Here is a 59,715-nt window from a genome sequence, read left to right as displayed (position 1 = left end):
AAGAGGCCCTGAGGTACATACCTGTGTCTGCTGCTGAAGGGACTCATCGCTGGGGCTCAGGAGCATGGGGAACATTGTCCAGGGGAGAGCAACGATGCCACTCGACCCACACTCCGTTGGCCCACACTCCGTTTTCCTCCCACGGTGGGTACAGATTTGCTGAGTGAAGGAACCACCATGTGCACTCACCATGCAGTGAGCCAGGGCAAGCTCTGGGGCACAGAAGGTTGCCCTGAGCAGAAGACAGCGGGGTCAGAGGGCAGGCAAGTGTTGGTAAGGACCCACTGGGAGCTCATTCACACGTCGGGTCGTGCCGGTATCGTGTCACACACAGGGGAGTAAGGATCTAAAGAGGGAGGCTCTCTCTCTCTCCGCATCCATGGCCTCTACCGATTCAAACGGGCCACCACAGTTGGAGAAGCCAGATCCCTAAGGCAAGTGACCTTGTCTGAAGAGATGTTGGTGAGGGGAAGGGCCCTCCAGAGAGGGCCGTGTCTCCAGGCCACAGTGCACAACCCAAACCCAGGGCTGGCAGGGGGCACAGAGGAAAGGTGCCCCACACCCCAACCCCTCCCCGAAACAAGATGTTAACAAAGTTCCTCGTCTGTTGGCGGAAAGCGGAGGGACATCCAGCGCACCCCCTTGCGAGACGTCCGACCCAGACGTCGCCCCAAACACGACCGAGCAGCTGCAGGGCCGAGGGTGACAGGCCTTCCCTGGGGCATGGACTAGATGGCTGAGAACACTGGTTCCACCATTAAGCGCCTGAGTCAAAGAGGGGACCTGGGGAGGCAGCTTGGAACCACGTTTGCAAAGGAGCTGCTGGCGGGTGGCGGTGTGGTGGCTGTGCTTCGTGGGTGTTCCAGGCCACCACAGCCTCTCCCTCCTGGGAGGCCGCTTGCTGGGCAGGGAAGCTGGCAGCCACGGCTGGCCCCCTAATCCATCCCACGTGACAGCTGGAGAGAGTTGCTGCCTGTGGAAAAGCCTCTGACTGCTCTCAGAATAAAACTCTTGCTGTCCCTGTGAGGTCCTGTAGCATCTGCACCCCGACACTCCTCGAATCTGACACTCCAGCAACTGGAGACACTTCGGGCTTCTTTCTGCTCAGCGGTCACACCAGGCTCACTCTGGCCTCAGGGCCTTTGCACTTGCTGTGCTGGCTGCCTGGGCTCTCTTCCAGGACCAGCTCTTTCCCATCCTGCACTGCTCAGCCGAAATTCCTCCTCAGAGAAGCCCTCCTCAACCACAGGTTAAATCAAGGACCCCATGCGACTCCATCCTGTCACCACCAGCCGACGCTCTTCCCGACAGTAACCAAAACCGCGCAGGGCCTCACGGCCTAGAACACTAACTCCCAGGAGCCTGAACCTCGCGTGTCTCGGCCCTCTCCAGCCCGGGACACAGGGAGGTGCCGAGTATCCGGGACGGATCAGCGATACCGACGGCACCTGCAGCAGCGACCTGCACACCTGGACGTGCTGGCTCCTCCTCCACGGCTCGTAACGGGCCCCGCTCCAACCCAGAATCGGCACGACGACCGGAGCTGCCATCAACAGGATCCCACGTGCCTCACACACCATCTCCTGCACCCTCACCCCTCTTAAAGTCCTGTGTCACAGACACCTCACACACGAGGAAACGGAGGCTGCGGCCACACAGCCCCGGCTCGCGCTGCCGGGGCGTGTGAGCGGCCATGAGCCCCTCAGCTGTCCTGCCTCCAGACCGGGAGACAGCGGAGGTCCCTCGGTGCTATGCGCAGAGGAAGGAATGGACGAGATATTGCTGCATGATTTTATTACTATAAATATACAGTAAAAACGAACAAAAACCAGCCAGAGTACGTCAAATGAGAGCACGTGTTAAGTCCGAGACAGGCCAGTCTGCATCCCGGCCTTCAGACAGAGTACTGGCACCAATACCAATGGCGAGGCCGGGGTGTGGGTCGGGGGGCAGGCAGCCTGCGAGCATGTGTGCGGCACTCACGCGTGCGCACCCTGGCGTATGTGCAGGCGTGCGCGCGGGGGGGCGGGGGCCGGGGAGTCGGGCGACTGGGACAGGTTGGCCTGAGCCTGGCGGAGGGCTGTGTGTAAGGCAGCGCTCTGCTCACGGGCTCGACTGCACAGAAAGCGAATCCCACACTGCTGGTTTCTCTCCCGAGCGCCCTGCAGGGCGAGCCTCGGGAGGGGTGCCAGTGAGGCCCGGGGCTCTGCGGACTGCTGCTGGCTGCCCCAGAACCATCCTTCCCAGGGCAGAACCCCAGGAAGTGGGCCCCTCTGCGTGCCACACCCCAGGCCAGGAACGTGTCTGTGCCCCAGGGAGCCGCACAGACCCAACCACCTGGCTCAAGGTCCCCCCAGGCGGTTCTCACCTTGGCGCACCAGGGCTCGATGCCCCCTCTGCCTCTGTTGCCCAGAGAGTTTTGCTCAAAAAAACAAAAAAAAAAAAACAACAAAAAAAAAACCCAACAACAAAAAAAAGAACAAGGTCACCTCGGATGGGATGTTCCTCCCCCAGGCAGGTCCACCTCAGGGACCCCAGACAGGTCAAATCCAAGAGAAACTAGTGACATTATGATGGTGCAGAGGAAGCAGGGAAGCTGCTCAGAGCCCTCCCCGGGGTGAGTGGACGGCAGCCCCACTAGCCCAGCGGAAGCCCCTTCACCTGGAGGGCCCTGCCGTGTGATCAGAGCCACTTCGGAGAAGGTGCAGGGCCGGCAGAGGGGCCGCCGGTCACCAAGTGCTGCAGATGGCCTGTGCCCCTGTGCCTCTGCCCCTGGATCAGACCCACACGGCAGCCTTGCGTGGCCACCACCCCCCTGCCCAGGGCTGAGCCGGGCCGCGGGGAAGGTCGGCTGTGGGAGGCAACCGCCTCCAGGGCCGGAGCAGGAAGGGGAAGCAGCAGCAACAGCCAGGCTGCCGAGGACACGGGAGCACGAGGGACAGGGGACAGGCACGGTTTCCTTCACTGACCGGGACTCAGACCCCCCTTCCCTTCCTCCTCTGGCGACAAGGCCCCCCTACAACACCTCTTGTGAAGACAGCACCTCACCCACCAGTACACCGTTCTTCTGCGAGTCTGTGCTGAGTGTTCAGGCTGTTGAGTCCCCAGTGGCTGGGGTGCCGGGAGAAGCCAATCCAGGCCGCAGGTGGGTGGTCAAGCCCCGGTCCTGGCCACTCAGCCAATGGGGCATTTGGGGGAAACCCCAGAGCTCACAGCCCAGGACAGAAAGCTGCTGTCCTTCATCTGTACCATTTACAAATACATCAACTATAGAAAAAGGAATTTGTCAGAGGAGACTGTCCGCTGTGCTCTTCAATCAAGGGTCGTCCGGCCCCTCGGAGCCAGTGGCCACGCAGAGCGTGCAAGACAGGAGAGGCCAGGGGTCACGCTGGAATCCGGCGGCCCCTCGGCAAAGTCTGGGGAGCTGAGGGCTCCATGCTGCCAGCCTGGCCAGGCTCTCAGAGTGGGGTCAGCTCGGTGGCCCCAGAGTCAGGACTGGGGCCACCAAGCACAGGCCGGGGTGGGCCAGTGGTACGGAGGCTGCGGGGCATCTCCACGGAGGTGGACCATCCTGCAGGCAGGAGCAGAGGGAGAAGGGGTGATGCCCGGGCAAGGCCCCACCTCACCCATCAGGGTGTATCTACCAACCAGGAGCCCCCACCGAGGACAGGGCCACCCAGCACCCCCTACCGTGTGCTGTGGCAGGACCACACAAAGACCTGGAGTTCCAGGTCCTAACAGAGAAAGAGGGGTCCGTCCCTCTGGGAGCAGATGCCAGGCAGTGGCACCAGCCGATGCCCCAGAACAGAACGCAACGGGTGCCGTGGGCTCGTGGCCCCCTGGGCCTCCTCCCTTGCCCGGTCCGCGCTTCTTGGGATCTGACCAGCCGCCGTCCTTCAGGGCTTTACTACTGATTAGGCCGGAACTCAGTCACACCCAGCCGGAGGGGAGTGGACGTGGACCGGGGTGCACATCCCGTGCTCAGAGCAGCCCCAGGACCCCACCCAGCCTTCTTTAGAGGCCTTTTTGGCCATTTCCACACTGTCGCCTCCCGATGCCACGAGGCGCTCTGTCCCTGGACCGAGTCTGCCCCCCGGGGTGCTGGTGCTGGAGCTGTGACCCAGGCCTACAGCAACGAGTGACCGGCACCACGCTCAGGGCCGCACGACACCAGCTGCCAGCCGCCCGCCTGCTGAGGACGGGCTCCCCAGGACACTCCTCCAACAGCAAACCAAGGAGTGCTTCTGCCACATGAAGACTGACACAGCCTGAGGTGCGGGAACTATTAGGGGCTGTGGCTTCACGCAGGGACTCAGCTCTGCTATGCAGCCTGCAGGCAACATCCAGTTCTCCGTAGCTCGGCCTGACCTGTGTGTATTTTCTACTTCTGGAAGTTTCACCTCCATCACAGCACTCAGCAATGACACGGAGGACAGGGCCAACTTTATGCAAGGGTTGGGCCCTATTTCAACAGTGGGTAAGATTTGTCAGAAGAAACATTCAAGGAGAGCAAGAAAGGCTCGCGTGGGAACATAAGAGCAGCCGTCAAAACAAGTGGACAAACACCGAAGCTCAGGACAGCTGCCTGGGGGACGGCCGCACGCCAGCCGGAGCTGCCGGGCCGGGCCGGGCCGGGCCGGGCCGGGCCGGGCCGGGCCTCCTGCTGGCGCGCTCCACCCAACACAGGTCTGGGAAAACTTGGGCCACCGGAGGCACCAGGTTTCCAGAGCCGCTAACATCAGGCAAAGGAAGGGAAGACAGTCCTCAAAGCACTTGCCTATGTGCTGGTGGTGCTCTTGGAACAGCCTTCCATGAAACAATCATTTGGCAAAGTCACCCAGGTAGAGGGCAACTCCCTGGCAGGGTGGGGGGGTGGGCGATGACGTGGGGTCAACCTCATATGGCCTCCTGACAGACCGATTTCAGCATGTGCTGGTGTTCCAGAAGGTTCCACAGGTAGGCTGGGGGACAGGTTAGTGAGCAGCAACAGTGGGGTCTCAGCAAGGGCTGTCACCATTCCTGAGGCCCTGGAAGAGCTTGCCTGGGCTATCTAGTCCAGACAGAAAAAGTTCTGGCTCCGGAAGTCAGCCAAGGCCAGACCTCCCAGGACCACCTCTCAAGAGCAAAGGTGTAGCACATTTGGGGAGCTCTGGATTCAGAATCCAGGACCCCAGGGAAGACACGGATGCGGAGGAAGCCCAGAGAAGGGGAAGGAACCCCCCAGGGAGGGAGCAGGAGAGCCAGCTGGCGAGGTCCTCTCTCCAACATTGTCAAGGATGCCCCTCAGAGCCACCCCACAACGCGTAGGAAGGCGATCACGTACCAGCTTACTCCTCTATACCAACAGAGCAGGAGTCAGGCCCCAGGGCTGTGCAGAGGAGGAGAGACATGGAAGCTCAGTTAGCAAAGCGCTAGACAGACCAGCACGTTCCGCAGCAAACGCACTGCTTTAGGACAAGAGTCCCCGGGGGCACGTGGGATGGGGGGGGGGGGGCACACTGATGTGCTGAAACAGGAGAACAGAGCACCGGGCCACAGTCCAACGCAGAGACTTTCAGCCAGGACAGGCCTGGGCAGGGGTGGCGGGGCGGGGCCAGGAAGGGCCCCGCCCGGCAGCTAGGTGCTCACCAGTTAAGTTTATGGGTTTTCCCCACCTCCTAACTCTGCAATCAACAGGGGACACTAAGGTTCAAAAAACTATGCCCGTGCCTCCACGGGAGAGCTGTGCCGGTGTGTGCACGTCCGGTTCTCTCTCGTGCGCGCGCGCTCTCTCTCTCTCTCTCTCTCTCTCTCTCTCACACACACACACACACACACACACACACCAGATGGGAACAGAAGGTGCGGCTTAGAAGTAAAGGAAGACAGGTAGGTACACGTGCTTATGAAGGCGGGCACTTCGGTGAGGACCTGCCCAACTCCTGACAGTGCTGCCTCCCCCACACCCGTGGGGCACGGGACCAAGAGCCTCGGTGTTGCCCCACCCTGCTGGCTATCCTGCCCCTGGGCTGGGTTTGGCCTTCCGCTGACTTCAGCCTCTCCACCGCCTCCACAGCAGAGTGCCTCCTGCCACCGGCCTGGGGCAGAGGTGAGAACGCCACACCACGGGGCCTGGTGTCCCCTGTGGGTGGAGCCCAGCCTGTCCTGACCTGCAGACTCTGGCGTGGGGCACGGGGTGGCACCGCCAGGTGGGGTCAAGGTGCCCCTTCACCCAAAGGATCACAACTACACTTGTGCTTGTAAGTCCCTCTCTGGACCCTCCCCGCACCCCAAGCTTTTAATTACAACGAAATCATTGAAGTTCCTTGAAAGAACTTACTGGAATTCTATGTTACTCTAAGGAACACTGGTCCCCGACAAGGCTTTCACCCTCGGGCTTCTCTTCGGGTAGGCCCCGGGGTGCTGATGAAACACACTCCCCTGCTTTCTTGCACCGGCTGACTGTGGCCCCTCTGGGCTAACGGGACCGCCTGTCTGCACAGGCTACTGCCTGTCCCTATGCTGGGGCGGGACAAGAGACCCTTTCAAACCAAGCACATCACAGGTAGGCCAGATGCACAGGTCAGGTCACTGGGAACTGAGCAGCGGTGGGTCCTGGGATAGGCGGGTGGCAAAGGTGCTTCCCAGACATGTGGCAGGAGCCAGACTCTCCGAGGACATCATGGCTGTTGACGTTGATCTCAGATCCTCAGATGGCATCTTAGCACGCAGCAGGCAGAAGTCTCTGAGAACCCCTGACTCCTGCCCCCCATCTTTGGAGCCCAGAACTTAAAGCTGAGGATCTTGACCCAGAGGAGCTGGGGACAGGAGGCTCCAGGCAGAGGCTTTTAGAAAAGGGGGGCAGAAGCAAGACCCCTCCCCAACTGTGCTCGGGCCTTACAGGCGCCTGGCACCCCAGCCTATCCTTCCATCCCTGGCCTGGGCCCTGTGGGTGCTCGTGGTAGGGGGCTGATGCCAGCATCAGGCCCGGGGCACGCAGGTAATTTTCTGCTGGTAGCTCCCTGGGGCAGAGGCCCTGCTGCTGGGCACCCGAACAGGGGCTGCCAGGCCCATGGATGAAAAGTCAGGGATTCCAGCGGGACTAGCTGTGCTTGCCTGGCCCCAAGCAGGAGATAGAGAGAAGGGCCACAACCTTCCTTAAACAAGGGGCCTTTCCTGCCTTCCTGATGCTGAGCTGTTTCTGGAGTGTGAAGGGGCCTCACGCACAGGCTCTGCCCCAAAGAGCAAGGGGCTGCAGGAGGGGTGACTGTGGAGCCGGGGCCTGGCTGTGCTTTGGGGTTGACAGAAGGAGTGTGGGCAGAGCCAGGGAGGGAGACCTAGGCTCCTGACAGGCCAGCCGCTCCCTGAGCAGGCAGATCAGCCCCCAGCTCCGTGTGGCAGTGACAGCACTGCCCGCGCCCCCCACTCCCGCCCACCCCGGCTGAGCTCAAATGCCGTTACCTGGCAGGTAGATATCGGCCGGCAGGCGGGGCTGGCCGCGGCTGCAGGGCTCAGGGCTGCCGTCCTGCAGGACGTTCTCGATGGATGGCACTCGGCTCCCTGCAGAGGAGGGGGCAGGTCAGAGGTCTACAGGCGAAGGTGGCCACCGTCCCTCTTCTGGTCAGGATCCCCGGGAGCCTCTTTCCTCCCTGAGGGCTCTACAGCCACTGTGAGTCCAGTCCCAGCCCAAGACTCTGCTCTGACTCCCTCCTCTGCCCTCTAGGCCTGAGAGGCAAAGGTTTGCTTTTCTTTACTTCCCTTCTCTCTCAACTCTACCTCAGGGCTTTTGTTTTGACTTTTATTATAAAATCATTATGTACCCCTTTAAAAAAAAAAAACAAGAAGGAATAGCGATAGATTTAACATCTCCGGCTTACCCGTACCTTTCCCGCTGGCCCCGTGCCCCACAGCGGGGAGTGAGCGGGCCTGCATGTGGCCACCCTCCCTCTCAACAGCAGCTCCCGGTGCTGCCCAGGGAGCTCTCGAGGGGGAGGGCCCCTCCGCAGACGAGGGGCCTGGGCCCTGTGATGGGCACAGAAGAGAGCCACCTGGTCGGGCACATGCTCTGCACAGGCAGGAAGGAACGGAGGTCGAGAGAGGGTGAGGCCCACCCAGGAGCCCAGCCTGGGAGGCAGAAGTGACGACACCCCTGATGGGCCCCCTGCCCCAGGCGCCAACACTCACACCCAAACCCAAGGCCCCAGGCCCAGCAACCCACAGGCGGGCCCCACACACGGTGGGTGGGGAGTCACGCTGGGGAGAGACGTGGGTCACCCAGTGCAGTGCCGGCTGGGAACCTCCTGGCAAGGAGGGGGGGTCACAGCAACTGAGCAGCTGCAGCTTATTTTGGGGTCTTCACCATGCTGTAGGCCTGGGAGCCAGCCAGCTTGCCAGGGCCACTTCCGGGCTCTGTCACCTCCACATTAAATGGCCTGGGGCCTCCAACCACCCCAACCTGGAGCCTCTGTTTCCTCACCTGTCCAACAGTAGGGAGGAATGACCGAGACAAAGGAGTGGCAGCATCTCCCAGCTGGTAGAGGGAGGCTTGGGAAGCACCTGGTCACATCCTGCAGCCACTGGGAGGTCAGCTGGGGATCATCCCCCCACGAGGAGCCCAGGGCCCATCGGTGGCGGCTGGGACTCAAGTCCCAGCAGGCCGCTGTACGCTACACTCTCCACGGGACACAGGGGCACACAGAGGAGCGGCCCGGCTGAGCTGTGCACCCGCACTGGGGACCCTGGGCCTCTCCAGGTGGCACCTGAGGACCCCGTACAGGACAAGCAGGAAGAGCTGACCATGTGCAGAGACCCAGGCAGGAAAGAAGATGACTGCCACTGGGAAATGCCGGCTGGGCACGGAGGGAAAAAGAGAAGTGGCCGGAGGCTGTCCCCTGGGACAGCCAGCAGAGAGGAGCCCGTGACTCCCAGCGGGGGAGCCGGCACACGCTCTCCACACACCTCGACCTCCCGGCAGCGAGGCCCCGAACACGCTCCTCAAAATGGAGGGCTTACCTTGCTTTAGTGCCGACGCCTCGTCCACGTCCTCCGTCACAAAGCTCTAGGAAACGAGGACAAAGTGTGTCCGCAGCTCTGCTGCCGCCACCGGGGGGACGGGGCTGCAGGCCGTCGGGGGACAGCAGGGCGAGCTGACGCCGGCCCCCCCAAACAGGACCCACCCCACAGATGGGGAAACCAGCTGAGCTCACCGCGTGAGCAGCGGTGGAGGCGGCCCAGGGCACGCTTTGCCACAGGTCTGGGAGGCCAACAGACGGGCAGTGGGGACAGGGTGACAGATGGGTCTCGGCGAGGCGGGGAGGGGGCCTCACCTCGGGGGAGCTGCTTAGCGCCAGCCCCGCCCCACTCAGCGGGGGAGGGGCGTCCGAGTCCTGGGAGAGCTTCTCCTCATCCTCCTCGTGGATGGGAGACGACGGAGACCGCAGGGTGCTGGCAAAAGAGAAGACGGGGGTAAAGGACAGGTGGCTGATAAACACCAACCCACTAAAGCCAACGTCACCCGTGGGTGTGGCCGGGGGCTGCCACACAGACGCCCCCGGGGGAGGCGGGTGCAGACGCAGAACGCCCGCAGGCCCAGCGGCCGGAGAGGGGCTGGCGCGGTGCGAGCTGGCGCAGGCCTGCACGGGCTCCGTATCTCCGGGAGGAGAGGGCGTCGTAAGGGTCCACCCCTGGAGCAGGGGTGCGGGGTGTGGGTGAGCAGCAGGAGAGAGCCCCACGCTGCTCTGTGGAGTGGTCCTGTCACACGTGCAAGTCGTGGGGGCTGTGGCCGGTTTTGCAGAACTTCTGCCTAAACTTTTCTTAAAAAAGAAGAGCACCCATGCGTGGAGACACTTAACACAGAAGGCTGGTCGCCCGCATCTCACACGCGTCCAGGTAAACCGTGACGGGACCCTCTGCTTGGCGGGCGTAACAAGGGCAACGTCGTGAGCAAGGTTTGGCGGGGCCCGGGTCTGGCTGCCACTGGTGCTCACACAGCAGGACGTGCTCATGTGACAAGACCCCAGAAAGTCCCGGAACCCTGCCACTCACGGGGCTCCCTCCTACATCCTGTGGTTTGTTGCTCCCGCGTGGCCTGGGACGGGGAAGGATGCACCCCCACCAGTGCATCTTTTCTGCTGCTTTGCCGTCTCGTCTGTCGTAACCAGCCTTAGCCATAAACCTAACCTGCTACTGGTTCTTGGTTCCCGGGGTCATTCTGGTGAATTCCCCAACAGAGCACTGTAAAACTCAAGTGTCTGCACTTCTTCCCGGACACCGCAGACCCCCCGCCACCTGCCACAGAGCACCTGGCTGGGTTGCCACATGCCAACCCCCAAGGGGATCCTAGCGCCAGCCTCACCTGTCGGGGGATTTGCTCCTCGGCTTGCCCTTCTGGTGGCTGCTTTCCAGGATTCGATCGATCCCAGCAAGGGGACAACCGGCCTGGGACAGGCCATCTGAGACGCCTGAGTAGGTGATCTCTTCGTAAAGGGGGGCTGAAGGGACGGCCGGGGAGATGGCCCGAAGGCCGTTGAGCGCCTCAAGCAGGGAGATGGGCTCATAGCCGGGTGGGATGCTGTCAGAGCTCTGTGGGGACAAGAGCAGGTGAGGGACGGGCTGGCCAGGCTCCCTGCCCACTGCCCTGGGCCACAAAGCCCCAGACACTGGCCTTGTGCCCCAGGGATGCTCTACTCCCCAGAACCTGCCTTCTGACCATCTCCTGTCCACTCTACCTTCCAGAGACCTATATCTACCTCCCTCAGAGGGACGCCAAGAACACCAGAGCAGCCTAAGACACCCTCTGAGGGCCCCCTTAGTCATCGGCTGCAGCCCTGGACACCCACATGGCCCGCTCGGTGCCCGTGACGAAGGAAGAGAGGGCGCCCAGCAGAGCCTCCCCACCCCTGGTCTCGGCCAGCCCCTACCTGGCTTTCTGTTCCTGCCTGGCACATGTGGAGAGTGAGGGGTCAGAGAGAGAGAGGAGGGCTCAGGAGCGGGTGTAGAGCAAAGCCATGCCAAAGGCGGGAGAGCCCAGTGGAGCCGCGTGTGTTCTAGACCAGGGAGGGCCTGGCCCCGCAAGGAGCTCTGCCCAACACAGGCATCTGGCCCAACTCGAGATCCTCAGTGGGCCTGAAGCAAGCGTCCACAGGGGCTGATGCGTGTTCCAGGTGGTTCTAACGGGCACCCCTGGTTCAGAACCAGTCTCCTCCAGTGCTGGGAGAGGAGCACATCAACAGACTGAGACTTGCTTTAGGGTTAAAGGTGGGGAGATGCCCAGGTGCTGGGAAATGTCAGGCCCCCAGGCCACACTAAACAAGGTGAAGGGCAATCGCCCAGCTGCGCGCCCCAGGTAAAGCCCCGCCCACCTGACCGCTCCCCAGAAGGAAGGGAGGGAGAGCCGCCTTTCAGGGCGGCGACGGATCAACCCTGGAGACCAAGGGAAGGCAGAAAGGCTGGGGTGGGGGCTCCCTGCCCTCAGCACACAGCCTCCTGAGTCCCCTGGTCACCTGGGCCTGTGGTGCCCTGCATTTGCTCCCAACCTGAACCTCCTCACCCTCCAAATGGGAAAAACCTCTACCTCCATCCCTGGGATGGCCCTCCAGGGATTTCCACCTCTCTAAGTTCTGCCAAGGGGCCACAGGCGTCAGTGAAGGCTCCAGGCAGAGGCCGCCCGCCTGCTCCCTGAGATGCAGGGAAAATGCAAGAAAACCAAGTCCTCGGCCCAAAGAGCTCACATCCAGGGGGAGAGGCAGAGGATGCAGGACAACAGGCAAGCGCGAGGAAGACTGTTTGCAAAAACTAGCAGCAACGTGAGTTCCACCTCCGACATCATTCCACTGCCAGCAAGAAAAAAAAGGGAAACGAGGCCACTGGGGACCACGGGCAGAAGCAGAGCTGGCGAGAAGGGGCAGCCTGAGGCGGGCGCCGTTGCCGCCTGGCAGCGGGGATCCGAGACACTGGCTTTTTGCCGACAGACCTTGAGCTTTGCTTGTTCCACAAAACTCCCTTCCTGGGCAGGGACGCCGGGACTGGGGAGAGTGGATTTGACAGATTAAATTAACCAAACACATTAGCCTGGGGTGAAAATGACTTCCCATACTTGTCATTGGTTTAATCATTAGGGTGCGGGGCAAAGATGTAGCCATAGGGCCAAACACACTTACTGTTTCCCTTTTAGGTTTCTTGCTGGCCAGTGAGGCGGGGTGCGCCTTTGATTTTTTAAAGGGACACTGTCAAGATAAAAATCATACGTTTTACGACTGCCACCCCCCGAACGGCGCTGGAGCTGGCTGGCTGGGGTCTCTCAGCTTTGCCGGCCTCCAGGTGAGCCGTGAGCCTGTGCCTGGCAAACCGTACCTGCACATGAAGTTCGGGGACCTGACCAAGTGCAGATTCTGCCCCAGGGGCCTGGGCCTGGACATTTATGCAACTCCCAGGAGGCCATGCCATTGGTGGAGCCCATCCCTGTCCCACTGCCCACCCGTGGTCTGGGTCACCCCAAGAAGCCGGTCCTGGCCAGCACAGGCAGGAGAGTGGCCACGCGCTCCCCACAAGTGGGCCCAGCGAGGCACAGGGAAGGGACAGGCTCCTGCACGTTTTTGAGGCTCTGTATAAACTTATTACCAATGTCCAACTCCTCGAGGAAGCTGGGGAGAAAAATTGGTCCCAAATCACCCCTACTCATTGATAACATTAACAGACCCACTGAAGAAAATTTGGCTTCTCTGTGGCGCTTCGTGGAAACTGCTTAGACGGGACACGTGGCAGAGAACAAGAACCCACGTACCCTACCTTAACCCTCTGGAGGGGAAGGCACTGGCCCTCCGGGGCAGGTGAAGCTTACAACCCAAGCCTCAGTGTGCCCTGTACTTATCCTTGGGATAAGAGGGGCAAACATGGAAGGTCAGGCCTGATGCTCAGACGCCAGGGCAGAGCCTGGAGTGGCACAGACAAGCAACAAAAAACCCGCCATCCACCCCTGGGTGTCCGTCCCTCCAAAACAGTGACTCCTCCATCAGGAACCAATCACACCTCAGCGCTGCTCCTCTCTCTACCGGAAGTATACTGCTGGAGGAAGTATGTGATGTTCCTCGAGCCCAACATGAAATTTGCTGGAGGGCTGTTCTGGGAGTAGTAAGCCCTGGTGCCAACAGGGGCCCAGCAGGCAAAACACATAGTGTCGCTGGTCCGGGATGAGTGGGAGTGATGGGACCCCACCTTAGGGCGGCCTTGTGTCTGCTCCAGCTGTGAGACCACAGGTTCATATTTTGAAAGAGAAGCCAGAAATCTGAGTCTTAAGGAAAATTTCCAGACTTTCTTTTTTCTTACGTTTATTTATTTTTGAGAGGGAGAGAGAGAGAGAGAGAGTCCCCACACACGCACAAGGTGGGGAGGGGCAGAGAGGAGAGACAGAATCCCAAGCAGGCTCCGTACATCAGCGCAGAGCCTGACACAGGGCTCAAACTCACAAACCACAAGACCATGATCTGCGTCAAGTTCAAGAGTCAGACACTTAACCGACTGCGTCACCCAGGAGCCCCTACAGACTTTTAAACATTGGAGCAAGGGGCTCCTGGGTGGCTCAGTTGGCTGAACACCTGACTCTTGGTTTTGGCTCAGGTCACGATCCCAGGGTCGTGGGATCAAATCCTGTGGTGGGCTGCATGCTGAGCGTGGAGCCTGCTTAAGATTCTGTCTCCCCGCTGTCCCTCCTCCCACTCACGCTCTCTCTCCCTCTAAAACAAAAAAAAATTTAAATAAACAAGCAAACTTTGGCCCAATATTCAGAAACACCATATGGGCCAAACATTACGCCCACCGGCCCAATGCAGGAACCCATCTTGTGGGTGTGCAAACCACAGGGTTTGGGTCCTTTGTCCCATGTAGACAGTTGGCAGGGCCTCTAAGAATCAATGAATCCCAACAACCTCAGCCGAGAGCCAAGAACATAGACCCACTGGCTGACAACTGCTGTGGCCGTCTGGGACCCAGGAGCTCAAGACCTCTGCCTGCTCCCTGGCCTGCTCCTGGCCCCTTTCTGCCCTGCCTGCCCTGCCAGCCTCCCCTTCCCACCCTATCCCTGTCTCCGATGTGCCTCTCTGCCCATGTCTCAATACCTACCTTCCTGCCCTCATTCCTGTCTCTCTTCATCTCTCCTGGTGTCTCTCTCCGTGCCTCTGTGATTCTGTGTCTCTGCTCATCTCTCTGCCTATCTTTCTGTGTCTCTACATCTCTCCCTGCCTTCTGCCTATCTCTTGAGCCAGAGAGCCATCTCTCTCCCCAAAGCCTGACTCCGACTCCCCTCATCTGCCAGCACAAGCTCTACCTTATGGTTTCCCGGAAGCAAGGTGGACACCTGCCGACGTACCCTCCTGTGTGTCCAGACCGGACACCCCTTTTCAGGGGCAGAGAACACGTGGCGGACATGTTGCAGCCGTCCTCTGGACGACACCTCACTTCCCAGGACCCACAGAGTGGCCCACGGCTGGTAGAATGATGGTGACAGACGCTCCAAGGTTACCTGCCATCGGGTGTCCCTTGCTCTCGGCAAACAACAACACGCCCCGGAGCCGGGGCTCACTGGGCCCGGCCTGGATCACCCTGGTCAACCTCACCACCACTTGTGGCAGGCAGATGAGGGCAGAGGCTCAGAGAGGCGGAAGACACAGAGGGAGGCAGGCAGTCTGGCCCCGCCCTTCCTTCCAGCCACACTTTCAGAGTCCCTGACCAGCAAGGCCCCACTGGGAACCTGAAGCCACTAACACAAAGGTAAGCCCTGAGGGCATCTGGACGCCTGAGGGTCTCTGCAAGTGGTCAGGGGCTTCCTGCAGACCCCCTCCTGACTCTGCTGCACACCCCTCAACAAAGAAGAAAGAGGCACTTACGGAATGCTCATCGTGGTCCATGCTCTGGGCCAGAACAGGGCTGAAGGAGACCGGAGACAGGGCTCCTGGCTTCTTCCTCACCGCCCGGATCTGCAGGAGGGCCCGGAAAGCTATGGCAGAGGGAAGGGCGCCCATCAGGTAAGGGACAGCCAGTTCCAGCACCACTGCGGCTCCCCAGGCTCCGGGGATGCTGGCCACCCACCCTACAGTGGTCCTGGGTCAAGCCACGTTTCCGAATCCGAAGCAAAACAGAGTCATAATGAAACAGCCCAGAAGAGAGCTTTCTCCCCCGGGTCCTGCACTGTCCCCAGCTCAGGCAGAGCTGCTAGAGCAGCAGGCAGGGCATGGCAGCCTCTCACATGCCAAAGCCCCCACTATGCACTCAACGGTGAGCGTGGCTGGGTCACACCTGGTGACCAGCTAAAAGCCGAGTGGGCCTGGACACCGGCCAGTGTCTTCCTGGAAGTTATACCAAGGGCAGGCAGACGTATGTACGTGAACGTCGCCGACGGCACCTTCTCTATCCCGGGAAACGAGAAGCAGCAGAGTTGGGAATAAGTTAGGAGGCAGACTATCGATGGTATAACGTCAGGCCCACTAACAAGAGTGTAACGTTTACGAGAAGTGCACACACACAACACACAGTCACAAACTGCATCAGCACTCGCTGCAACAAGACCAGAGACAACCACATCCTCAGTGTGAGCAGCAGTCACCCCAGGTTGCGGGCCCCAGAGACAAGGGTCCTGGTCCAGCTCGTCCGGCCCAAGTGCTACATACATCTGCCAGGGACCCTCGCTCTAGGCTGTCTAGACCCTGAGCCTCCAGATCATATGCACCCCACACCCCTGAAAATGCCCAGGAGGCGAGGCACGTGGGGGAGGTCGGGGCTCAGACAGCAGAGGCTACCGGCCCTCCATGCTACAACCGCCCCAGCACAGGCTGGGGGCCCCGCTCCGCTGCCTGTCCCTCCAGGGCCAGCACACGGCCCCCCTGCAGCCTCCCCTCCCAACCCCCAACACCTCATCAGGGCTGGGCTCCGGACCCCACACACCCCACGGCCTCATCCTCTACCTCCACGTGCTCAGCCTGCCCTGTGGTCCGTGCACACACCTGTCTGTCTCAGGGGACAACCAGTGGAGACCCACCCCCGCCCCTTACTAGCTGTGACCTTGCACAGGTTTCCTCTGAGCCCCGGAGAGTGATGATAAGACAAGCATGGCAGTTCTGGTCACACGGCTGCATTCTGGCTCGGGAGCGCGGGGTGAAGCAGGAGTACCCCCTCCCCCGCCCCCAGCCCCAAGGACGCTGTGACCAGCACACCCAGGTGTGAAACGGCAGGAAGGCTTTCTCCAAAAAGCCATCATCTACCTACTAAATGATGACACCTGCAGCTCCGGTGAGCGGTGAGCGGGCTCTCTCCTCACCCACACCCTGGTCCCTCCCTGCCGGGACCCACCCACCAGCCTGATGCTCATTTTGATCCGTGGGATTTTCTGCCCTGAGAATGTTTAAATTCCTCCACTGGAAGACAAACACCATTCAGAATCACACTCCATGCGGTAACTTTGAGAAAATGTCTGAAGGGCTCCAGGAAACCAATCCCTCAATCACCTTCCACCTAGCTCACTTTCCACCTCACCGGGATGGTTTTTTAAATCAAAATATTTTCCATGTGACATTTAAAGATTTGAGGGGCACCGGGGTGGCTCAGTCGGTGAAGTGTCCGACTCTTGATTTGGACTCAGGTCACGATCTCACAGTTCGCTGGGCTCTGTGCTGACATCGCAGAGCCTGCTTGGGATTCTCTCTCTCTTGCTCTGACGGCCCCGCCCCCTGCACACGCACACTCTCTCAAAACAAATGAAATCAAAGTATTTTTAAAAATAAACAAAGATTTGATTCACTGGTCGATTTCTGTCCAGCTGCAATTTCATTGCAAGAACCTCCTTGGCGCACCCTCCTCGGCCGTTAACTCCCCGAGTCTAATTTTCTGAGGAGGGGAGCCACGCAGGCGCGAGCGGGGTCGCCGTGGCTGCTGACCACCCGCGCCACCTCCACGTCCCATTCGCCGTGCCCTGGGCGGGAGGCCCCACTCACGCAGCCGGCAGATGGGGCAGTTGCTGGCCTGGTAGCGCAGCGTGTCGGCGCACGAGTTGCACAGGCACAGGTGCCGGCAGGGCAGGATCAGCGTGTCCCGCAGGTCCGACAGGCACACCACACACTCGTTGCTGTTGTCGCTGTTCTCCTCGTCCGACGGCTGCAGGGACACGAAGGGCCCCGGGGTCGGTGGGCTCCCACGGGCCAGAGGAAGGGGCCGGGGCGGGGAGGGAGGCGGGCAGGCGTTTCCGTCCCTGGCCGTCCCCCCGGCCGTCCCCCGCTTCCCCTGGGGGCTGCTGTGGCAGAGGGGAGCCCGAGAGAGCAGAAGAAGGTCACCCCGGAGCAGGACTCCCTCGGGACACGTGGCCCAGAGCCGCACTCACAGGGCACCAAGCTCAGTCCCGGCCTGTGCGCGGCCCAGCACAGAGGAGAGCCTGGGACTCCCACCCACACACATACCAAACCCCGAAAGTTCTGGTCTCCTTCTATTCCTCAGAACCAAAAAGAAACCGTGGAAAGGACCCAACGCTACGGAGCAAGTCTTGCACAGGGTACCCACTTCCTGGGTTAAAGCAGAAAAGGACTGACATGCCCAACCCGCCTAATCGAAATGAGTGTCTGGATCAGAAGACGGCAACGCTGCACAACAGCAAACTGTGGCCCCACCACCCGCTTCCATAAATAAAGTTTTACTGGAAGTTTACAGCCTTGCCCCCTGGTTTCCAGACGGCTACGGCTACTTGCGCGCTACACGTAAAATCAGGGCACTGAACGGACACGACAGACACGGTACAGCCAGTACAGTTAAAATATATACTTCTGGGCCCTTAACAGAAAGTCGGCCAGCCTCCAGTGTTAGCATGTGAGACACACACAGGGCACTCACTTGAGGCTAAGGGCCTGATCAAGCACCAAGCTGCCCTGACTTCCAGCCTCTAGTGGGTTCCAGAGATCACAGAAGCTGGGGTGCAAGACTTCCAGACGTTTTTAAGAGATGGCACTTTCACTTGTGCCTTTAAAACGATGACAAAGGCACAGGTTGATTCTCTGCTACCCTTCCCTGGCTGCGCCGGACCACGGCCCTGTCAGACACACGTTTCAGTTACAAGTGTGCAGGCGCTCGTGGCTGGGAGGTGAGCCGGCTGGCGGAGGGTAGCACGGGGTCCCACAGCCCCAGGCTATCTCTGCTAACCTGACGGGTGGCCACCCAATGATGTTAACAAGCCAGTGAATTTGCTGGAAAAAGGACAAAATATCCCATAGATCCTATTCACTTACTGATTTATTATTATTTTTAAGTAATCTCTATGCCCAACATGGGGCTCCAACCTACAACCTCCAGATCAAGAGTCACACGCTGTACTGGCTGAGCCAGCCAGGCACCCGTCTCTGTTAAAAAGGTAAGGAAAAATGGAGCCTGGGGTCCCAGGGCCTCCAGGAGAAGGCACACAAGGGGACTAGCTCATCCACCACCAGCCCACGGGCCCTGGCCAGGACTGGGAGATCCAGGCAAGTCCCTCCAGGAACCTGCTCCTATATGGGTGGAAGGAAAGCTAGGGAGGGAGGTCCATCTGACGTCTGGCGGGTGTCACTACAAGCACATACCTTTGTCTCCTGGTTGTTCTTGTTCTCGATGCCATAGATCTCCTGCAGCAGGTAGCTGACCCGGTCCACCTGGAGAGCAGAGAGGTAGCCGGGCACTTGCCTGCCCCCACTCAAGGGCTCCTCTGCACCCACCTAGCCCAACACCACTTCCCAGGGGCCGGACCTGGTTCCCTGGGCAGTCGTGGTTTGAAATTCTGTCCACCCGCACCTCAGGGAATGGGCCCCACGCCAGGAGAAGGGCAGAGAATCTGCTACCTGCCCAGCCCAACCAGTAGCACAGGCAATAGGACGGGAGGCCCAGTGGTTCTGCCCCCTGGGGGGCATGGTGCCAGCCTCTATATGGGCCAGGCAACCATACCCTCTGCCCACCTTACCATCCCCCTCCCCAGAGAAAAACTACTTAGAACCCACCAGTCACGAGCTGCACAAGACTGACCAGTCAGCCCTTACACTGACCAAGTTCAGAAGCGGCCTGAGCTGCTGTGTTTCCCACAAGGGTCTATGGACCACAAACATGCCCTGTGCAGCTAGACGAGACTCGGGGCTAGGAGTCAATGCTGGGACACGGGCACATGCACACACCCGAGGAGGCAGATCCAGACTTCCCAGGGCCCAGATGATGACCCTGAAGTCAAAAGGGATCTTGATGTTTCTTCTACCAGACTTACAATTTGCTTCTGCTTTAAAGGTTTCACAGAGAAGCTACCGTCGACGTGCTGCAGGGGAGAAAGACGCAGAGATCAACTCAGTCAAGCGGGTACCACTTAGCACTCTGCTTGGCAAGCTGCAGGCCGTTCCCCAGCCGTTCTACACCCACAGCTGAAGGACGGAGCCCAGCCATTGTCTCCAAATGTGGCCCTCTGACTGGGCCTCGAAACTACCTAGAGGACCACCTCCTGGGTCCGTCCTGACGCAAGTAACCCACTTTCTCTGGGCAGTCCTCTTAAGCACATTCAGGTTTATGACCATCGGCTGGAGTTCTTAGAGCCTCCCAATAGCAAGAAGCAGCACCTGGATGGCAAGAACTAAGACAACCGAGTTCTAACCCCGAAAGGGCACGGCCCAGCCAGGAAGATAAAGCATGCACACGCACACGAGACGAGGCACACACACGTACACAGGAAAGCCCCAAGTCTAAACAGTCCAAGAACTAAAGAGGATAGATGTGTTTGGTGGTATCTGGGGAGGCACACTACCAGGAGATGGAGGAGGTTAATTAAGGGACAAGACCTGAGATCTTGCAACAACACCAGTTGCCCCTCCGAGTCAACGGAGACCAACACTAGGCATTTTCAGGATGACGGACTCCAAAAATAAAGCAGTTTCTCATTGGGCTCTAGACTGGAAAGGCCAACGGCATGTTTGCCATTGACGGCCCCTAACTCCACCAGAGCAACCAACGCACAGGAAACCACCATCCCTTCTGACAAGGCCGGGCTTGGGGAGCGTAGCTGGTGAGGGAGAGGCCCAACCTCTGCCCTGGGCGCTCTGTGTCACCAGCCCCTGGGGCTGGGCAGGGGGAGGCAGGGGGCACAAGACAGATAATTTAAAAAGGGGCCTCAGGGGGCGCCTGGGTGGCGCAGTCGGTTAAGCGTCCGACTTCAGCCAGGTCACGATCTCGCGGTCCGTGAGTTCGAGCCCCGCGTCGGGCTCTGGGCTGATGGCTCAGAGCCTGGAGCCTGTTTCCGATTCTGTGTCTCCCTCTCTCTCTGCCCCTCCCCCGTTCATGCTCTGTCTCTCTCTGTCCCAAAAATAAATAAAAACGTTGAAAAAAAAAAATTAAAAAAAAAAATCAAAAAAAAATAAATAAATAAAAAGGGGCCTCAGGCCCAGCTGCACTAATCCCTGGGGTGTCTGGAAAGACCCAGATCACAGGGAGGAGTTGGGCACTGCCCTTAATGCTCTCAAGGATGCAGACACACACCGGGCTGAGAAGGCTGGGGGTCAGCAGATGCCCACGTGCAGTGCAAAGCCCAGAAGAAGCAGCCTGAGTCTGCTTTCCTCATGGGGTCCCTGATCCTCGTCCACCCAGGCCACAGGCCGGTGCTGAAAACACTTTACAATCTCAAAGTGCAGGCCAATGTTCTGGGGACGTGGGGCTGTCAGCCATGGCCTTCTCCAACAGGGACTCACCCCACCACCTCCAGCAAGGGTCTCAGTGAGCAGGGATCTGCTCCCAACACAGCCACGCACGTGCTTGCTGTGTGAACACACACACAACTGCTGGCCCCCATGAATAGCAGTGACCCCATGACATCCTAACACGGAGACAATGGAGAGGCTGACAATCCCCACCACCACAGCCAACACACCCACCGCACCCTAAGTACTGTGGCCACGACACACGAACAGCAGGGGAGACTGGGAACTCAGGTCCACACAGACGAACGAACATCTAAGTTCAAATACACATCAGGCCGAAGGTAGCATTAAGTGAATCCTTGGACGTAAATGGCCTCTTATATGTGAGGCATCCCCAACTCAGGGACCCCAGGAGGGCCTAGATGTGACCCAAGGACACGACAAACAATGGGCCCAGTTCTGTCCTCACAGACACCAGAAGTAAGTACAACAAATATCTGCCCCAGAAGTCTGAAAGGCCGCAGTGGGATGTGAGGTCAACCCAGCTCCATGGGACCAGGGTGACACAGCCACCTGGAGGGACGGCACAGCAGGCATGCAAGGACCAGGCCAGGCTAACAGGTTCCCATGGCCCTGGTGGGAAAGGCGGGGGTCCTGGGTGGTGACAACCCTGGGTGACCCCTCCACATCCCAGAGAGAAGCTGGTCTGTGAGCAGAGTCCTCCACGGGGGTGTCTGCGCCCCTATGCTGGCAGGTTACAGGGGGTTCTACGGGAGATGCCCCCTTAACCACACACCAGACACCCTTTGAAAACCCTCCCCCAGGGGATGCTGCTTCGAAGCCCAGCCTCCTGGAGCCCAGAATATGTGGAGAGCCTCCCACCTGCCCTGAACGTCAGGGCACTAAGCCCACTTGGCCAAGGCCCAGACCCCAAGTTCAAACTTCTAGTTTCAAAACAGCACCCCTCTGCCCAGCGCTCCCAAGTCACAGTCAGAGTTAAGGGGCAGGGTGGCACTCACCTTTTCAAAGGCAGCCAAGAGCACGTGGGCGTGGCCGGTCACCTCCACAACTGCCCGGGGAAGAGAGGAACGGGTGGTCAGAGCTGGCCTCAGTCCCTCCTCTGCCCCCCACCCTGAACTTCTTCCTAGCTGGTGCTTTCCCAGGCTCTCTGCCAGAGACCCCAAAACCTAGGGAGGACCGTCCTCATCTTGCCTTCCTTTGCCTGGGGGCCCACTGCTCCCTCTGGCCACATCTCCACGGCTGGCTCTGCACGGAGGGACATTTCCGCAGGGCCGAGGAGCTGGGACTCGGCCGGCAGGGCTCCCACGCTGGGGGTTGGGGGGCTGCAGCCCACAGCAGTGGCAAGCCCGGCAGGAGGACACAGGGCCGGTCAGCCAATGAGCGTGGCCGCCCCGCTCTCTGGTCTTCCACCGACCCGCTGGGGGCGGACACAAAACCTGAGGCCTGTCTAGCGGCTGCTACCACAGTGGAAGCCAGGCAGCCGGCAATTCCTGAGTCGGGAGAAGGAGCTGAAGGGAGGGCCCCACAGCCCTGGAGGGGGCCCGACAGACGGACAGCTTGGGGCTTGAACCCTACGGCCTTAAAAGTGCTAAGTGGGCTGAGCCAACATCTTTCATCACGTCTGGCTGGAATCAACTCCTCGGCTGATTGAGGAGAGAAGCGTCCACGGCCTGGAAGGGGGATGCACAAGGAAAGGCCGCTCACCATCTCCTTCATCTACCACGGCCTGGATGACCACTGGAAACACGCCCCGGTCCAGGTCAAAGTTCAACTGAGGAGAAAACGAAGAGAGAACAGTCAGACTGAGCTGGAGGGAGGAGGCGCGGTGAGCAGGATGGCGTCGCGGCAGAGCTCATGCGGACACAGACAAAATGGCGAGGGAAGACAGACGTCAGGCTGCACTTTTCCCATTTCGGCGAAATAGATAAAAATGACTGACGTGGCAAACACGTGTAACTCGGTGGCATTAAGTACATTTGTAAGGCCACGTTCACCACCTCCACCATCCATTTCCAGAACACTCTTCATGTCCCCACAGGAACCCTGTCCCCATCACCACTCGCTCCCCAGCCCTCCCCACCTGCTAAGCCCCACTGTGTCCACAGGTACGTCCGGTCTGGGCATCGATTTTTTCTGTCTGGCCTCCTTCAGTGAGCACCATGTTTTCAAGGTTCACCCATGCCACACGCGTGCCAGTGCTCCCTCCCTAAGGCTGAGTGACACTCCCACCACACGGCCAGACCACACTCGACCACTCCCAGCTAAGGGACACCTGGGCTGTTCCCCTTTGGGTGCCACGAGCACCGAAGGACAGCATCCATCTGAGCCATTTTCCGTTCTCCTGGGTGGGCACCAGAGGAGAAGGGAGCGGCGACACCGTGGCAGGCGGATGAGCTCGAGGAGAAACCCACTCTCACTTTTCCTTCTCCTCCGTGGCTCCCAGCTGCCCCCTGGCCAAAGACCGCTCTCCTCCCCACATGTGTCTCCCTGGGCGTAGTCCACATCGGCTCACCAGCAGGGCCACAGGACAGAGGTGACCACTGCGGTCACCCGAAGCAGGGCTGCAAGGGGAGGCCCAGAAGGTGCCTGTGGGTCTCAGGCTGCCGGTGGGAGGCGGGACTGGGAGGGGCCGGGTGTTAGGATGGAGTCTGGCTCCACCACCCAAGCCTCAGTCTCCCTGTCTGTAAAAGAGGGATAAAAGCTATGCCCGGTGACCATGGTGGTCGACAAAACATGCCATGAACACCAGCCATGCAAAGCTCGGCATGTTCAGGCAGCAGGAGCTGAGGAGGCCAGTGGCCTGGGAAGGCCTCACAGAGACACAGGCCATGGATTCCCAGGAACGCGGGACTACAGGAAGCCATGTGCACACCAGCTGCACGCGGGGCGGTGAAGAACGTGTTCAGGACAGGACCCAGCCAGGCCGCAGGCTCACGGCAGCCTCAGGGTACAGGGAGCCTGAAAACCAGCAAAGAAGCCACTCCAACCACTAGGACATCTCAAAAGACGCCCACACTACAATGCAGTAAAACAAGTTATGCTTATGTGGGGATGGGGCTCTATGGGAAATCTCTATGCCTTCTTCTCAACTGTGCTGTGAACCTGAAACTACTATGAAAACTAGCCTTAAAAAATAAAATTAAAAAGCAAACCATAACCAAGAGAAATAAAAACACACACCCACACCAAAATTTGTATAGCGACGTTCAGAATGGCATTACTCCTAAGAACCCAAAGGTGGAGACAACTTAAGCGCCCGTCAGCCGGTGAACAGATGAACCGGGCATGGTCCAACCACACAGCGGAGTATCGTGAGCCGTGGAAAGGAATGACGTGCTGACAACTGCTACCACCTGCGTGAGACACGCGCTCAGTGACAGAAGCCAGTCACAAAAGGTCGCACAGCGTATGACTGTTTATTTGAAACTTCCAGAACAAGCACATCCACAGTGATGGAAGTAGATGAGTGGTTGCCAGGGGCTGAGGGGGAGGCTGGGGAAGGAATGCAGACAGGCAGAGCGTTTCTTCTGGGGGTGACAGAAGTGGACTGGGGTTACATGGTGGTGATGGCTGCACAACTCTATGAATACAGACCTTCTACGGTGGGGTCACATCTCGAGAAACCCCTCAGAAGTTCAAAGTATGAGAAGTCAAAAACGCACTTAATAATACACCTCGCAGAACTTGAACACGCTCAAAAACATCAGCCTACAGCGGGTAAAACCACCTAACACAAAGCCGATCTCATAATTTAGTGCTGAGTATCTCACATGATGTACTCAACACTGTAGTGAAGGAGGAAAACAGAATGGCCACCGGTTTGTGGTCATTTACGCTCGTGACCATGTGGCTGACCAGAAGCCATGACTCCTGCCGCCTGGAGTCCTGAGCGAGGACTCCATTGCTAGCCCAGGGAAAGGGGAAAATTCAGACTTCGAAGTGCAGTTTCTATCCAATGTGCGTTGCTTCTGTACCATCGTAAAGTCGAAAACTCTTAGGTTGAACCATCTGAAGTCAGGGACTATCTCTACGGTAAATATCACCAAACTGTACACTTTAAAGGGGTGAAAATTAGACCTCAATAAGCTGTTTAAAAAAACAAGAGACATCATATGAGGACTTTAAGATGCACAACAGATGAACATAGGGAAGGGAAGCAAAAATAATATAAAAACAGGGAGGGGGACAGAACAGAAGACTCTTAAATTTGGAGAACATACAGAGGGTTACTGGAGGGGCTGTGGGAGGGGGGATGGGCTAAATGGGGAAGGGGCACTAAGGAATCTACTCCTGAAATCATTGTTGCACTATATGCTAACATGGATGTAAATTTAAATACATACATACATACACAGAAAGGAGAAGGCCAGAGGAAGTGGCTCTGGGAATTAAAGCAGAAAGGTAAAGCCAGCAGGCAACAACGCAGTGGAGACAAGAGTACTTATCCTCTGGAAATGTATCCACACACACTGTTCACTGCATTCATGCTCAGATAAGAGCTTTGCCTTCAAGGAGTATGTACTTCAAAGGGAAAACATAGGTTTTTGAATTTAGATAACTCATTATGTGTAATGATGTATCAGAAAATGACTTTCAATGATTGTGGGGGAGAAAAACAAGCTACAGAATAATATTTCTACGCATGACTGCATCTCTACAACAAACAAATGCACATGGGAGAAAAGTCTGGAATACACCCCCTAAATGGTCAGAAGCGGTTGCCTCTGGAGAAGATTCAACTGGAGCGCGTTTTGCCTTACAAATTCTGTATAATTTGCACATTTTACAATAAGCATACATTACTGTTGTAATCTTTAAATAGGCGAATCCAGGAAAATGGCTAGAAAGGAGGATGGCGAGAGGGCAGTTAGCCGTGTCTGGGACATCCCTGGTTATCACCACTAGGGGGGGCTCCTGGCGGGTGGAGGCCAAGGACCAACATCCCACAGTGCCCAGGACAGCCCTCACCACAGAGAATGATCTGGGCCCCAGGGCTCAACAGCACTGAGACTGAGAAGCCCTGGTTGAGGAAAAATCTGGGTTTGGTACCCGAGTATCTGTCAGGCTTCTAACACCTGCCAATGTCCGCTTCAGCACCTTCGGCAGTCAATGACACAGTGACAGGACATCATAACAGCTGGCTCTCCATACAGCTTAACTTCCAGAACCTTCTACCTATGGCAAGTTTAAGCAGTTTCCCAACTATGGTAATAACTGATACAGTTTCCTTTTAAAAACACATGTAGGGGCACATGGGTGGCTCAGTCAGTTGAGTGTCTGACTTTAGCTTGGGTCATGATCTCGAGGTTTGTGGGTTCGGGCCCCGCATTCGGCTTTGTGCTGTCAGCTTAGAGCCTGGAGCCTGCTTCGGATTCTGTGTCTCCCTCTCTCTCTCTCTCTGCCCCTCCCCTGCTCATACTCCGTCTCTTTCTCCCTCTCAAGAATAAATAAACGTTTAAAAAAAAAGAAGAAGAAGAAGAAGAAGAGGGGCGCCAGGGTGGCTCAGTCAGTTGAGCGTCTGACTTGGGTCAGGTCATGATCTCACAGAATGTGGTGGTTCAAGTCCTGCATCTGGCTCTGCGCTGACTGCCTGGAGCCTGCTTCGGATTCTGTGCCTCCCTTTCTCTCTGCCCTTCCCCTGCTGGCGCTCTGTCTCTCTCTCCCTCTCAAAAATAAACATTACACAAAATTTTTTGAAGAAAAAATATAAATACACGTAATAGAGGGTTGAATGGAAATGACCGCTTAATGGGTGCAGAGTTTCCCGCTGGGGTGATGAAAATGTTCTGGGACTGCACAGAGGTACGCATACAGGACTGTACTAAATGTCATAATGGTAAACTTTGTTCTGTGTATTCTATCGCCAAAAAAAAAAAAAAAAAAAAAATACACAAACGAAGTGAGTTGATTTCAAAAACACACTAGCTGCGGTGATCACCAGAGAAGGCAAAGGAAAGGAAAGGTCCTGGGATGACTCCACACTGGACAGGCCCGGAGTGGCCACCACCACTCCACGTGGCGCCTACCACCACCCCAGCCATGGCCGCGTTGCCACATGCTGATGACCTGGGATGTGGGCCTCCTGAAGCTCTAAGGGAGGAAAGGGGGTGCCCGTGTGTGGCACTTCAGACTGGTTTACGAGCCAGGTGTGCCCCCAGGACAACTGGCCTCACTGGGGGCTAGCACCCGAAGTGCTGGCTGACTCAGCACACCTACAAATGCACAAGGACCTGTTCTGCGGCCAAAATACCAATGGACGCACTACACACGGAGGTCACCAAACAGATGCGGGCTCAACCCGGTCCTCCCCACAACAACCGCAGGGTGAGGGCACCCACGTGTCTGTCTAGCCCCTTGCTGCCCTCTCAGCCCCCCTCTCTTTAAGGAGCAGCTCTCCCGCATTCACAGGAGGGCGGGCAGGACTGCGTGCAGCCGCTGGGTATCCCAGCCAGCAGTGTGTGGACACTGAGATGAAGCCATGTGCTGGAATGAGGCCGGGGGCGGGGCTGTCCCAAGGCCTGGCTGTCCAGCTCTTCCTGGGGCTCCAAAAGCCCCATCCTTCTTTCAGAAGACTTCCTCACATGAGCAGTAGAGGCAGCTTCTGCTGCTGGCCGCCAAAGCACCCTGACGAACGAGAGCAAACACCACGGTGTGGCCTTCACCTTCTGACACAGCTCATGACCCAGAACCCACCTGCCCAGCTCCTACACCATCCCACGCCCCGCTGCCTCCACTCCTTCCCCATAATGTACTTCAGTAATACATGACTACCTTCTTTAAAAAACTAGAGAATTCAGCCAAGTGAGAGCAGCCTGATACAAAAGGCCACCTATCATATGATTCCATTTATATAAAACATCCAGAAAGTACATGAGGACTTACCAGGGGCTGGGACTACAAACTAGGATTAACTAAGAATGGGCATGAGGGACCCTACTGGGAGGACGGAAACATTCTAGAACTGGACTGTGGTGACCACAACATAACTCATGAATTTACTAAAGATCGCTGGATTATACACTTAAAAGGGGTGAGTTTTATGGTATGCAAATTCTACCTTAAAAGACCTGTTCAGGGGCGCCTGGGTGGCGCAGTCGGCTAAGCGTCCGACTTCAGCCAGGTCACGATCTCGCGGTCCGTGAGTTCGAGCCCCGCGTCAGGCTCTGGGCTGACGGCTCGGAGCCTAGAGCCTGTTTCCGATTCTGTGTCTCCCTCTCTCTCTGCCCCTCCCCCGTTCATGCTCTGTCTCTCTCTGTCCCAAAAATAAATAAACGTTGAAAAAAAAAAAAATTAAATAAAAAAAAAAAAAAAAAGACCTGTTCAAACAACTCAGACACATATATACTGCTGGCACTCACACTGTTCACGTGCAGAATGGGCTCGTGCGTGTGTAATGCAGGACTCTGCCTTATATCAAGACCCTGCACAGAAATAACCACCATGTAGTTCATGGGCGTCTTCTCCAGTTTCTCCTCGAGCTTTATACACACACACAGACACCTGCGGAAATGGCTTTGTGCATCTCTCTTGTCGCGTGCGTGAAATTATACTGCACCTCTGTCTGCAACAGACTCTTCTCCAGACCCAGGAGGGGCTTTCGGCACCGGTGTGTACGGTACACACAGATCCCTTCCACCTGCTGGGGCTGCACGGCATCCCGTTACGGAAACGAACCACGGTGCCCATACGATCATATGGTTCCCATAACATCAGTGAATAAGCAATCCCTTCGTCACGGACAGACAGGTTATGTCCAAATTTTGCTGTTACAGACAAAGCTCCCATTGCCATCCTTCATGTGATATAAACTGCCAGCCCCAGCCGAGAACCAGAAGGTGGAAGGGACCCTGCCAGACTGCAGTCCCACAGCCCCCACAAGGCACCACCCAAGCCGCTAACTGGAGCCTCTAACTGCTGGCGCTCTGTCCGTCCTCAATCATCCAGTCTAGCCAACACTCAAATCACACCCCGCTCCCTGGTCCAGCGCACGCCCGACTGAGCACACATACACTCCTGAGGCTTATCAGCCACTCGAGGAATGTGAGCAGACAGGCCTGTGGCGATCGGACGGTGCTCGGGAGAGGGCTGGTGACGGGGGCCAGGTTACCTCATCATCCTTCCACTCGGAGAAGTCGATCTTGAAGGAGGGCAGGGAAAACTGCTGGCTCACCCCTCTCTTGTAGTGGACGGTCTCGGACTGCAGGGCAGGGCTCCTGGGGCTGTACCTGAAGGGGCAGCCGAGAGAAAGGCCGCTGAGACTGTGCCCAGAGCAAATGGTCTGCTGTGCCCGGTCCTCAGTCTCAGTCCCCTGCCAGCCCAGGACCTGTGAGGCAGGGGCTGGCAGCCACCGGTCTGTGGGGACCGAGCAGAAATCAGACGTGAGGACCCCCTTCTTCACCTGTGAGTCCTCACCCTCCCCCGGCGAGGCAGGGCCCTCAGTCTATTTGCCTCCAGCCCTGCCTGGTAACTCACCTGCTTACAAGTCCTCTGGGGCCCACACCTGCCCCACAACTGCCTTTCCAGATCTGGCTGCGCTTTTCCATTTGGCTTTTGAGGTGCGTTTACTTTAGTGAACAAACATGGTACAAACATGTGCCCGGCATGCCGTGTCCCCACAGCCCATCCTCACGCTCGCTCCCTGCCATGGGCTTCTCTGTCCCAGCCACAACCCACTAAGCACTCCCAGAAGAGCAGGGCATGTTCACGCCCGCGTGCACGGCGTCTGTTCTTGAGTATTCACACGGCGGCCGGCCTACACCAGCTCCCTCACTACTGATGGCCCCCAGCGCTGTCCCCTAACCGCCACACGCAGGGGTGCGGGGTTCTGCAAACATTGCATGGGCTCCACTGTGCGGTCACTAACTCTGATCCGACCAGGCGACCCGCTGGTGAAGACCAGACTCCAGTATCTCGCTATTCCCAACGGTGCTTCCAGGACCCTCTCTACATACATCTTAGCCACGTATACGAGCACGTTCCCAAGGTACGTTCCCAGAAAGGGTACATGCATTTTCAATTCTGACCAACTCGGGCTTCTCCCCATTCAGGAATCCAACACACGGCGCTGACCTGCTTCCTCCACCCGCCCCACAGCAGCCACTCTTGGGGCTTCCCTCAGCCTCTTGGACAAAAGACACTCTGGAGAGCCTGACAGACTGGTGGGGGGCGGGGCTGCTCTTGTATGCACAAAGAGAGGGGGCCCCTCCACCCCCTAGAGGCCACAGGGCCTTTCTTCCCTGTGACATCCCAGCCCTGAGCCTGTGATAAAGCCACAGGCTAGGACTCTGCTCCCAAGCAGACCTGGGATTTTCTCTGGGACCTCAGATCTGCCCCCTTTTCTCACTTGTCAAGAAGCAGGGAGGAGACCAGGGAAGGAGCAGGAGGGTCACGCACACTGCAGCTCAAGTGGAAACAGAATTTCCAGGCTCGGATACAGGTGCTTGGGCACAGCCTTCTGGGTCCTAGAGACGGTCTTTGTTCCGTTGACTTCTATGTTCACCCCACTCAACTCCAGCAAACTGAGAAGGGAAGCAGGCTCCCAGCCACTCCCACCAGGTCTCAGGAAGGGGAGAGAGGGGACAGAGCAGCATTTCTGTCCTCTGTCCCCAGTGGTGGAGCCCCCCGGGGGTTCAGAACAAAAGCTCCAGGGACGGCTGAGCTGTTTGCTCACGCATCCACTATCCTTCTGGGGGCACGTCTTCCAGGTCCAAATATGACACAGACCAAAGCCGAGCTGCGCACCTCGTCCTCTTGTTGATGCAAGGGAGGGTGCGAGAGAGGGAGCCCCGAGCCCAGTGACCCGACGGACAAAGCGTTCACTCCCTGCAGGGAGTGCACCCCACAAACCCCAGCTACGGGTTTTCTCCAACAGCAGCACCAAGGTCCTTATACCGACCACGAGGGGGCGGCTCCAGCCACCCCCACCCCCAGCTGAGGAAACTGAGGTACCAGCAGTCCCAACCCTTGACGCCTAAGCTCCAGCACCAGAGCCAGTCTGGCCTTCAGGTGTTTTTCTCCAACAGGACACAAGCGGGTACGTTTCTGCCCGTCTGTCTGAGTCTATGGTCACGCTGAAGTTACAGATTTCAAACTTTCGGGGCCAGCGAGACCCTTATTGCAAAGAAAACCTCCAAAATCTCAAATGCACAGCACGGACAACAGGAGCACAGCTGCCAGGCCAGCCGCCACCCAGGCCGCAGACACTCACACAGCCGTCCCGTTCAGGAACTCCTCCACCGCCTGGCAGTAGATGGTGATGGCCACGCGGGCGTCGGCATCAAAGGTGAACTCCAGGCTGTAGAGGACGCGCGGCTTCTCGCTGTCCTCGGAGGGGCTGTCGGCACCATCTTTGTACCTGCCGGGGAGCAGAGGGACAGAGGTGGCGGCCTCCACCCAGCACAGCAGGTGCGCTCCCCACGGGGCCCCCCAGAGGCGGCTGCCAGACGCGTGGAGGCCCACTCCCTGTTTGGGCAATAAGGCCGGCCACTGCAGAGCCCTCCCTCCCTTGTGTCCCGCCCACAGAAAGAGAGGGGTCCTCTGGGTTTAGACGCAGCCCCAGACGTCTTCCAGGTTTAACGTGGTTCTCAGCCTGCTGACGTGCGAGGCCGGATCGCTGTTGGTCGTGGGGCCGTCCCGTGCACTGTGGGGTGCTCAGCAGCATCCCTGGTCTCTGCCCCCAGAGGCCAGGGGCACCCAATCCCCCGAGTGAAAGCGTCTGCGGACGCGGACCGACATCCCTGGGGGCACGGCCAGTTTGAAGACTGGAGTCCCATGAGCAGAGCCCTCTGTACTCACACCCTAGGAGCCCCTCTGGACTCGAGACCTGTCCGTGACCTTCTGGCTCCACAGCTGAGGGAGCAGGGACTGGGGCCACTAGCTGCTGCCTCCCCTCGCAGGCATCTGTGACCACAGCATGAGGCAGGGCGAAGGCTCACCTCACCAGTCGGAGAGAGTCTTTCCGGATGTTCACCAGGCTCCTCAGTGTCTTCACCGGCTCATGGGGGGCGGGGGTGACGTAAGGAAACTAGAAGGGAAAAACCCAAAGCCATCCCGGTGATCCCCAGGATGTGACAGGGATAGAAAACAGGGATAATCGGAGCACAGGCACGACTCTGTACACCCCAGCCCTCGCGCTCATTCGTACAGAAGTAAAGCACAGGCCCAGCAGCCGCCACAAGGGACAAACAACAGGGACCAGAACCCTTAAGGATTCTAGCCACATAGATCCAGCCATGGTCCTCCAATTCCAGGGGGACTCTCAGTAAGCATAACCCGGCCCGAGGGACCCTGGGGCTCTGAGGCCGTGTTCCCAGAGGCGGGACCTGGTGCCCACTGCTGTCCTGAATAAAGTGGGCCTGCAAGGTAAGGATGATGTTCAGCAAAGACTCTGGAAGGGACTCGCACGCAAACATGCACACACACACACACACACACACACACACACACACACACACAGGGGAGCAATGGAAAATGGGAGATCTCTGGGAAATATGCTGCAGTGGCATCAGCTCCTGCCCATGACAGTGCAGCACAGCTCTGGAAGATTCTGTCCTTGTGGAAGCCGAGGGAGGGAGGCACAGAGGACTGGAACCCCTTCCCGCCATTGCAGGGGAGTCTACGATGGCCTCAAAAGAAAAGTTTAAACAATAATAGATTTACGGGAGGTCTGTAAGAGCCAGGCCCTGCCTGCGAGCTGAGGCTTCGAAGACGGAAGGTGAGGTTGCTACTCTTGCTCTCACAGATTCAGGAGGGCAGGGGACTCAGCACAACCTGGAAGCCCCAGTGGTCCCATGGGTCAGGGAGGGCAGCACTCGAGGCCAAAGCTCCTCGCCTCCCACACACTAAAGGATCAAGATTTCATGTCAACAGCTGTTCCACTGCTAAAACAGCCTAAAGACCCCCGGGCCAGTGGATACCTCATCCCCTGCCAGGACCAGGGACACCCCAGGACTCAGCAGCCTTGGGAAATGGAGTCCAGCATCTCCTGAAAGAGACGGTCTCCTGCCTGGCTCCTCACCCACACTGAGGCCCACCATTTTAAAGTACAAGACCCAATTCCCTGGTCAGCACCCCCTGCCCAGAGGCCCTCACTAGTCCCTCTCGGTCTCTTTTGTCTCCATTCGTGAATCTTTTCTTCACTGCCTGCACCCCAGGAGGGAAGAGGGTAGGATATGTCCTCCATCCCCAGCCCCTGGAGGAGTCCTAGGCACCCAGCAGGTACCAAATGTGTGCTGGACAAATGGACAGCAGCATGTAAACGTGTGCTTCCCTGATGACTAACGAAAGTGCATTTGTAAAAATGCTCACTGGCCATGTGCATGTCTCTTTTGGGTCACAACTCTCACCCACTGTTCGTACAGAGTGTGGCTTTTGTTTTTTCTTTTTTAAAGAAAGTCATCCAAGAGGCCTGGGATCAAATCCATAACTATCCATAAGCCCCATAGCCTGGCTGCATTGGGCTCAGCAGTGGCTACCCTGTCCCCCAGTGAGCTATCTGCAGCCATCCAACCTCTAAGGGGACAGTGCCAGGACATGACCCCTGCACAGACATACACACATCCAGCCAGTAGCTCTGCCCATGTGAGGTGACTCAGTGTCTGCTTATCCTCAAAGCTAGCTATGGATAGCGGAGGGGAGGACCTCGCTGCCACTGCCCACGTGCCTACCCCACTGTGACCCACCTGGACCGGGCGATTGCCCAGGAAATTCAGATCCATGTTCTCTCCAAAGAGGTAACCTTCAGGGTGAGGGGTGTCGAATTTCTCACCTCCCATGAAAAAGTGAGAGGCAAAGTAGTTTCCTGGTTAGAAAAGGAAACACAATTGTAGATTATAAGGCTCGACACAGCCCAGGGGAAGCCGGTGATGGTTAACAGGCTCAGCCCTGAGAACAGCTCCATTTGGAGAGAAGCCTCGCAGGCTGTCCTTACCACTCGGCTCTAGCCCCAGCCTCAGCCCTTCAACCCGGCCCATTCAACGTCTGCACCCCAACACCCTTTGTGCTCCCAGACCTCTCCTCCCTGCTCGGGGGCGTATCAGGTCTTCTGCTCCATTAACCTTTCCTTCTGTGGCAGTCGGAGTTGTGTGCTCCTCAAGGATATGTCTCAGTTCCACACCTACACCTGTGCATGCGACCTTAGTTGGAAATAGGGTCTTTACAGATGTAATCAAGAGGAGGTCACACTGAAGCACAAAAGCAGTAAAAATAAGTGTACCTGTAGAACTCAGTCAAGGGACTCACAAAATAAAAGGCTATAAAGTATGACACCATTTACCTAAAACATGGGGAGGAGAGGGCTAAAGAATGGGTTCAAACTTAAGCGACCAGCAACTTCATACAGACTGCTATATGCAGAAGAGGTGACATACAAACCGAATGGTAACCACAAATCGAAAACCTGTAAAGACATGAAAAAAATAAAGAGGAAGGAACCCAAGTATATCATAAAGAAAGCCAACTAACCATGAGAGAAAAGTGCAGGAGAGGAGAGGAATGGAGAAAAACAACTACAAAAACAATCACAGAACAAGTAACAAAAATGGTAATACATACATACTTATCAACAATTACTTTGAATATAAATGGACTGAACACTCCAATCAAAAGTCAAAGGGTGACAGAATGGGTAAGAAAACAAGGCCAATCTGTATGCTGCCTATAAGAGACTCATTTCAGACCTAAAGACACCTGCAAATGGAAAGTGAGGGGATGGATGAGCATTCATCATGCTAATGGTGTGAAAAGCAATCTGGGGCAGCAATACTTACATGGGACAAGATAGACTTTAAAACAAAGAGTGTAACGAGAGACAAAGAAGGGCACTATATAACCAGAAAGGGGACAAACTAACAAGAAGTAAATATCTGGCAACCAAACACACAAGTTAATAACAAATATAAAGGAAATAATGGACAGTAATACAATAATTGTAGAGAACATTAATAACCCACCTACATCAATGGATAGATCATCCAAACAGAAAATCAACAAGGAAACAGTGGCTCTGAATGACACACTGGACCAGATGAATCTCACAGATATATTCAAAACATTCCATCCTAAAACAGCAGAATACACATTCTTTTCAAGTGCACATGGAACATTCTCCAGATTAGATCACGTTAGGCCACAAAACAAGTCTCAACAAATTCAGAAAGATCAAAGTCATTCCACACATCTTTTCTGACCACAACACTATGACACTAGAAGTCAACAAGAAAAAATCTGGAAAGACCACAAATACATGGAGGTTAAACAACATGCTACTAAACAATGAATGGGTCAACCAATAAATCAAAGAAGAACCTTAAAAATACATGTAGACAAATGAAAGTGGAAAACACAATGGTCCGAAATCTATGCAGCAAAAGCAGTTCTAAGAGGGAAGTCTGTAGCAACACAGTCCTACCTCATGAAGCAAGAAAAATCTCAAATAAGCAACCTAATGTTACACCTAAAGGAGCAAGGAAAAGAAGAACAAAACCCCAAGCCAGCAGAAGCAAGGAAATAATAAATGTCAGAGCAGAAATAAAGAAAATAGAAACTAAAAAAAAAAAAAAAAAAAAAAAAAAGTAGAACAAATCAATGAAACCAAGGCACCAGTTCTTTGAAATGATCAACAAAACTGAGAAATCTTTAGCAAGACTCATCCAAAAGAGAGAGAGAGAGAGAGAGAGAGAGAGAGGACTCAAATTAATCAGAAATGAAAGAGGAGAAGCAACAACCAGTACCAAAGAAACATGAAGGATTATAAGAGAATATTATAAACAATTACATGCCAACAAACTGGACAACATGGAAGAAATGGATAAACTCCTAGAAACATACAACCTCCCAAAACTGAATCAGGAAGAAACAGAAAATTTGAACAGACCAATTACAAGAAATGAAATTGAATCAGTAATCAAAAAACTCCCAACAAAAGTCCAGGACCAGATGGCTTCACAGAGGAATTCTAACAAACATTTAAAAAACAGTTAATACTTATTCTTCTCAAACTACTACAAAAAATAGAAGGAAAGCTTCCAAATTCATTCTATGGGGCCAGAATTGCCCTGATATCAAAACCAGATAAAGACACTACAAAAAAGAGAACTACAGGCCAATATTTCCAATGAACACGGATGCAAAAATCTTCCAAAAATATTAGCAAACAGAATCCAACAATACATTGTCAGGCTCTGTGTTGACAGCTCAGAACCTGGAGCCTCCTTCAGATTCTGTGTCTTCCTCTCTCTCTGTCCATCCCCTACTCACATTCTGTCTCTCTCTCTCCTTCAAAAATAAATAAACATTAAAAAAAAATTAAAAGACTCCAACAATACATTAAAATAATCATTCACCACAATCAAGTGGAATTTATTCCCAGGATGTAAAGGTGGTTCAATATTCACAAGTCAGTCCATGTGATACATCACATCAAAAAAAGAAAGGATAAAAACCGTAAGATCATTTGAAAAGATGCAGATACAACATGTGACAAAGTACAACATCCATTCATGATGAAAACCCTCAATAAGGTAGGTTTAGAAAGAACAAACGTCAACATAATAAAGTCCATCTATGAAAAACCCACAACCAACATCATCCTCAATGGGAAAAAACTGAGAGCTTTCCCCTAAGATCAGGAACAAGGCAAGATGTCCACTCTCACCATTTTTACTCAGGATAGTACTGGAAGTCCTACCCAAGCAATCAGACAAGAGAAGGGAACAAAAGGCAGCCAAATCATTAAGGAAGAAGTAAAACTCTCACTATTTGCAGACGACATGATACTATATCTAAAAACCCTAAAGACTCCACCAAAACAGCTACTAGAACTCATAAATGAATTCAGGAAGGCTACAGGATACAAAATCAATGTACAGAAATCCACTGCTTTCTACACACTAATAATGAAGCAACAGAAAGAGAAATTGAGAAAACAATCCCACTTACAAGTACACCAAAATAATAAAACACTTAGGAATAAATTTAACCAAGGAGGTGAAAGACCTGTACTCTGAAAACTGTACAATACTAATGAAAGAAACTGAAGATGACATAAACAAAAGGGAAAACATTCTATGCTCATGGATTAGAAGAACAAATATTGTTAAAATGTCCATACGACTCAAAGCAATCTACAGATTTAACGCAATCCCTATCAAATACCAATGGCATTTTTCACACAACTAGAACAAAGAATCCTAAAATTGGTATGGAACCATCTAGAGACCCCAAATAGCCAGAACAATCTTGAAAAAGAGAAACAAAGCTGAAAGCATCACAATTCCAGATCTGAAGATACATGACAAAGCTGTCGTGATCAAAACGTCTGGTAGGGGCACAGAATAGACAACGTAGATGAACGGAACGTAACACAAGGCCCAAAAACAAATCCACAATTATATGGTCAACTAATCTTTAGCAAAAGAGGCAAGAATATGTCATGGCAAAGGGACAGTCTCTTCAACAAATGGCTCTGGGAAAACTGGACAGTGACATGCAAAAGAATGAAACTGGACCACTTTCTTACACTAGACACAAAAATAAACTGGATTAAGTTTCTAATGTGGTGAGACCTGAGTGGCATCTCGGTGGCTCAGTCGGTTGGGTGTCTGACTTTGGCTCAGGTCATGATCTCACAGCTCATGAGTTCGAGCCCCACGTCAGGCTCTGTGCTGACAGCTCGGAGCCTGGAGCCTGCTTCGGTTTCTGGGTCTCCCTGTCTCTCTATGCCCCTCCCCCGCTTGCCCTCTGCCTATCTCTCTCTCTCTCTCTCAAAAATAAACATTAAAAAAATTTTTAATAAATGTGAGACCTGAAACCATAAAAATCCTAGAAGAAAGCACAAGCAGTAATTTCTCTGACATCGGCTGTAGCAACAGTTTTTTAGATGCGTCTCCTGAGGCAAGGGAACAAAAGCAAAAATAAACTATTGGGACTACACCAAAATAAAAAGCTTCCAAACAGCAAAGGAAATTACGATCAAAGCTAAACAACAACCTACTGAATGAAAGAATTTGTAAATGACATATCTGATAAGGGGTTAGTATCCAGAATATAAAAACAACTTATACAACTCAACACCAAACAAAACCAAATAATCCAATTAAAAATAGAAGACACGAACAGATATTTCTCTAGAGAAAACATACAGATGGCTGACAGACACATGAAAAGAGGCACAACATCACCCACCATCAGGGACATGCAAATCAAAACTACAATGAGATATCACCTCATACCCATCAGAATGGCTAAAATCAACAACACAAGAAACAACAGGTGTCGGCAAGCATGTGGAGAAACAGGAACCCTCAGTGCACTGTTGGTGGGAATGCAAACTGGTGTAGCCACCTGGAAAACAGTATGAAAATTCTTCAAGGGCGCCTGGTTGGTTCACTCAGTTAAGTGTCCGACTTCGGCTCAGGCCATGATCTCCCGGTTCGTGGGTTCGAGCCCCGCGTCAGGTTCATGCTGACAGCTCGGAGCCTGAAGCCTGGAGCCTACTTCAGGTTCTGTGTCTCCTTCTCTCTCTGCCCTTCCTCTGCCTGTGCTCTCTCTCAAAAATAAATAAACATTAAAAAAAAAAAAGAAAATTCTTCAAAAAATTAAAAGCAGAGGGGAGCCTGGGTGGCTCAGTTGGTTTAGCATCTGACTCTTGATTTCAGCTCAGATAATGACCCAAGGGCCATAGGATCAAGCCCCGTGTCAGGATCTGCACTGAGAACGGAGCCTGCTTAAGATTTTCTCTGCCCCTTTCCCCTGCTCACATGTGATCTCTCTCTAAAATTAAAAAGAAAAAAAAGTTAAAAATAGAACTACCCTATGATCCAGTAATCTCACTACTGGATCTTTACCCAAAGAATAGAAGAACGCTAATTCAGAGGGATACATGCACCCTGATGTTTACTGCAGCATTATCTACAACAGCCAAATTATGGAAGTAGCCTAAGCATCCATCGACTGATAAAGGATAAAGAAGAAGACGTGGTATACATATGTGTACACACAGCCAGAGGAATGTTACACAGCCATAAAATAAAGAATGAAATCTTGCCACTTGCAATGACACAGATGGATCTAGAAAGTATTATGCTAAGGGAAATAAGTGAGTCACAGAAAGACAACTACCATATGAGTTCACTCATATGTGGAACTGAAGAAACAAAACGAACAAAAGGCGGCAGTCGGGATTGGACGCGGCAGGGGCAAAAGTGCAGACATTCTGCTTACTGTTAGGTCTTTCCATGGAACATGAACCATGCAGTGCTCCTAACTAAAGGACTGAGACATGGGGCAGCACGAGGACCCTTCCAAAATCACCTAGGATCTGCACTGGGTCCTACGTACTGGAACTATCAGTGCACTTTAAGGTGCAGACTTTTTTAATAAATGTGAGACCTGAAACCATAAAAATCCTAGAAAGCACAAGCAGTAATTTCTCTGACATCGTCCCCACAACAGCCCTGTAGGGGCAGGGAACAAGGCACCCAAGGCCTGGCACGCAGCCTGTCACTGCACCTGACCCTGGACCTGGGCTTTAACCTTGCTTGGCCTTTGGCCCACCCCCGCTACCCTGCTTGCCGACCAAACTGCCCCCATTTTCCCTCTCTCTTTACTCTCCCCCACAGCACTGTGCATGACCCGATGGAACTGTGCACAGGAGGCCCCAACATCTTAGTCCAGTTTTAAGCTTTTGTGACTGGAGGTATAAATGCTACAATCTAAAACCTCCTGATGAAGAGGCAACAGACGATTTTTTTTTTTTTTTTTGGTTTTCCCTATATTGTTTACATTTTCTACAATTAACATTACTTTTTTTTTTAATATTTTATTTGTAAGTAATCCCTACATCCAAAGTGGCGCTTGAATTTACAACCCTGGGATCAAGAGTCTCACGCCCTACCAACTGAGCCTCCAGATGCCCCAATTAACATAATTAACATTACTTTTAAAAGAAGAAAAAAAATTTTTTTAAGATTTTTTTTTTTTTTTTTTAAAGAAGGCTCCACGCCCAACGTGGGGTCTGAGTTCACAACCCGGAGATCAAGAGCCTCCTGCTCTGAGCCAGCCAGGCACACAGTCCAAGAAAAATTATTAAAAAAAAAATATGAGGGACACCTAGGTGGCTCAGTTGGTTAAGCGACTGACTCTTGGTTTCGGCTCAAGTTCCTGAGTTCCAGCCCCACATCGGGCTCTGCGCTGACAGTGTGAAGCCTGCTCGGGATTCTCTCTCTTCCTCTCTCTGCCCCTCCCCCACTTCCTCTCTCTGTCTCTCAAAAGAAATAAATAAACTTGAAAAAAAAAAAAAGACATGGTACAAGATGTGGTAGTATCACAAAACTGGAAGCATGTTCTGGAAAGACCAATGAATTGTCCACTAGTAGACTTAAGGGTGTGTGAATTATACCTCAATAAAGCTATTCTTAGGGATTGGGGGAACCTGAGTTGCCACAAGCTAGGAGTTCATCAGTAAGTTTTTTGATATTAATCTTTAACGTGATTTTTTTGGGGGGCACAAAACTTGGAATTAGATGCTATTCTTTATCAAAACCCTGTTAATTCCCATCTACTTATTTACATGACATGGGTTCTCAACTTCAAATGAAAACCAGAACCAGAGCTTGTGCTGACCTGGTCTCACTCTAGCCGTGGGTTATGTTCAACCGTGACCACAGGAACCAATCAGGGATGAAAGGAGCCCACTCACCTAAGAGACACCTTTTTGATGTATTTTATGTTCGATGCGTATTTAGGTTTACTATTTATAAAAACTGTAACCTCAGGGGAGGTGCTGTGGAAAGACATATGCAACGTGAGGAATGGGAAGCATGGGTTCTGAAGGAAGGGCGTTCGCTGTGTTATTCTCTGTGTTTTGCTAGGTTTTTCAAAAGTTCACATTTTTTTTTAAATTTTTTTTTTCAACGTTTATTTTTTGGGGGACAGAGAGAGACAGAGCATGAACGGGGGAGGGGCAGAGAGAGAGGGAGACACAGAATCGGAAACAGGCTCCAGGCTCTGAGCCATCAGCCCAGAGCCTGACACGGGGCTCGAACTGACGGACCGCGAGATCGTGACCTGGCTGAAGTCGGACGCTTAACCGACTGCGCCACCCAGGCGCCCCAAAAGTTCACGTTTTTAAAAAGGAACTTTTAGGGGCCCCTGGGTGGCTCAGTCGGTTGAGCGTCCGACTCCGGCTCAGGTCATGATCTCACGGTCTGTGAGCTCGAGCCTCGCGTCGGACTCTGTGCTGACAGCTCGGAGCCTGGAACCTGCTTCAGATTCTGTCTCCCTCTCTGACCCTCCCCTGTTCATGCTCTGTCTCTCTCTGTCTCAAAAATAAACATTAAAAAAAAAAATTTTTTTTTTTAAAGGGAACTTTTAAAGGAAGAATGTGTGCGCAGAGGACCAGGGAAGGAGTGTGTGTTCGTGCGTGTCTGCACGTGCATACAGGTGTGTGGTGTACCTAGCTGCAGGGGTGTGCCGTGCATGTGTGTGTGTCTGGGCGTGTGTGGTGTGTGTGTGTGTGTTGACACGGTTTAGGACCAAGAGGAGCAGACCGAGCTCTAAAGATGAGGGAGGGAAAAGAGCAAGAAAACACCATGAAGGGGAGAAATGGAAAGGCAGACAGACAGGAAGATGAAGAAGACAAACCACCACCTCAGCCACCGGGCTCTTTCCTCCATGCCCCCTGATACGGAACCCATGGAGGGGACAGATCCTGCCCCTCCTCTGCATGCAGGACGATATCAGAGGTCCCCTCAAAGCCCCGTGACTTAGCCCCATGCTGAGGCCACCCCCACGTCCACCCCCAACACACACAGGGACAGCCGCCAGTGAATGGGGTCATCTCACTGATCTCACTGCAGGCTGCAAAGGGCGGCTGTTCGCACACAAGGAAAGAGCCGCGTGGGAAGACCGTCCCCATCAGAAGGGCTGAAAATCCTATGGCCACGCAGAAGGCCTGCTAGAGGCGATTTGGGCCCAGAAGCCCTGGCTGTGGGGCACTGACACGCTCCAGGACCTCACGGCCACAGGGGAACCCAGACGCTTCACCTCCTGTGCGCCGGAGGGATTCACACTCTGCCCTACTTACAGGTGGCCAGGTGACCTGGATAACCAACAGGTGACCAGCCACAACATTAAGACCAAGGGAGACCCCCTCCCCTGGGGGCCTCCCAGCATTCCCACACACGGCTCTGTTGTCCTTTACACGTGGAAGGACACATGTGTTCATCATCTTTTACAGATGAGGAAAATCAAAACCACGAGGCTCCCGTTAGAGGCTGTTTCAGTGATGGCTGGTGCAGGTGGGAAGGTGCTGTCCCTTCCTCACAGGCCACAGAGCAAGCCAGGAGGGCTCCTGGGGCTGTTTTGTCTGGTCACTCTCAAATAACTGGTGGTATATACACATGGTGTACCAGGATCACCATTTACAACCCCAAAAAGGCAACACTCTAAATTACTTAAATGAACTAATAACCCTGCTAAGGAGCGAGGCACCAGGACACTCAAACTGTCCCTGGGATCAGAGTAAAGGTCAAAGCCCGGAACATTCCACACCAAAACTGTCAGGGCCCCCCAGCAGGCAGGGTGAGGAGTGGAGTGAGAAAAAGTGGGATCCTAACATTCTCCCCAAAACACCCACTCCACTCTACCCTTCTTAGCTACACATTCACAAAACCCAAGTTTCATCAAGAGACCAGAGTTTGGGACCCTGCTACAGAGCGAATGTTTACTTCCCACCCCCCTCAAATTCACATGTTGAAATCTGACCCCCAATGTGATGGTACTGGGAGCTGGGGCTTTGGGGAAGTGACTAGGTCACGAGGAGGTGCTGTGATGCATGGGATTAGTACCGTTACAAGAGGCCCTCCAGAATCCCCTAACCCAGCCGTGTGAGCACAGCGAGTAGACAGCTGTCTATGAACCAGGAAGAGGCTCTCACCAGACACCGAATGTGCTTGCACCTTGATCTTGGACTTCCCAGCCTCCAGAACTGTGAGAAATAAGTGTCTGTTGTTTATAAGTCACCCAGACTGTGGTGTAGACACAGCAGTGCAGACAGACTTGGACATACCCACTGGGCCTAAGGTCCCAAGTCTGGACCCCTGAGAAGCATGTGCAGCAAACCCACCAACCTATGGGATCCCCACAACAGAAAGAAGCTGGGCGGGCTCCAGCCACCCGGGATCACCTGGGGACAGCCACCACCATCACCGCCAGGGCTTCATCAACTCTTGGCGTCACCCAAGACCTCAGCGAAAAGCCCTCACTAGGTGAAGCAGCGAGGGCTCCTCCTCCTAGGCATCTGTTCCAGTCGTCCCCGAGGGGCCTCTGCACTGCTGGAGGGAGCCTGGGATGTCCCAAGGGACCTTGGGAACTCTAGGGCCAGAGTTCTTCATTGAGGATGAGAATGGAACGATGTGGAGAATGAAGTGACTAGTGCCATGTTCTAGCAAGCTGACGGTCTCAGGAAGAAGCAACACCTGTGGGCTTTGGTGAAGGGAGCCCCCTAGAGGCTACACCTGGGAGCCTGGACTCCTTCAGAGCCCCTGCCCGCACGCACCCTGGCTCCTCGTGGGGACTCAGGCCGGGGGGGAGCCTCCACCTCCTGCGATTCTCAGCAGCGGCCCACCTTCCTTCCCCACCCTTCCAACACACCCGCACCTCCTGGCCTCAAGTCTCTGTGTGGTTCTAGGTAACGCAGGACACGCAAACTCGGTTCTAGGTACCACAGGCTCCCTCCTTGCGCTCCAGACGTTCCAGACCAGAGACAGTGATGCTAAACCCAGCAGCCAACATCCCCATGCCTCAACCTACAGGGCCACGAACCAGTGATTCTGCTCTGCCCTCTGTGCTGCCTACCTCACCTTGCACCACCTTCCTGGGCCATCCTCTGGGATTCAGGCACTTTCTCCATTCCCTGTGACCCAAGAGGCTGCCCCCACCCTGCTACTCAGCAGTAAGGCCTCTTACGAACTCCCTGCAAGCCCGCTCCATAGCAAATCCTCCTGCCCCAACAGTCTTCACAGTAGGATCATCACTGTTTTTCTTTATTTGTTGGTTGGTTCACACTCTGTCCTCTTCTGCCCACGACCAGGGGTCACATGCATGTTCACTGTCCTGTATCCCAGTGACCACCACCCCGGCTTGCACACAGGAGCCTGGTAAAAACCAGTTGAATGAACGGAGGAAGGTGGATGACACAGTTACTACGATTTGACAGCAAAGGAAATAGGAGGCACAGAGCGGTCACAGGACCCGCTCAAGGCACAGCACCAGCCAGAGGTGGCGTCCTCACTGAAGACCTGTGTGGACCCCAGGGCTGCATGCTGCACGCTCAACTACTCCAGCCCACTGTGTGCTCTTCCCACACCGCCATCCAATTCTCCAGTCTTCAGTGGACACCGACTGATGACCTACAGATTCAGCTCTATCCTGACACCATCCACCTGGAGACAGCATCAGATCCCACAGATGAAGGGCTCAGCCCCACACCACTGCCCCCTCCCTTCAGATGCCAATCCCCAGTCCGGGTGGTCACCTGTCAACCGGCTATAAGCTGGACATTCCCACGACCCCCAACTAATTTGCTCAAGCTGCTCACAAAACTCAGGAAAACAGCTCACTTACCAGATGACTAGGTCACCAGCTTAATATAAAAGGACACGCCTCAGGAACGGCCACATGGAAGAGATGTCCAGCGCAAGGATGGTGGGAAAGGCGCGGGGCTTCCACGCCCCCTCTGAGTGCTCCACCCTCCCAGCCTCTCGCTGTGCTCACCAACCCAGAAGCCCCCTGAACCCGGCCCTTCAGGGTCTTTGTGGAGGCTTCGTCTTACGTGGGCTCGGCTGATTCAATCACTGGCTGCCGGCGACCCTCTCGATGTCCAGCCTCTAACCACAAAGTTGGCTCCAAACGCAGCCAGGCCCCATCCTTAGGTGCTTCCCCGAATCTCATCAGCATAAACTCGGGTGTGGTTGAAAGGGGCTTGTTATGAGTATCAATACCAAATTCCAAGAGTTTTTTAGAAGCTCTGTGGCAGGAACAGAGAAAACACATCACAATGTCCCCTGTCTACCCCCCGGGTAAAGCAGGACTTTAGACACCCTGCACAACCCACTGCTAAGAAACACACCTGGTGCTGGGCCCCGGGACACAGGGCGTGCGTCTCATGCCGCCCCAGTCTCCCCTACTCCAGTGGGGTTCGGAGAGGCAGGGCAGGGGGCGCCGCTGAGCAGGCATGGGCAGGGGCTGGGAACAGTTCACTGATTCCACAGGCCATAAATTCCTCTCATTCCCTAACGGGACAGATGTTCCCGGTTACCAGCTTCCCGAATCCGCTGTCACTAGGCCCCAACTGGGCCTGACCAATGCGAGATGAGAACATCACAGTCCCCGAGTGATCTCAGGAAAGCATCTTCAGGATCGTGAAACACCCTGCCGATTCCCCCTGAGCCAAAATCATGCACGTACAGACAAGAGCGCTTCTCTGCTGGCCACATGCAGCCTAGGTGACCTAGTGTGGCCTGGCCTGTGTCCCCATCAGTAACATGCAGGCCTCAGTAAAAAACACTGGGAGCAGACTGATGAGGACAGCTCAGGATGTCCTCAGGATAAAAGGAGCCAATAATGCAAAGGAGCCAATAATGCACATGTGAAAAGGCATCTGAGAAACATTCTATTCCCAGCCCCTCCCACCCCCCTCCCAAGCATGAAAGCCTTACCACAGCTGGACCATATTAAACAAAAATCTCGGGGCGCCTGGGTAGCTCAGTCGGTAAGCGTCCGACTTCGGCTCACGTCATGATCTCGCGGTATGTGGGTTCGAGCCCCGCGTCTGGCTCTGTGCTGACTGCTCGGAGCCTGGAGCCTGTTTTGAATTCTGTGTGTCTCCCTCTCTCTCTGACCCTCCCCCGTTCATGCTCTGTCTCTCTATGTCTCAAAAATAAATAAACATTAAAAAAAAAATTTAAAAAAAAAAAAAAGATGGGCACTGTTATGTGTACTTTACCACAATTAGGGAAAAAATGGACCCAAAGAAATCTGATCACAGGCACCAATGCAGCCACAGAAGTGTGCACAGCAGCGCTTTTCATAAGGGCTCAAACTGGAAATTCCCCCAACGCCCCTCCCCATGGATGAAGATGTGGTGGCATCCACAGACACTGGACTCTAACACAGCAGAGGCCAAGCTGACTACTGTCCCCATGAACGGAATGAGGGCCTCATCACTGCAGAGGAGCAAAGAGCGGCCAGTTCCATCTGTCACACTCAAAACAGGCAAAATCACCTCTGGTGGACTCGGAAGGGAGTTTCCCAGGGAGGAGGGAGGCAAAGATTGGGAGGGGGCACCAAGGGGGCTTGGGGGCTGCTACTGTTCCATTTCTTCAACATGTTCACTGTGTCATCATTCATCAAACTTACGATTTACACGTTTTCTAAATGCATGTTACTCTTCACTTTTTTTAAGTTATTTACTTTGATGTTAAACAAACACATGCAGACAGTCCCGCACTTAATGGTTTGTCTTATGAGTTTTAGACTTTACAATGGTGCAAAAGCAATATGTGTTCATCAGAACCCACATTTCAAATTGTGAATGTGTATCTTTTCCCCAGATAACGATCTGAGGTAGGACCCTCCCCTGGGGATGCTGGGCAGGGCAGGAGCCCCAGGTCCAGGCAGCCATGCGGTCACAAGGTCAGCACTCATGCTTGCGACCATTCTGAGCCCAGAGCACCATTTTGGTTTTCGCTGTAAGTATGGTATTCAACAAACATGAGATGTCAAACACTATCACCAAACCAGCTTCGTGTTGGTGATTGTGCCCACCCGTAGGCTCACGAAAGTGCTCTGAGCGCATTTAAGGGAGATGAGGCTAGGTTCGGCAGGTTCGATGTATTCAATGCATTTTCGATGGGGACACAACCCCATCATAAGTTGAGGAAGATCTGTGTATTGTGGATATACGCACACATTTTTTAAACAATGCACAACCGAACACAACCCCGAAAGGCCCCCAGGGAGTCTGGTCACTCAGGGATGTCCTGTGGGTCAGGTGTGGATCACAGAAGGCTGCAGTTATCACAACGGTGGATGCCAGGGCCGCCTGGAGGGAGCCAGCACAGCGGTCTGCCCACTTGCGGGGGTCGGGCACCCAGGACCAAGCGAGAGGGCACGACTCAGGATCAGGCAGGATGAAAGGGCAGGGAAAGTGGCTCCAGGACTTCTTTTAGACACAGAGGTGGGGAGACGTTCCATCAGTCATTCCTCGAGGCTTGCGCCTCCTCACCTGGCTCCATGACTAAGCAAACCAACTGGTCTCGTGTTAGGCAGCGAGGGCCCCTCTCCCACGCGGTTCCATGCCATCAGCTTTTCTGCAAACAGCAGAGGGTGTGGGCCTCACTCTTCCTCCTTCCCACTCCCATCCTGGAGGGGCGGCCACCCCCTAAGGCACGGGCAGGGGCTGAGCCTGCTTCTCCCATCTCTGAGGAGCTGGGCAGACGCAGGGGCAGTGAGCGGAACTGAACAATTCCCCTGTTATTTACTCAGGCCGAATCAGGCGCCGCATGGGTGGTGCATGTGACACCATCTGCCCTTTTATGGGACACCATTTTATGGAGCGACACAGAATCCTGAGGGTGAGTGACTGTACACAGCCACACAGAAACGCACACAGGAAATGCCAAATGGAACACGACCCCATGAGAACGACTGGTCCGGACAGCACTAGGCTTGGGAAGCGAGGCAGGCGGCAGTGGTCACTGTCCACGGGGGCCATCCAGGAAGTGGAGGCCGGCCTCCAGGAAACTTCTGGGCCCGCTGAAAAACAAAAGTTCAGCAGGGCAGGGTACGGTCCCACCCTGCCAGCTCACGTGGACTCTCAGAGTCAGAACTGGAAGAGGCCTGGGGAACCAGAGGTTAACCCCAGTGAGTCAGGGAAATGGGGCCAGAGAGCAAGCGCCTGGCTCAAGGCCACAGATCGAGGACAGACTCAGGCCTCAGGACTCTGAATCCAGTGCTCCTCCCACCACACAGGCTCGATCTCATGTGCTAAACTGATCTTCCGTGACTTTCCGTGTTTGCGGATGGGTGTGTTACAAACACAATAGAGGCCGCCCCAACTGTGAGGAAGAAAACACACGCATGCGCTCACACACCAACCAGTACAAACCCACACCCCTTTTATCTGGGGCTACTGGGCCCTCAGTGCCACGGCTGACTGGAATGGCAGCAGCCACCTCCCTGGCATAGGATCAAAAGCCCAGTGGCCGAGCGGCCAGACCGGCACAGGCCTGGGTTTTCTTCCCCGAGTGCCAGGCTGCACGGGCACGTGGAGCCGGCTCACGGACGTGAGAGTCCAACAAAGCCCAGGGCAGCGAGGCTGGCAACGAGGTTAGCAGGAGCTGACGGTCTTGTTATTTTCAAGTCAACAAAAAGTGATGGTGTGTTAACAATTCCCAGAGAAACTATGACAAGTCCCCAGAGTCACTGTGCCCTGACGCATGCCCTGAACTGAATACACGATGCAGGGACCTCAGAAACAAACACAGAGCTCCAAGCCTCTCAGAACCCTGAGGGCAGGCGGCACTCCCACCGGGGGACCCACCACACCTCAGCTCCCGGGCCCCAGTGGCCGGCTCCTGAACCCCAGTAACCCAGGGTCGCTGCTGCAGGGAAACGGGTGCTCAGATGCCCACCCACCATGGCCCGTTCAAATTGTTTCCTGTTGCTGTTGGTTTTTTACTGTTTTTACCTAAAGCATAACGGAAGCTCAGAAAATACAGCCTGTTTATGCAGCTCTTACAACGATAAAACCCAAACCAAGTTCACATGAGCAGAAGAAACACAGAACTAGTTCTCTTATGAGCACGGCACAGGTGACACGGGGAAGATGAATCTGAATCCAGCTGAACCACACGACGCTGGTGACGATGGTGCAAGGTCTCTGAGCAAGAAGGTGAACCTGGCCCTGGACAGGTAGAGTCTCCTTCTCCCCATCCACTATCCTACTGTCACGGACACACGGGGCTCAGAGCACCAGCTCACTCCCTTGGGACATGATGGCCCAGGGACCCAGAATGCCCCTAATGATAGAGAACGTCCGCCTTCATCTCAAACTTCGGCCTCAGTTCGTTTCTTCAGTTGCCAAATAAATCAGTCAGCAAGGCCCCACCCTGGAAATGGGAGACCCTGACACGAGTGTTCGGGATGTTTCTACACTGCCAGCAAGACCTAGGCTCACAGCAAACGTCTTGCACATGCCCTGGGCCCCTCCACCACCTGGCAGCAGACCCAGGAGTCCTCAGACCCCTGCCAGACACCCCAAGGGATATGAGGAAGCCCGCTGTGAGCAGTCCGTACACCGAGGAGGTGAGGTTCGTTTCTTTCAAGGCCTGTTGCACGAGCATCTGTCAAACGCCTACTGTACACGAGACTCAGATGCTGGGTGACGAAGGCCCGGGCTGATTTCCAGTTCCTCCACTAGAGGACAAAAGTCTAGGGTCACAGGACATGGCAAGGCTCCGGCAAGATAAAGGAGGTGAAAACACTGTGAGAGCACACGCACAAACAAAAGGTTTACATCTCGGGCATATCTCCCCCCCCCCCCCGACCCTCTCCCCTGCCTGGGCTGGTAGGTCACATGTCTGATCGTCCCTCCTTCTGACCCTTCTCATGGGTGACCTGGTCCCAGCATGACCTCCCTCAGACACCAGGGCAGGGCAGCCAGCAGCGCTCTGAGACACACAATTAACAGTAATGAGAACAGCGGGAGGACAGACCGCGGTAGCAGCTGCCCACGGCCACGTCCTCTGTGGCCGCAGCCTGCGCTCGCTTCCGCATGTCCGCACCTTCTCTTTAGGAGCTCGCCGTGGTGTCCTAAGTCCTGCTCTGACCCGCAACTGGAGACCGGCCGGCTGTGTGGTCACGGCAAGGGAGGCCAGACACAAACCCTCACAGTTACGGAGCTGACTTTTTGTAAAAGTGCAAAGGCGGCCTGATGGAAAAAGGACAGTCTTCTCAACAAATGATAATTAAATAACTGAATCCCCACATGCAAAGAAAAGACCTCGTAGTTTTACCTGAGACCATACACACAAGAAAACATTAACTCAAAATGGATCATAGACCTAAATGCATGAGCTGAAACTTTTCTAAAACTTGTATGGAAAAAACAGAAAATCTTTGTAACCTTGAACAAGGTAAAGATCTCCCAGCTATAACTCCAAAAATATTAACCATTAAAAAAAAAAATCGATAAATTGGGGCACCTGGGTTAAGTTGGTTAAGCATCTGACTTCTTGGTTTCAGCTTGGGTCATGATCCCATGGTTTGTGAGTTCCAACTCTTTGCTGACAGTTCGGAGCCTGCATGGGATTTTCTTTCTCCCTCTCTATCCCTCTCCTACTCGCGCATGTGCTCTCTCTCACTCCTTCCCTCTCAAAATAAATAAATAAACTTTAAATCACAGAGCTGATAAACGAACTGTATTACTGTATCCAGAATAATGGAACTACTACTCAGTAAGATTAACAATCCACTTTTTTAAAAAAATGAACAGGGGCGCCTGGGTGACTCAGGCGGTTGAGTGTTGGGACTCTGGCTCAGGTCATGATCTCATGGTTCGTGGGTTCGTTCCCCGCGTTGGGCTCTGTGCTCACAGCCCAGAGCCTGAAGCCTGCTTCTGATTCTGTGCCTCCTTCTCTCTCTCTCTCTGCCCCTCCCCCTGCTCACGATCGCTGTATCTCTCTCTCAAAAATAAACATTAAAAATTTTCAAAAATAATAATTTAAAAAATGAACAAAGGACAAAAACAGACTTCTGCCATGTGCGCCTCTCTCTCTCTCTCTCACACACACACACACAGAGTATACAAATGGCTAATAAGCACATGAAAAGATGCTCCACGTCTTCAGTCATCGGGGGGGAAATGTAAATCAAAACCACAATGGGATACCACTTCATGCCCACAAGGATGGCTACAATTAAAAAGGTAGGCCAACAGGGTGCCTGGCTGGCTCAGTCTGTAGAGCATGTGACTCTTGATCTCAGGGTCCAGAGTTGAAGCTCAGCTCCAAGATGAGCAGAGAACCTACCTGTTGGGCGAAGAGCCCAGTTTAAAAAAAAAAAAGGTAGATAATAATAAGTGTTAGCAAGGATGTGGAGAATTGGAACCTTCACACACCGCTGGCGGGAATATAAAATGAAACAGCTGCTGTGGAAAACAGTCTGGCACTTCATCAGAAGGTTAAACACACAATTACCATGTGACCCAGCAATTCCACTCCAACGTGTATACTATAGACAATTAAAAAGGGCCACACAAATGTTCAGTGTTCATAGCAGCGTTATTCATAATAGCCAAAAACCGGAAACAACCCAAATGTTAACTGGTAGATAAACAACATGTACTATATCTGTACACAAAGGTACAGACACCTGTTACCACGTGGTAGAACTCCAAAGACCTTGTTTTAAGTGCAAAAAGCCACACACGAAACTACATGTTGTGGGGCACCTGGGTGGCTCAGTCGGTGAAGGGTCCTACTTCGGCTCAGGTCATGATCTCACAAGCTTGTGAGTTCGAGCCCCGCATCGGCCTCTGTGCTGACAGCTCAGAGTCTAGAGCGTGCTTCCGATTCTGTGTCCCTCTCTCGCTCTGCCCGTCCCCTGCTCGTGCTCTGTCTCTCTCTCTCAAGAATAAATAAAATGTTAAAAAAAATAAAAAACTTAAGGGGCACCTGGGTGGCTCAGTCAGTTGGGCATCTGACTTCGGCTCAGGTCATGATCTCACCCTGTGTGGGTTCGAGCCCCGCGTCAGGCTCTGTGCTGACAGCTCGGAGCCTGGAGCCTGCTTTGAATTCTGTGTCTCCCTGTCTCTCTGCCCTTCCCTACTCACACTCTGTCTCTCAAAAATAAATAAATATTGAAATAAATTTTTTTAATTAAAAAAAAAAGAAACTACAAGTTGTATGATTCCTTTTCTTTTTTATCTTTGAAAAAGAGTGCACACATGTGCACATGAGCAGGGAAGGGACAGAGAGAGAGGGGGAGAGAGAGGCAGAGAAAGAATCCCAAGCAGGCATGAGGAGGGGAGGGACAAAGAGAGAGGGAGAGCGAGGGAGAGGGGGGGAGAGAGAGAATTCCAAGAATGCTCCGCACTGTCAGCGCAGAGCCCAACACGGGGCTCGAACTCACAAAGCCATGAGATAGTGACTTGAGCCGAAACCAAGAGTCAGACATTTAACCAACTGAGCCACCAAGTGCCCCTGTATGATTCCTTTTATATGAAGTGTCCAGAGAGGGCACATTTTAAAGACAGAAGCCAGATCAGGTGGAAACAGAGATGGACTGCAAACAGGCACAATGAAACTCTGGCAGGTGATGGAAATGTCTAAAACTGATTTGCACAGTTGTATAAATTTACTGGAAGTCAACAAATCACACGTTTACAATGGATGAGTCATATGACATACAACTCGATAAAGTTGCTTAAAAAGTAAAATGAATAAATAAATACAACGAAAACAAAGCAAATGTAATTAAATTTCAGCTAGGTACTGTTGGAGTACATGCTGAAAGTTCCACAAACAAAAGAAAATTGGACAGATGTTAAAAGTTCTCACCACAAAAAAAAAAAAAAAAAAAAAAAGTGATGAGGATGCTAACTCACCTTATTTCCTGACATGTACACGTATGAAATCATTAGACTGCACACCTTACACTTACATAATGTTATATGTCAATTAAGTCTCAATAAAGCTGGGAGGGATCAGTGCTACAGATATGTTAAAAAATATTAGCATCCAGGGGCGCCTGGGTGGCTCAGTCGGTTAAGCGGCCGACTTCGTCTCAGGTCATGATCTCACGGTACGTGAGTTTGAGCCCCACGTCGGGCTCTGGGCTGACAGCTCAGAGCCTGGAGCCTGTTTCAGATTCTGTGTCTCCCTCTCTCTGACCCTCCCCCGTTCATGCTCTGTCTCTCTGTCTCAAAAATAAATAAACGTTAAAATTAAAAAAAAAAAAATTAGCATCCAATTTTTCTCTCCTCAATATTATCGATGAAATTAACAGAGACCTGAGAAGATAACTTTCTCATAAAGCGATTGAATGGTCCACAGGGCCAACCCCTAAAAATCATCTGAAATACCCCTGGGGACCTTGTCCACCCTTGGAGAAACATACTAAGGTCCTGCTAAGGTCATTTCTGCCTCGGACTGACCCTCCCTGAGCAAGGTGGCCCGAGGGACAAGGAAGCCCAGGGGACAGGTTTTGGACTGGACAGGTCCAGGCAAGCACTGCTATGGTGCTCTAAGGTAGCCCATGACATTCGATTAGTTGTGGCCAACTGGCGTGTTCATTAATGGCTTCTGAAACCAAGTCCAGGCTTGGTGACAAAGAGTGTCCTGAATGATTAGCCAGGTCTACCACACAGAATCTGAAAGTTGTGTTATAAAGGCCTTGTACTTGTGGTTTCGTCCAAACACCCAAATGAAGGAACATCAAGTATGTGGCCCTCGTCCTGGATTAACATAGGAAATGCCACATTAAACTCTGATATCTCTGCCATGCTACTGCTAACTGCTATTAGGGTCTGAAATGTCCACCTAATTTCCTCTCTAAACCTTTACAGCAATTAACGTTTTAGGAGCACTTTCAGTGCCAGTCACTGTTCTAAACACTGTACAGGGCTCAACCCATTTTACAGATGAGGAAACTGTGACCCAGGGGGCTACGCAACTTGCCTCCAATCACTCAGCCAAAGACAGGCTGGAAGAACATCAGAGATGAAAGAGAATGAATTCAAACAACTGCTTCATGAGATGTGGGGATGTCAGCCCGCAGGCCTCCAGGGATCCCCACACCAGGCTGGGCTGCCCTGCACTTATGCCTGGGACACAAGCAGGCAACAGTGGCTTCTGCCCACTTCGGCCTCATCCCCTTCTGGCTGCCCCAAAACGCTGTGCTAGTCTCCACCCCTCTATTCTCCCAGACACTCCCCCTTTTGGGGCTTCCAAAATCAGCACAGAGCAGTTCTTAAATCTGAGTGGACATCAGACTCATTTGACAAATGAGTTTAAACGCAGGTTGCTAGGCCCCAGCAGGTCTGAGGCAGGGCCTGGGAAATGCATGCTTAACAAGCTTCCCTACCAGTGGGAGTGGGTGGTCCGCGGCTACACTCAAAGGAAACCTGGCCTGGTGGGTGCGTGAAGGCCACCTGTGAGGCCTACAAGACCCCGATAGCAGATCAGATTCTTCAGAAGCCAGGATCAGGTGATCCAACCGAAAGACCCCCTGAGGTCCAAATTCTCTGTTCCTTTTCTTCTTTCCAAGGCAAATGACCCCACGAGGAGATGGAGAGGAAAGAACCCAAGCTAAAGTCCTGGGTCAGTCCACACTCTTTAGAGGCAGCAGAACAGAGTGTAAACAAGTCCACAGGGGTCGGATTTGTGGTCCTGTGCCTAGATGTGCTTCCACCCAGGTCTAAGACCTTGGGAAAGTCACTTCCTTGCTGCAGGCTCAGGTCTCCCTGCCACGGAAAAGGAGACCAGAGAACCAGACAGGTCTCCTCCAACCAGTCTCCTGTTCTCCAGCAAGGGCTCCAAGCCTTACCCCATCAAATAATTTCCTTGGGCCCAGCCCCTCTCCTCCCACCCCCCATTCACGTACACACAGGAGAGCTAAGCCTCTGTCCAGATGGCATGGGCAGTGTTCAGAACTACTGGCCGAGTCTTCACACCAAGCCACCAAAGAAAGCCCAAACTGACGATGGTGTGATGTCAATCCCTTTGACAATGACCACTTTGTAAGCGCAAGCTAAGCGCCGAGCACCGTGCTAACCCCTCACCAGCATCGCGCCCCGAACCTCATCCCAGCCCTAAGGCTTTCCGCTGAGTCTCCCCTGTGTGCAGACGAGAAAAGTGAGGCGCCCAGAGGCGAAGTGACTGACCCAAGGTCACCCAGCCGGGACGGGGCAGGCAGCCCGGGGCCCCACCCACGGCCCGAGTGGAGGTCGCGCGGAGCCCCGGGCCGGGAGGCGCAGGGAGGGCAGCGGGCCGGGCAGAGCCCCCACCGCACCCTCTGCGGAGAGCCTCGCGCGGGCGCGCCCTGCCCACCCGGGTTCCGGCCCAGGTCTCGCCCTCCGCTCCCGGAGCCCAGCGGCCGCTCACCGGACTTCGGGGGGTAGCGATAGGCCGAGTTCGCCTGGATGTCGATGTCCTCCACGCCCGCGATGCGGCGGCTCAGGATGGAGCCCATGGTGCACGGCGAGCCGGGCCGGGCCGGCCGGGGCCGGGACGCGGGCGGCGGCGGCGTCCTCAAGCGGACATGGCCCGGACCAGGCCACACGGACACGAGCCCACGGCCGCGGGCGCCTCGGCCTCCGAGCCCCAACCCTCAGCTCCGCTGGGGGCCCGACGCCACGGCGGCCCTCCGCCCCCCGGGCATGAGGCACTTCGGGAAATGGAGTCCCTTCACTTCCCTTCGCCGCCCAGGGCGACGGGCTGCGGCACGGGCACCCTGCCTAAGAACTACATGTCCCAGGATGCCCTTCGCCACGGCATCGTGAAGTTGTTGACCAGCGTTCGGGAACAAACCAAATGGACCTGAATCCAGAGGGGAGGATTCATCACCGCAAACTGACCTTCCCTCTACATTCCAAGCACGGTACTAGCATCGTAACTCTTTAGCCTCCTAATCATCTGTTCATATACAGATCCTCATAGGAATCCAGCGCCTTCCATTTACCCCCTGTCTGAAATATCTCCCTGAGCCACCATGGTTCTCCCCACTTCCCAGGGTTTATCTCCGGCCCCGGCCAGAAGAGGGCATACCTCTACCTGCCGCCCGGCAATAGCTGGGGTGGAACCCAAGGCCGTCAGGAGTGGGGCTCCCTGGCGAAGCCAAGGGCTTCCTTCAGCCCCTTTCCAAAACTCAAAGCTTCTCTTTGGCTCCACGTCCAGAACAATCACTCTGAAAACATAATTTTACAGCCCCATACCGAGGCAGTAGACCTCTTCTCATTTTACATATAGAGAAGAGACGGCTGCATATGAGGTGTGGAAGGCAAGTTTAAAAAACCGGTCAGGATTCAAGGCTTGCCGATTGCAATGTACTTTCCTGGCTTTTGAGTCACATAAAATTCTGTAAGCAGGCCAAGTGGAGGTCTGTTTGGCCTACTTTTCAGTTGAGAAATGGGTTTCAAGAAGAAAGTGACTTTCTAAGTCAAGTCTGCTGTATCAAGAAAGCTGGGAGAGCAGCAGCTGCTGAAGGGTCTCAAATGGTAAATGCACCACATTCCACGTTAAAGTGAGTCCTACACATTTCCGGTGGCTAGAGTCCAGAATACAACCTTCTATTGTCAGGGAACCTGGGAAGCCGAAGTTAATAGAAGAGGTGAAAGACTTATGTGATTATGAGTAGAGTTCCAGATCTTGGAAGAGCCGGATTAAATCTGTGCTTCACAATCAAGATCCCCATTTACCGAGCACCTACTGTGTGCCAGGCATCACGTTGAGGACTTTATACAGAGTCATTGAGTTTTCTGATGTAGCTTTTATTTTATTTTTTAAATGTTTATTGTTAAGAGAGAGAGAGAGGGAGAAGATGAGTGGGGAGGGGCAGAGACAGAGGAAGACACAGAATCTGAAGCAGGCTCCAGGCTCTGAGCTGTCAACACAGAGCCCAACGCTGGGGCTCAAACTCACAAACCATGAGATCATGACCTGAGCCCAAATTGGACACTTAACCGACTGAGCCGCCCAGGTGCCCCTCTGATGTGGCTTTTAATTCCCAATTCACAGAAGAGGAGAGTGAAGCTGGGAGACGTGAGGTACCCAACTCAGGCTTCATTGTAGATACATGGTAATAAAGCTGGAACTTGAACAAAGCCTCTCCTCTCCTTTTACTGCCACACTCCCCTACTACTCCAGAGGCAGGAACATTCAGATGTACGATGTTTCATGGCTCTTGCCACCGGATGGGCCTGAAGACGCCTCCACTCTTTGTGATCTTTCTTCCCCTATCTTTCCTTCTGTTAAATCACATAGCGCTTGTGTGTATACACACACACATATACCAAAACTGAATTCAATTTACTGGCCTTCCTGTTGGGGGGATAGCATAGACCCTGACATTCTCATTGAAAAACAATCCTAGGAGCATGTCCTTCCTATACATCCTGGGCCAGGACAGCCATTTCCATGGGCTGGATGTTTGATTAAACATCCTTCTTTTTTTTTTTTTAATTTTTTTTTTCAATGTTTATTTATTTTTGGGACAGAGAGAGACAGAGCATGAACGGGGGAGGGGCAGAGTGAGAGGGAGACACAGAATCGGAAACAGGCTCCAGGCTCCGAGCCATCAGCCCGGAGCCTGACGCGGGGCTCGAACTCACGGACCGCGAGATCGTGACCTGGCTGAAGTCGGACGCTTAACCGACTGCGCCACCCAGGCGCCCCTAAACATCCTTCTTAATAGAGCTTTGGACTTGTTCTGTGCTTATCCATGCCCCGCTGGGAGACAGGCCTTTTTTTGATTTGTTATTGGTTCTCCTGTCAACATCTGTGCTGATTCATTTATTTATTCAACAAATATTTATTACTCAGGTACTATGTGATGGGCAATGAGCCAGATTATGAGACAGGCAACAGGGATCAACTGCGAGAATGCTAGATGTGGACCACACAGGCTAGCGTAGAAAGACACTAAAAAGGTCAACAAAATGTGGTGGGTGCTACAGGAGAATAGAGGTGCAAATAAATGATAAGAGAGGGGCGCCTGGGTGGCTCATTTGGTTAAGCATCTGACTTCGGCTCACGTCATGATCTCATGAGTTGGTGAGTTCGAGCCCTGCATCAGGTTCTGCACTGATCATGCGGAGCCTGCCTGGGATTCTCATTCTCTCCCTCCCTCTCTCTCTACCCCTCCCCCACTTGCTCATGTGTGCGCTCTCTCTCAAAATAAATAAAGTTAAAAAGATAATAAGAGACACCTACTTATTGATAGGGGTGTCAGGGAAGGCTTCTCTGAAGAGGTGACATTTAAGCCAGGACTTGAAATACAAATAAGAGCAAAGGTGGGGGGGCAATTCTGAGGAAGTAAGCCAATTCAGGTTCCAAGCAGAGAAAACACCAGGTGCAAAGGCCCTGAGGCTATAAGGAGCCGAGTATGATCCAGGAACTCAAAGGCCAGCATAGCTAAAATCAAGGTGGGGGGTAGAGTATAAGAACAGAGGTCAAGAGTGAGTCAGTGGCCAGATCTCAAGTCCCCTCTTTGGGACTTGAGTCCCAAAAAGATATCTTTTACACTTCATTTTAGCCAAATGACCTAAAAGCGATAGCATTGGTTCTTTTGAAAGACACTGGGCACCTTTTATGGGCACCTGCGGTGAGTCCCTTGAGTCTAGCTTTCTGAGCCTTCTGAGGGGGCAGGATCCTTGTCTATTCATTCCTGCGCTCCCAGAGTCAGGCACCCAATGATCTATGGAGTGTTTGAAAGAATAGAAGCAGCTGGCTCAGTCAGCAGAGCATATGACTCTTGATTACAGGGTTGTAGGTTCAAACCCCACATTGGGTGTGGAGATTGCTTAAATATTAAATCTTAAAAAAATAAAAAATGGAGGTGGGAAGGAGGAGGCCAGGGCATGGTGGGGAGGCTCTGGCAGAGCCTCCAATTCCCTGAACTTCAGGTAAGATGGTACTGCTAGAAATACCTTTTATTCCCCTGCCCCCATCTACTGGTCCCAGCTGTCAGGCGCCTGCTAAGAAATCCAAAGTCCATTCTTTAGCCAGGCTGATCCTGGCTGAAAACAAGGTTGTTTTTTCCTCCCCTGCTGCCCTTGGGAAAACTAGCAAGCTAGCGGGGCCATGGGGACCAAAAGAGTGACCTTTGCTCCTGCTAGCCTCATCTGCCCCACCCCAGCCAGAACAGCTCCTTCTGAGCTGGACAAGCCTGGGCAGGTAACTGAGTGTTGCTGGATAAGGGTAGGGGGAAAGGTGAAGGTACTTCCCGTTTCCTTGAACAAGAAAATCCCCTAGCAGGCCCTGCCAGGACACTGCCCGTTCTCACTTGCCAGACATAAACCCTTGTGGGCTAATGGGTGCCTATTCTTCTCCACTGGCTCTGAACACAGGCAAGAGTGTAAGGAGGTTTGGATTCCAGCCTTAAAAGTTTCCTCATCTGTAAAATGAGGCTTGGGCTCCCTAGAGTGGTCCAGATGGCAAAGAGGTGAGTACCAGAAATAGTGCTGAGCACTTCACAGCTATTAATCTACCTTCAGCAGTCCTGGGAGAGCTCCACACTCCTACCTTGGGTTCCACAAATGAAATGAAGCTCAGGGCTGCGCTACTTGTATCCAACATCAGTCACTAAGCAGTGGAGTCAAGACTGACAACCAGATCTATCTGGCTCCAGAACCATTCACCGTCCATCACGCTCTGTCTCAGTGGAATAGTGATGGCAGAAACCACATCCAAAGCCCACTACCTTCTGCTGAGCGCTTTACCCACGTTAATAATTCATGCTTATGATGCTTTGTTAAGGTGAGGGGCCATTCTTAACAAGACCAGGAATCTCCTGGCACTATCAGGGTTTGCAAAAGATGGCAGAGCCTGAGTAATCCCCATGTGGCAGAAGAGACACCAAAATCTGATTTCCCATGAGGACAGGATACCTCTACCAGGCTGAGGTGCTCACCTGGCAGAGGACACTGAGAGTCCACCCCCTACCTGTAGGCTAGGCCAGGGAACCGAGCCCTTGGAGGCCGCTTAGCACTCTCATTGTGCAGGTCTCCCTGGAGCTATCCTGGTGCCCCAGCACTCCCCAGGCCCCCACAACCCTGGATCCCTTCAGGCCCTGTCCACCAGGCTCCCATTATCCTCCTCCCACCAGCTAAAGACAGAACCTCTGGAAAGATGAAAGGATCCAGGAAGGGGTTCCCCCCACCCCTCCGGTGTGAGATCGTTCCCTCCATCCAGTGCAATTCTAACAGTGAAGCGCTGGGTAGGGAGGGCGGGGTGCTCCCTTAGAACCAGACGCATCCAAAACATTTCCCGAT

General features: G+C 54.0%; 1 protein-coding gene across 4 annotated transcripts; it reads right to left on the bottom strand.

Annotated features, from left to right (window-relative positions):
- Positions 1–1,777: 1,777 nt before the first annotated feature.
- Positions 1,778–55,054, bottom strand: MGRN1 (mahogunin ring finger 1). Of its 4 annotated transcripts, XM_030300298.1 has the most exons (18): positions 54,830–55,054; positions 33,347–33,465; positions 31,601–31,689; positions 30,874–31,020; positions 28,774–28,891; positions 22,371–22,437; positions 21,665–21,714; positions 19,232–19,279; positions 18,564–18,632; positions 16,959–17,118; positions 14,859–14,968; positions 12,138–12,203; positions 10,334–10,560; positions 9,306–9,423; positions 8,992–9,037; positions 7,441–7,539; positions 5,324–5,368; positions 3,493–3,571 (listed from the first exon to the last, which is right to left on the bottom strand). In XM_030300298.1, the coding sequence occupies exons 1-17, from the start codon at positions 54,915–54,917 to the stop codon at positions 5,328–5,330; spliced, it is 1,662 nt and encodes a 553-aa protein (XP_030156158.1). In that variant the 5' UTR covers positions 54,918–55,054; the 3' UTR covers positions 3,493–3,571; positions 5,324–5,327. The 4 variants fall into 4 exon arrangements, with proteins under 4 accessions (XP_030156155.1, XP_030156156.1, XP_030156158.1 ...); XM_030300295.1 differs by lacking the exon at positions 5,324–5,368 and having other exon boundaries at positions 1,778–3,571; XM_030300299.1 differs by lacking the exon at positions 12,138–12,203.
- Positions 55,055–59,715: the final 4,661 nt, after the last annotated feature.

This window comes from Lynx canadensis, chromosome E3 (genome assembly GCF_007474595.2).
Source record: "Lynx canadensis isolate LIC74 chromosome E3, mLynCan4.pri.v2, whole genome shotgun sequence".
In the NCBI taxonomy this organism is placed as follows: Eukaryota; Metazoa; Chordata; class Mammalia; order Carnivora; family Felidae; genus Lynx; species Lynx canadensis.
The sequence above is the reverse complement of the archived record's forward strand: the minus strand, read 5'-3'. Positions and strand labels throughout refer to the sequence as shown.

Bases quoted from the DNA above. Each gene is read 5' to 3' on its own strand.
- MGRN1 (XM_030300295.1), bottom strand. From the start codon at position 54,917: ATGGGCTCCATCCTGAGCCGCCGCATCGCGGGCGTGGAGGACATCGAC. The intron at 21,715-22,370 runs GTGAGCGGCCTT...TTCCCCGGGCAG, and splicing joins CGTGGTAGATGAAGGAGATG to TTGTGGAGGTGACCGGCCAC. The intron at 9,424-10,333 runs GTGAGGCTGGCG...CTCTTTTGCCAG, and splicing joins AGGAGCAAATCCCCCGACAG to CACCCTGCGGTCTCCGTCGT.